Genomic DNA, 72089 nt, shown 5'->3' with positions numbered 1-72089 from the left:
GGGCCTTCAGCGGAGGCATTTCCACCAATGAGCGAGTCATCGATGTTACCCTCTGTCTTACTGACCATCTTCCCCTCCATCTCCAGACACAGCCCGTCCGCAACCCCCCGGATCTTGTAGATGTCGGAGAACATCTCGTCATGGCTAATGAGGTCCCGGTAGATGATCATGATGGCGACTGGAGGGAGGCGACAGCGGCGCTGGCTTAGCAGGAGCCCGGAGCTCAGACCGAGCGCAGTGCGGCCAGAGCGGCGCTCGAGGGGAGAGGGGAGCGGGCGGAAAAGCTCAGCGTTCTTAATTACATCTATAAAGTCTTGTTTGCCATGTCAAGTAGCATATACACAGGTTCTAACAGTTAGGATGTGCACATCTTTGAGGGGTCATTATTTGGCTTACCATACCCAAGAAAAAGGCAGACATTAAATTCAAGAAGCAGCGCTCCAATTAAAAAAAAGGGGTGAGGGGGTCAGAATGATGGATAATCAACCAGTTCAGATTAGAGCAAGACAATGGAGAGCTTACAGAGAAATGCTTCCAAGAAGCCGAAACTGGTAAACCACTAACATATGGATCTTTGAACATTTGACAGGAGATTCATAGTTCTGAGGAAGAGTTTGGGTATGAATTAATAATAGGCTGGTAAAAAAAAATTTTTTTAATGAGTCAGATTATTAAAACTTGTGAAAAGGATATGCAAGAAAGGAAATATAATCATTGTAAATAATATGGCCTATATGTGAATAATATTTGTATCATTCATCATTAAACTTAAGTTCTGAGCCATTAAATCATGATCTAATTGACAACAGATTTAATATATCTAGATTAACAGATCTTAACTGATCTAATTAAAACAAATGATACAACTATTTTAAAAGAAAGTGGGAGAGAAGAGATATGGGAGGAAAGAATAACATAAAAATATAGTTTTTATTAAAAAATTTTTTTTTCATATTTATTTATTTTTTACTTTACAATACTGTATTGGTTCTGCCATACATTGACATGAATCCGCCACAGGTGTACATGAGTTTCCAACCCTGAACCCCCCCTCCCACCACCCTCCTCATATCAACTTTCTGGGTCTATAGTTTTTAAAAGAATAAATGAATATATAATACATAAAACTGAAAAAGAAAGAAACAGTGTATAAATGCATTATTTTACAGTAATGGATGCAAAAATCTAAGAAAATAACAAAGATTGAACGTGATTATCACTGTAGTGTGAGAATCTTAGGTGGGGACAGGTGCAACAGAAGACAGTTCTTTTTCCTTTTTTCAGGTCTTTTAGAATTTTCTTACTTCCTAAACTTTGTCTATATGTTACCTATAAAAATGAAATAGAAAAATAAATGTCCTTTGTTGTATTAAATTGAACATAATATACGTGACTTTGAATCTTCATCCTCAAAAAGAGAGACAGAGAGAAAGATAAACTTGAGAGAGAAAAGAGACTTGATGTTTGCTTTTCTCCATTTATCTGGGGTAAAATAAGATGTTTCAGCAATGTTTGGTTTTATTTTGGCTTTGGAAGGATTTCATTTTATGTAAAAACTTTTTGGCACATTTGGAAACATTTATTTCTAATTCTTAACAACAATGACTAAAACACCAACTATTCACTTCTCAGCTCCAATGTCACCTTCTCTGTAAGCTATTTCCAGGCCATCCACTACTACAGCATTGCTCCAGAGGTTTTGTAAAATCACCTTGCCTTATTTCCCTCAAAGCTCTGACCACTGTCTGGTTCTCTCTTGTTTTGCTACGTGGTTTACTTGTCTATTAACATCTGCCTCTTTTCTCTGAATGTAAAGTCCAGTAGGGCAAGTCTGGTCTTCCTTGTCCACTGAGCTATTCCCAGCATCCATTAGGACTGTTGGCCCTTCAGTTCAGTTCAGTCGCTCAGTCATGGCCGACATTTTGCGACCCCATGAATCGCAGCATGCCAGGCCTCCCTGTCCATCACCAACTCCCGGAGTTCACTCAGACTCACATCCATCGAGTCCGTGATGCCATCAAGCCATCTCATCCTTGGTTGTCCCCTTCTCCTCCTGCCCTCAATCCCTCCCAGCATCAGAGTCTTTTCCAATGAGTCAGCTCTTTGCATGAGGTGGCCAAAGTACTGGAGTTTCAGCTTTAGCACCATTCCTTCCAAAGAAATCCCAGGGCTGATCTCCTTCAGAAAGGACTGGTTGGATCTCCTTGCAGTCCAAGGGACTCTCAAGAGTCTTGGACTCAATTAATATTTAATAAGATATTCATATATGAATATTTGACTTAGTTCTTTCCCCATTTCCTCTCCCGATTATTTCTAAAATTATATCACTGGAAAATGCATTCGTTTAAAAACTACCCTGGAGATTTAATAGGTAGGGCTTGGGACTGGAAATTCTATTGCCTGGCTAGCATTTCAGTTGCTTCAGTTTTTAGCCACATAGACTGGAAGTTAACCTTCTTTCTAAGACCTGTATCTCTATAGCCATAAAATGGTGTTATTTATAGCAGCCATGTCACAGGATTTCTTGAAGATTATTCACTTCATTTTTGGTATAAGAGAAAAGATGGGTTATTCCTTCCTTCTCATCCTTAACATTCTGAGGGAGGCCAAGTTCACACAGAGTTATGAAAATGGTTTGGCAAATACTGAGCAATTTCAAGGGACAGAAAAGCCACAGTCAACCTTTAATTTTTTTTAAGTTCAGGAAATATTTTTTCTAGTGATCCACGTGATCTAGATGTAATGTGGTTGAGGAAGTTCCTAATCAAGTACATCTTAAACAAGAGCTCAGGTGAGAAGCAAGTCAACCTGACCTGAAAGTTTGTGCAAAGTATAATTCTGAAAAGGAAAAATCCACAAATTAGGAAAAAAAAAAGGGCTGGAAAAAAAGAATTTGATATCAGAATAGAAATAGTAAACCTGGAAGATGATCGACACAAAACAGGTTAAAAAAGAAATATCAGCAAAGGAATGGTAATAGACATTTACAAGATGATTAGCAATAATCTGATCAAGAAGACATTGGAGAGACTAAGGAAGACAAATGGGCCAAACTGTACTAAAGTAAAGCCGTGACAAGTTGCAGCACATCGTGGTTCAGTGAAGAGTAAGTTATAAGGACAAGGAAAGGGCTCACCTGGTTCTTAACTCTTACCCCTCCAGGGCATGACTTGTTCTTGAGGGTAAAAGACAACACAGGTAGCTCTGATTAAAAAAAAAAAAATGCCCTGGGGATGGCCACAACATCCCATGGCAAAGGCAAAGGAATGCTTTGAACTAAGAAACAAACAACTAGAGCCAGTGAATTTTCTCAGAGGTAAAGTATCTAATTTCCTGCAAATATCCCCAGAGTCTAAGGCAAGAGAGGACAACATTCTGTGCACTTCCTATGAGGCAGTGTCACAAATAACTAAATAATCCCCACTGGCAGAGCAGCATCTACAGATGTATGTCTTAAGGAGACCACAGAGTTGAGTTATTTTCAGCAATTCAGGATACCACAGGCTCTAGGATTCCCCAAAGGTGATTGTTACTTGGGATAAAATTACTTTTCATTTGTTTGTAGCCCACAGGCCAAACTACTTAAAAAAAAAAAAAAACAATGAGTTGCCTCTGTTTCACCAGGAAAAATTATATTCATTCTGCCATCCACAGAGCAACTGAGACTTTAACACGTTTTTCAGAGTTAGGCTCTTATTCAGTGCCTAACTGGGTTTGTTGCTATTAAAATAAAATTATTATGAACATTTTGTTAGAGTAGTTCACAAATGAGTATGAAGCAGGAAGATGTGGATGTTTTAAGGAGTTCAGTATTTACTCAAAAGCAAACACTTATGGAATATTTACCTTTTACGGGATGTTATGTAACATACTGGGAAATTAATAGTAGATAAGCAAATACTTTTCCTTCATGGAAGATCCAATTCAGTGGGGAAAAGAGAGAGCCAAGTAAACAGACAATTAGAGTTGGTAAGTGCTAAAGGAAAGTCAGTGCCAGGTCCTAATGAGGTTTTTATTCATCTGATCTTTGCCTCCGAGGCCCAGTGATTCCATCTAGGTCGCACACCACCGAGCACACAGCATGTAAGGCAAGACGGCTCAGCAACTCAGATGATACTTATTAGCATGAGGAGAAAAATAACTCAAATATATTTGATACCGGTTCAAAAGTATCAGCATTGAATATTAAATAAATACATAATAAAAGTATTAGTAACTGGTAAGACAGGACTCTTGGGTGTGGCCTTTTCCGACATGGACACGAGAAAGGGACAGCCAGTAACAAAGGGTGAATATTGCCCAGAAGTGAGGACAGTAGACAGTAGCCTCTCTCACTCATAACTTCCCCTAACCTCCCTTTACCCAATGTCAACGTAATAGAGAATCAAACAGGAATTTTCAGTCTAAAGAAGGAATCTTCCACATGCTCAACTCTCTCCCTTGACACCTTGCTATTGTAAACAGTGCAAAGCATAGACTAAGTCAACTGAAATAAATTGTACTGCATGGTGTTTTTTGAAAATTTCTTGTTTTATATAGTATTTGCATTGTGCAGACATTTATGAGAGTTCAGTGTGATGAATTTTGAAGACAAGTTTTGAGAAGAAAAAGGTTTCTAGGCCTATGTTAATGGAAAATTCTGATAAAATTAGTGATAATTATAATCTTCTGAGTCATTTTGCTGCTCTACTATAGTAAGAGACACAGTGGAAAAAAATTCTATCTTTATACTGAAAGCTACTTGTCCACAGGTTTTAAATGGGTCAAGTTGCTCTTTTCCATTGCATGTGGTCTGGAGCAAAGAGCTTCCATCTACCGTGGTAGATCCAGGAAAATTGAAAAAACAGTTAACCACAGATTACAGACATTTAATAAGTAAAGATGCTATTATTTTAAACGACAACTGGAAACTCAAAACAGGGTAAAGCTTTGAGTAAAAAAGCTCAGGATGCAACTTATTTAGTGACAGAACTTACTTCCTTAAAAAGCAGAAGTCATAGAATTGATGTGAACATACCACTAATATGCAAAATTATAGTAAAAATGTTAGGGCAAAGAAGTAGTATGAGAGGCTGAAAAGGTTCCACTCCCAAATACTTTGATAAGTCCCAAGGACTTACTGAAAACATATCACATGAGATAGGTGTTGTGTATGTATTAGAAAGCAACTGCTTCTTTTCCCAGGTCAATAAGTCAAAATATCAATATTTCATCAATAAATTCATGCTGTAGCATTTGTAAGATGTGTGTATGATGGTGAAAAATTTAAGAAAATGTTATCTGCTGTAAAAAGCTACCCTGAGGATGAAAAGAATGTCCTGGAATTAGACAGTGGTATGGTTGCACAACTATGTGGATACACTGAAAGTCACTGAATTTTACAGTTTGAAGTGGTGGGTTTCATGGTATGTTATTTATACCTCAATTTTTAAAAAAGCTGCCCCAACTGAGCAAGCAAAGGCCAAGACAAATAATAAAAATATTCAGACCTAAAAAAATGCTTTCCTCTTTCTATCCCCTACCCTGAACTCCTGTAGTACTCTTTTCTCTCTTATGGTCCTTATCAAGAGTACCCTGTGGTTTTTCTCTCTTATGGTCCTTATCAAGAGTACCCTGTGGTATAGTTAACTTGGTATTTCTCCAAGCAGATTATACTGTGCTCAAGAACCTTTAAATCTAAAACATATTTCTTCTGGATGAGTATTAACCAGGAATATTAACTAGTTTATTTTATGCCTGGATGGCTTTGTAATATCCTCATTGTAGTTACTGAACCGTCAGGTAACAAGAATTTAGTCCAGGCCAACCTTTGTTTCACCATAAGCAGGAGGTTATAAGACATGCTTTTCTAACCAAGGTCAGTTCTTTGGCCAAAGTGATTAGATAGTTCACTCTGAGTTACTGTGACACTTAATTTTATATATAAGCTTGACTGAGCCATGGGATGGTCAAATATTTGGTTAAACATGTTATGGGTGTGTCTGTGAATGTTTCTGGATGAGATTAAGGTTTGAATTGGTGGACTACATAAAGTAGACTGCCCTCCTCAATGTGGGTGTGGCTCATCCAATCTGTTGAAAGTCTGAACAGAATAAAAGAGCTGAGTAAGAATTCTCTCTCTATGCCAGCCTTCCAGCTGGAACACTAGTCTTGTCCTGCCTTTAGTCTCAGACTTGGACTAGAACTTATACTATTTGCTCTTCTGGGTTTCAGGAGGTTCAGACTAGCAGTAAACCATCTGCTCTTCTGGGTCTCTACTAACTGCAGTTCTTGGGACTTCTCAGATATCATAATTGCAAAAGTTAATTCCATATAATAAATGTTCTTATTCCTTCCTTTCTTCCTTCCCTCCTTCATATCTATCTATCTATATATCTATCTGACTGGTTCAGTTTTTTTGAGGAACCCTAACTAATACCTTCATCCAGAGAGACTGAGTTGGTCTCTAGTGTAGTGATATATGTGTGTAGATCTAGCCAACCCAATGGCCATGAAGCACAGAGGGTGAGTAAAGAGCCCAGGTCAGGCTCATCCTCTAAGTGTATCTAAGTTAGGAGAATGCCCCCAAACTGATACAACTCCAAAGAACATCTTAGTTTTCCAAGCCACTGACCCTCTTAAGCATAAATGACATCCCAGCTTATTCTAGGACTATCCAAATTAATGAGACATAACACTTGGGTACCCAGTGGATTCTGGTAGATATTTTTGTATATGAACAACCAAAAGTATGGTCACAGTGGCTAAAGACAAGTTTTTCCTTTAGAGAATGTATCTGTGTATACTCTTACAACCTTTACCTCTCAAAGGTAAGCTTTGGCCCACTACCAATGTTAAGCATAAAGGTCAGACATCCCTGCTCTGCCCTAAAAATCCCAACATGTATGTAATCTTTCAAGAAAATTCCGATTTTGAAAGAGATAGAATCTGCCTGCAATGCAGGAACCTCAGGAGACACAAGTTTGATCCATGGGTTAGGAAGATCCCCTGGAGGAGGAAATGGCAAACCACTCCAGTATTCTTATCTGGAGAATCCCATGGACTGAGAAGTCTGGCAAGCTACATACAGTCCATAGGGTCACAAAGAGATATGACTGAAGTGACTTAGCATGCACGCAGCACAAAAATTACAGAGATTGCAGACTGTCTCCAAGCACTGAAAGAATGGCCATCAGCAGGAAGAAAGAGCCCCAAATTTTACTGGAGGGGAAAAATGAAACACTTGTTAGGTAAACATGGCTTTCTCACTTTTAGAATCCTGCTCTGAACTCTGACATGTAGCCTCTTTATACTAGCAAAGTGTAGTTTTTCTTGTGCTAGAATTCAGTTTAGGTAGAACTAGAGCCTGGCAGACTACAGTTCACGACACAACTTAATGACTGAGCATGCATGCACATCAGGTGAGAAAGCCACAAACTTGCAACTTTTACCAATGCAATAACAGTCCTCCAAAAGAATTTTCTTTTCTCAGTTTCTATTTGCTTTTGGACATTTATCAGCCTTTAGCCAACTGCTTTTAATAATATTTTCCAGTTTTGTTTTAAACTATTGTTTATGAAGGGAACTGACCCAGCTATTTTTGCCATCGTTATTGGAATTCCCATTTCTATTTAACTTTGTAATTCATTTGGAAGAATTCAGCTGTTAAATGTGTCCTTTAATTCTTAACAGAGACCATAGTATCACACAGTCATCTTCTTGAGAAACAGGTATTAGCAGAAGGGAGCAATGAAGAGGCAAGAGGGAAACACTTTTTCCAAAAGAGGGACTGAAGAATTCTTATATAATGATATCATCTTCACCAAAAATATGTAACTATGTCAAAGCAGTCTGAGAAACTAGAGAATTAATAAGTTTTCTAAACTTTTGTCAGTCTCTATGCCCTTTATATGGTGACTGCAGCCATGAAATTAAAAGACGCTTGCTTCTTGGAAGAACCTACATAGTACATTAAAAAGCAGAGACATTACTTTGCTGACAAAAGTCCATCTAGTCAACACTATGGTTTTCCCAGTAATCATGTATGGATGTGACAGGTGGACCATAAAGAAAGCTGAGTGCCGAAGAAGTGATACTTTTGAACTGTGGTGTTGGAGAAGACTCTTGAGAGGCCCCTGGACTGCAAGGAGATCAAGTCAGTCAATCCTAAAGGAAATCAGTCCTGAATATTCATTGGAAGGACTGATGCTGAAGCTCCAATGCTTTGGCCACCTGATGCAAAGAACTGACTCATTGGAAAAGACCCTGATGCTGGAGAGATTGAAGGCAGGAGGAGAAGAGGATGACAGAGGATGAGATGGTTGGATGGCATCACCGACTCAATGGACCTGAGTTTGGGCAAGCTCTAGGAGTTGATGACGGATAGGGAAACCTGGCCTGCTGCAGTCCATGGGGTTGCAGTCGGATACAGCTGAGTGACTGGACAGAACTGATGCCCTTCATTTCTGCTGAAGTTTTAAAACAATAATTTCCCTTTCTTCCAGGCAGAACTTAAGGGTTCTTTATGTCCTTTAGAGGACATTTCTTAATCTCTGTAGGAAGCATTTTGCCATGTGAAAAATCTCAGAATATGCTGTCTGAGCTGCCCCACTGAAAGGGGTTGCTCTCCATCCTCAGAAATAGTTAATAATGAGAGAGGAACTGTCCCCAGACTGTTTCATCCAATTAGATTCAGTGACATAAACAAAAGGAGAAGAGAGAGAAAAGACTCTGGATCTTACATTCAGGCTGCCTGTGTTCAAAACTGGCAGCATCTCTTCTTTGCCAAATGCTCTTATACAAATCACTGAAATTCCCCAAGCCTCAGCTTCTCCATTTATGAACTGGATAAAAAAAATAGCACTTATCTTCAAGAATTCTGCTGAGGTTTAAATGAAATAAGCTATATAATACACCCAGTACACCATCTCATGACACAAAGCAATTACTCAATAGTTGTTAGCTGTAATATTAAGGAAAGAGAAAAAAATAAGTGGAAAGTTACCAATATTCATCTCTGAGGAAGGTAGAAAATCTGAAAAGACTAGGAAAAAAGTCTGATTTGGAGTTAACGAGAGGGACGAGAGGAGACAGGGCATCTGGTTCATTTATGTAACAGCTTGCATTCCTTCACTGCCACCTACCACTGTTGGGTCTATTCTGCTCTGATCACCAAGAACACTCATAATATCTTCACAGTCCCACTAGGAGTTCAACATGTAGTTTGGGAAACAATGACCTAGAAAATAAAATCAAAGGTATAGCAGCTTCAGTATTGGAAGCAATTTTCACAGGCTGAGGTTTTACTTTTTGCCAATATCATCTTTTTCATCATAACACTGACAAAACCTTGGCATGCTAATCTCTTATCAGGGCATTTCTTGGAAACTTTCTTGTTATGCCAATACAATATAACATGTCAGTGTTTCCATAGGCTACTACACCTTGAGTGAAACATTTTAAGAAACTGAACACATTTTTTGGTTTCCAAATATTTTATGGGTCTTTTCATAGCTCTCATTAAAAAGTTTTAACGAAAGAAATTTGTATCTAAAATTTCATACATGTAGAAAGAAGAATAAAATAATTTAGTAAGGATGTGGTATATTCCATTTAAAAAAATTGACTCACATTGTCAGAGTCCTATCTGCAACCTTTGATATCTGCATATCAATTAAAAGGAAGGATATTTTAAAGTTTCAAATGCTTTCTTTCTTCAAATAAGTTTGCCACTACTCAATTCCTGAAGATTTTGCAGAGTATGAACCAAACCAGAGACAGATTATTTCTAGGACATTGAATGCCTCATGATAGAATTGTTAACCTAACTAATTTCTCAGAAGCTCAAAAATAAATGCAGGTATGTCACTTTAGTTTGGCATTATCCTAAATCACCCTAAAACAGCAAAACCTTCAGAAAACACAAATTAATACCAAGAACCAAACATTACATTTGAATGAAAAAGGGGATGTCTAACCTTTATAATAGTGCCTGTGTGATATTACAAAAATTCCTAGCAAAACTATAATTCCAGTGTTATATACACATCCCCTCAAATCCATTAAATGATTCCTTATCTGTTTAAAAAAACTCTCAAATCTTTTCATATAAAAAAATAGAGGAAACACATAAAGCTAAAGTCATTTTAAATTTAATATTTACCATTTACATATTCTATGTATTAAGCTATATTCTAAGTGTTCTTAAAATATTAACTCAGATAATACTTCTAGCAATGCTATGGGACACATACAATTTTTATCATTTCCATTTAGAGATGAGGAAACAGACACAAGATTAAGATGAGGCACGAAGAGGTTAATTAAAATTAATTCCAAGTCAAAAATTTAATTCAGCAGAAGAGTTATAGAATAGAAATATAAACATCACTCTCACACCCAATCTCCCTTTCTACTACCAACTGCAGCCTTAACTGATCTAAATTCACCAATTAAAAAACACGCATTTTCATAGTGAATCAAAAAATAGGACTCAACTATATGCTTGCTGTACACAAGAAACCCACTTTAAATATAAAGACCTACATAGATTAACAGTAAACTGATAGAGAAAAATACCACATTAACACTACTTAAAAGAAAGCAGATATAGCTATATCAATTTCAAACAAAGCAGACTTCAGAGCAAGGAAAGTTATTATGGATAAAGAAGGGACTCACATAATGATAACGGGGTCAAAGTGGTCAATTCTCCAAGAAGACGTAACAGAAAAAACACTAGCAACTCAAATACAAAAGTACATTAACAGAATCACACATCACAACCACTTGAAATTTATGGAATGCAAAGACAGTTCAACATACAAAAATCAATTAATATATCATACTAACAGAATACAGATTAAAAATCAGGATTATCTAAATAGAGATAGAATGCTTGGAAAAATTCAATAATCTTTCATGACACAAACTCTCACCAAACTAGGAATAGAAAGAAAATACCTTAATACAATAAAAGCTATACATGAAAAGTCCTTTCATGAAAAGATGCTTAGGAAGCATCACTACAAACAAAGCTAGTGGAGGTTATGGAACCAGTTGAGCTATTTCAAATCATAAAAGATGATGCTGTGATAAAGTGCTGCACTCAATATGTCAGCAAATTTGGAAAACTCAGTGGCCAATAGCTGGAAAAGGTCAGTTTTCATTCCAATCCCAAAGAAAGGCAATGCCAAAGAATGCTCAAACTACCGCACAATTGCACTCATCTCACATGGTAGTAAAGTAATGCTCAAAATTTTTCAAGCCAGACTTCAATAGTACATGAACCATGAACTTCCAGATGTTCAAGGTGGAGTTAGAAAAAGGCAGAGGAACCAGAGATCAAATTGCCAACATCTGCTTGGTCACAAAAAAAGCAAGAGAGTTCCAGAAAAACATCAACTTCTGCTTATTGACTACACCAAAGCCTTTGACTGTGTGGATTGCAACAATCTAGGGAAAATTCTTAAAGAGATGGGACTACCAGACCACCTGACCTGCCTCCTGAGAAATCTGTATGTCCAGATTTCTGGACAGAGAAATCTGTCCAGTTAGAACTGGACATGGAACAACAGACTGGTTCCAAATTGGGAAAGGAGTACGTCAAGGCTGTATATTGTCATCCTGCTATTTAACTTACATGCAGAGTACATCATGAGAAACACTGGGCTGCATGATGCACAAACTGGAATCAAGATTGCCAGGAGAAATATCAATAACCTCAGCTATGCAGATGACACACCCTTATGGCAGAAAGCGAAGAACTAGAAGAACTAAAGAGCCTCTTGAAAATGAAAGAGGAGAATGAAAAAGTTGGCTTAAAACTCAACATTCAGAAAACTAAGATCATGGCATCTGGTCCCATCACTTTATGGCAAATAGATGAGGAAACAGTGGCTGACTTTATTTTTTGGGGCTCCAAAATCACTACAGATAGTGACTGCAGCCATGAAATTAAAAGATCCTTGCTCCTTGGAAGAAAAGTTATGACCAACCTAGACAGCATATTAAAAAGCAGAGAAATTACTTTGCCAACAAAGGTCTGTCTAGTCAGGCTATGGTTTTTTCCAGTAGCCATGTATGGATGTGAGAGTTGGACTATTAAGAAAGCTGAGGGCTGAAGAATTGATGCTTTTGAACTGTGGTGTTGGAGAAGACTCTTGAGAGTCCCCTGGACTGCAAGGAGATCCAACCAGTCCATCCTAAAGGAAATCAATCCTGAATATTCATTGGGAGCACTTATGCTGAAGCTGAAACTCGAATACTTTGGCCACCTGTTGTGAAGAGCTGACTCATTGGAAAAGACTGTGATGCTGGGAAAGATTGAAGGCAGGAGGAGAAGGGGACGATAGAGGATGAGACGGTTGGATGGCATCCCCAACTCAATGGACATGAGTTTGAGTAAGCTCCAGCAGTTGGTGATGGACAGGGAGGCCTGGTGTGCTGCTGTCCATGGGGTCACAAAGAATCGGACATGACTGTGTGATTGAACTGATGAAAAGTCCACAACTAAAACCATATTCATTGGTAAAAAGCAAAGTTTTTCCTCTAAAATCAGAAATAAGGCAAGGATCCATACTCTTGCCACTTCTGTTTAATATAGCAGTGAAAGCTCTAACTAAAACAATTAGAAGAGAAAAATAAATAAATTCATTCAAATTAGAAAGGAAGAAGTAAATTATTTCAGTTTGCAAATGACATGGTTATATGTAGAAAACCCAAAAGACTCCATAAAGACCTTTTAAACTAGTAAACAAATGCAGTAAAGTTGCAGAATACATCAACAAACAAAAATCACTTGCATTTCGATACACTGCAACAAACTAACTACAGCTAACTAACAACAAACTCCTCGAAAAGGAAATTTTTAAAAATCCTATTTACAATAGTATCAAAAGGAATAAAATCTTAGGAATATGCTTAACTAAGGAGGTGAAAAATTTATATATAGAAACATAGAAAACACTGATGAGAGGGATTAAACAAGACAGAGGAAAATGGAAAGACATTGTATTTATGGTTAGATTAATGTTAATAAAATGTCCATACTATCCAAAGTAACCTACATTTTCAGCACAATTCTTATCAAAATCCCAAAGAGTTCTTTTTTCACAGAAATAGAAAAAACAATTCTGTAATTCATAAGGAAACACAATAGACCATGAATAGACAAATCAATCTTGAAAAATAAGAACAAAGTCATATGTATCATTCTCTCTGATTTGAAAATATATTATGAAGCTACAGTATTCAAATAATATGGTACTGGCATAAAACCCGACTGATCAATGGAGTAGAAGAGAGAACCTAGATATAAATACACAAATATATGGTCAGTTGGTCTTTGACAAGAGTGGTAACAATACATGAAACGGAAAGGATAGCTTCTTCAACAAGTGGTAATGGGAAAGCTGAATAGGATATTCACACGAAAAACGAAGAATTAAATCTGACTCTTACATCAGACACAAAAATCAACACAAAATTAAAGACTTAAAGACTTAGTAAGAGCTGAAACTGTTAAAAAGTTCTAGAGGCAAACATAGGAGAAAGCATAGAAATAAAGCTTCATGGCATTGGCCTTGGCAATACTTACACAGATATAACACTAACAGCACAGGTAATAAAACCTAAAACAAACAAGTATGACCACACCAACTAAAAAGCTTCTGCCAGCAAAGGAAACAATCAGCAGAGTGAAAAGTCAACCTACAGAATGCGGAAAACATCTGCAAAAATGTCTGATAAGAGGTTGATCTCCAAAATATGTAAGGAATTCCTACAACTTAATAACAAAAACCTAATAGTGTGACTTAAAAATGTGCTAAGGCTATTTATAATAGGCAAGACATGGAAGCAACCTAAATGCTTATTGACAGATGAATGAATATATACATACATACATACAATGGAATACCTACTCAGCCATGAAAAAAGAATAAAATTATGCCATTTTCAGCAACATGGACAGACCTAGTGCTTATCATACTAAGTGAAGAAAGTAAGACAGAGAAAGATAAACATATAATGTCACTTATCTCTGTCTCTGTGTCTCATTGGATTGCATTATAGAAGAACACCAAACTTAACATAGTCACTATTTTTATAGTAAGAGGAAGCCACCCTACTCTTTGTCTAGGGAAAGATATTACTTCATCCCTTAAGGTGACTTGCTGCAAACATAACCCTGAGAAATGACCTGGGTAAAGAGGGTTTTGCACTCTGACATCTCTAGCAAGAACATGCAAGAGCACTTGCTGCTAAGTCGCTTCAGTCGTGTCGGACTCTGTGAGACCCCATAGACGGCAGCCCACCAGGCTCCCCCGTCCATGGGATTTTCCAGGCAAGAGACCTGGAGTGGGGGCCACTGCCTTCTTCGAGAGCGCTTGGGGCCATGGCAATTGCACCTCCCAACAAGCACATTCCCCCACATTGGGCAAACTCAGTGAGTTACAGCAAGCATGAACTTGGTCTCCAAGTTTAGTGGTGCAGGAAAAAATAACACAGTTTTATTCTTCTTTGCACGAATTTAATTTCATTCTAAACCCCATCCCTTGGAAGAAAAGTTATGACCAACCTAGATAGCATATTCAAAAGCAGAGACATTACTTTGCCAACAAAGGTCCGTCTAGTCAAGGCTATGGTTTTTCCAGTAGTCATGTACGGATGTGAGAGCTGGACTGTGAAGAAGGCTGAGCACCGAAGAATGGATGCTTTTGAACTGTGGTGTTGGAGAAGACTCTTGAGAGTCCCTTGGACTGCAAGGAGATCCAACCAGTCCATTCTGAAGGAGATCAGCCCTGGGATTTCTTTGGAAGGAATGACGCTAAAGCTGAAACTCCAATACTTTGGCCACCTCATGGGAAGAGTTGACATTGGAAAAGACTTTGATGCTGGGAGGGATTGGGGGCAGGAGGAGAAGGGGACAACCAAGGATGAGATGTCTGGATGGTATCACTGACTTGATGGATGTGAGTCTGAGTGAACTGCGGGAGTTGGTGATGGACAGGGAAGCCTGGCGTGCTGCGATTCATGGGGTCACAAAGAGTCGGACACGACTGAACAACTGAACTGAACTGAACTGAAACCCCATCCCACTGGAATAAGCAGGAAATATAATCTTGGCCACGCTTGCGTGAAAAACACAAACGTAATAATAAATTACTGTTTCCAAAGTGTTGTTGCTATTACTGTTACTACTACTACTATTTCTAACACTACTATTATTCTGTTTTATTCCAAATGGTTTATTTTAGTATTTTTTATATTGATAAGAGTGCACCATATTACTTGCTAACACTCTTCCCTTCCCGATGTCTTCATCACACTCTCTAATCCAGGTCATATTCACGTACTGTTCAGAGAATGCTTAAGACTGACTAGTATTTAAAGGGTCATTGAGGAATAAAGTTTACACTTTTTTCCTGCTATTTCTGTTAGCCAGAATTTGATCACAAAACTAAAGGATAAGTCACACAAAACTCTTTAACGTTATTCTCTGTATAAATGGTGAACAATCTCTCCAAAAACTGTGATTCCTGAGAAAACTTTGTAAAGAGTAGTTACTGTAGTCAAACATAAATCCGAGGAAAAGAAATGAATGTTAGGAGTACAATATTAATGATGTAGCTGTCACAAAAATAGGGAAACGTTTGCAATACATACAAAGCATTTCTTTCAAGGCTGTATCTAAGACAAACTGCTAAGCTGTTCCCAGGATGTATTACTCAGCATCCACCCCTACTCTTCATTCCTCATAGAAGGAATGGGCAGATATTATTAACTTTGTTTATAAATAAGGTAACTAAATCTCAAAGTGACTTTTTCAAGGATATTATCTTCAAAGGAAACTTTGTTGTGTTCTTGTCCCTTATACCAGTCACAGTGTATATGCTATAATATATCAAAACTGGTATGCTATTCAGAGGGGCTGCAAAAAAGCAGTGCCAGAATTTGGTATTCATTTTTCAATAAAATGTCAGAAGTTGGAACTGCTGCTAAATTTTGCCCATTCATCCTAGCTGGCTGAAAAGTCATGCATGCCACTCCTGAGATTCAGACTCTCAATAAAGTTTGAGAACAGATTTTAATAGCTTCTAACCACCTTCAGATGAGTCAGGTTAACACTGAAAAATTTTAAAATAATCCGATTTCTTCTTCTAATGGAAATATCTTCATTCTCCAAATTTTGAATGATATATGTAATTGTTTTCCAATCTTTCTGCTCTTGAATAAAACAATTGTAAATACTCAGAGCTGTTGTAGTGAAAAGGCACTCTTCTTCTTCCCTCTAACAGAACATACACTAACAGAAATATATTTACTACACTGAACTTTTGAATTGGAATTTACACGGTCAATTCTGAGTACTGGAAGCAAAGGTAAGACTTAGTCCAAATTTCTCCACCAACGTCTATGTTCCTGTTTTAAGAATCCTAAAATGAGAGGAGAAGGAGGATAGGGGTTAAAAAGTGCTCAAAGAAAGAACACCTGCAAAATCCTCAGAATTGCTAAAAAAAAAAAAAACAGACATACCGACTGATTTAGGAAGCTGGGTAAACTCAAGCAAGATAAACCTAAAGAAATCCCCATGAAGACACAGCATAGTCAAAGTTCAGAAAACCAAAGACAAAGAAAAAATTTTGATAATAACAAGAGAGAGATAACATCTATATACAGAAAAACAATTCAAAGGGCAGTAGATTTTTCATCAGAAACCATGGAGGCCAGAAAAACATGCTACAACATTTTTTAAGAGATGAAAGAAAAGATTCTATCAACCCAGAATACTATATTCAGCAAAACTATACTTTAAGAATAAAGCAGAAATCAAGACATCTTCAGATGAATTAAACTAAAATAATTTGTTAAACAAGGCCCTATTGTATAGCACAGGGAACTATATTCAATATCCTGTGACAAACCATAATGGAAATGAATATGAAAAAGAATGTATATTTTTATAATGGAGTCACTCTGCTGTACAGCAGTAATTAACATTATAATTCAGCTATACTTCAGTAAAAATAAATTTTAAAAAAATCTAAAAAAAAATTGTTGAAAGCACATCTACTCTAAAGCAATGACTAAAAATTTTAAAACAGAAATGAATAATAAAATTGAAAAGAGAGAAATAGAAAAAAAAATCAATAAAACAAAAATCCAGTCTTTAAGACTGCTGACAAAGACAAAAGGAGAAAATAAACAAATTGCTAGTATCAGAATAAAACCAGCCCATATCAGTACACATTCCACAGATCTCAAAAAGACAAGGGTATACTACAAAAACCTCTTAAACAAATACATTCAACAACTTAAATGAAATGGACTAATAACTTGAAAAACACTAATTACTACAACTCATTCAATATAAAATAATTAGAAAATCCCCATAGCTATTAAAAAAGTTGAATTCATAATTTGTGAATTCCCAGAAAACAAAGTACCACATTCAAATGGTTTCACTGAAGAATTCTACTATATAGTTAAAGTCAACTTAATGTTAGTTATACATGATCTCTTCCATAAAGCACAAAAGGAAGAATACTTCCCAAAGCATTTTGTGAGGCTGTTATCTTGATATCAAAACCAGAAAAAGTACAAAAAAATGAAAACTATAGACCAATTTCCTCCATATTATTTAGACAACAAAAAGGCCTTAAAAATATTAGGAAATAGAATTTAGCAATATATAATAAGAACTGTATACCATGACAAAGGGGTTTATCTTAGGGATGCAAGTCTGGTTCACTATCCAAAAATCAGTCAATGGATTCCACCACATTAACAAGCTAAAACGGAGAAGGCAATGGCACCCCACTCCAGCACTCTTGCCTGGAAAATCCCATGGACGGAGGAGCCTGGTGGGCCGCAGTCCATGGGGTCGCGAAGAGTCAGACACGACTGAGCGACTTCACTTTCACTTTTCACTTTCATGCATTGGAGAAGGAAATGGCAACCCACTCTAGTGTTCTTGCCTGGAGAATCCCAGGGACGGGGGAGCCTCATGGGCTGCCGTCTATGGGGTCGCACACAGTCGGACACGACTGAAGTGACTTAGCAGTAGCAACAAGCTAAAAAAGAAAAACACTTGATCATATCAGTTGATACAGAGAAAATATCTGATAAAATTCAATACTTATTCATGACTTTAAAAATCCAGAAAAATAGAATAGAGCAAAACTTCCTCAATCTAGTAACAAGCATCTACAAAAAATCTATAGCTAACATTATACTTAATGACAAAAGGTGGAATGTTTCCCTCTATGATGGAGAACAAGCCAAGGATTTCTGATTTCCCCACTTACTCATAATAAAGCTAGAAGTTATAGCCAGTTCAATAAGGGAAGAAATGGAAATAAAAGGCATACAGATTAGAAAGGAAAAAATAGAACTCTCCATGTTTGTGAATGACATGATTGCATAAAAGTTTCTAAGAAATCCACAAACATGGCAAACTACAGGTGAACCTTTAACAACATGGTGGGTAAGAGCACTGACACCCACGCAGTTGAAAAATTTGCATATAGCTTTAGAACTGGTCCTCCCTATGTGCAAATCCACATTCTTGATTTAACAAACCACAGATCATATAGTGCTATGCTACATTTAGTGGCTCAGTCATGTCTGACTCTTTGTGGCCCCATGGACTGTAGCCCACCAGGCTCCTCTGTCCATGGAATTCTCCAGGTAAGAATACTGGAGTGGGTAGCCATTCCCTTCTCCAGGGCATCTTCCCAATCTAGGGATCAAACCCAGGTCTCCTGCATTTGCAGGCAGATTCTTTACTGTCTGAGCCACTAGGGAAGCCAGTGGGCTATAGTACTATAGTGTGTGTGTATATATATATATATATAAATATATATATATTTAAAATTCCTTTGTCAGTGGTCCTTTGCAGTTCAAATCTATCTTGTTCAAGGTCAGTTGTAGTAAGTAAGCTCAGCAAGGTTACTGCATACAAGATAAAGATACAAAAATCAATTATATTCATTGCTATATATTAGCAACGAGTATGTGATTACAAAATTAAAAATACAATTAACCATCTCAAAAAATGGAAAGACAGGCATAATTCTAAAAGAGCATGTATATGTATGCTGTAAAAGACAATGCTAACAAGAGAAACAGAGGATCTAAATTAATGTAGACATACCATTTTTATGAATTGAAAGACTCAATACAGAAAAGATATCAATTTGAGGAAAACTGATTTAGTTCAATTATTATAAAAATGCTAACAAGGTTTTTCTTGATAGATATGGACAAGGTTATTCTGAAATATAGATAAAAACATAAAGCAACTAGAATAGCTAAAATAATTCTGGAAAAGGAGAATAAAGTAGGATGAATAAGTCTACCAAATTTCAAGACTTAGTCATCAAACTGTTTTGGAGGAGGGATAGACACATAGATCAATAAAAAGAATAGAGAACCAAACAACAGATACACACAAAAAAGTCCAGTGATTTAGACAAAGGGGCAGAAGCAACTCAGTGGAGGAAATAACTGGTGCATGAACAATTGTATGTGTATACACAGTGTGCTCAGTTGCTCAGTTGTGCCTGACCCTTTGCAACCCCAAGGACTGTAGTCCACCAGGCTCCTCTGTCCAAGGAATTCTCCAGGCAAGAATACTGGAGTGGGTTCCCATTTCCTCCTCCAGGGAATCTTCCCGACCCAGGGATTGAACTCACATCTCGTGTCTCCTGCACTGGCAGCGGATTCTTTACCATTACGCCACATGGGAAGCCCGAACAATTAGATATCTATATGCAAAAAAATTTTTAAAAGCATTCCAGGCACAAGTCTCATACCTTAAAAAATGAACTCAAAATGGACTTAAATGTAAAAACCATAAAACTTTTAGAAAAAACTGAAGAGAAAAATTTGGATCTAGGAGCAAAGCAAAAAGTTCTTTGATTCTTTAAATCAAAAGCACGATTCATAAAAGGAAATACTGATAAAGTGAAGTTTATCTAAATTAAAAATTTTTTCCACTATGAAAGACCCTATTTAAAGAATAAAAAAGATAAGCTACAGACTAGGAAAAAATTGCCAAGTCATGTATCAAAAAAAGGACTAGTGTCTGAAATTTATATAGAACTCACAAAACTCAACAGTATAAAAATATCTAATTAGAAAATGAACATGGGACTTCTCTGGTGGTCCCGTGGTTGAGAATCCACCCTGCAATGCAGGGGACGCAGGTTTGATCCCTGGTCAGGAAACTAAGATCCCACATGCTGCAGAGCAACTAAGCCACACACCACAATTACTGAGCCCAAGAACTCCGGAGCCTACCGGTGTGCCATAACTAGAGATTCTGTGTGCAACTAAGACCTGATGCAGCAAAATAAATAATTTTTAAAAAGTCCCACTTTCACTTTTGATCCCATGGACTGTAGCCTACCTGGCTCCTCCCTCCATGGGATTTTCCAGGCAAGAGTACTGGAGTGGGGTGCCATTGCCTTCTACTGCTGCTGCTGCTGCTAAGTCACTTCAGTCGTGTCCGACTCTGTGCGACCCCATAGACGGCAGCCCACCAGGCTCCCCCGTCCCTGAGATTCTCCAGGCGAGAACACTGGAGTGGGTTGCCATTTCCTTCTCCAAGGCGTGAAAGTGAAAAGTGAAAGTGAAGTCACTCAGTCGTGTCCGACTCAGCAACCCCATGGACTGCAGCCTGCCAGGCTCCTCCGTCCATGGGATTTTCCAGGCAAAAGCACTGGAGTGGGTGCCATTGCCTTCTGTTGCTCAGCAGTAAAAAGGACCCTTCAATGGGTACATGCAACATAAACATTGCTACATGATACACAGACTACCAATACATGCAGCCACCCAGATGGATGCCCACAGAACTTATGCAAAGTGAAAAAAGTCCCCCAAAGGTTACCTACTTTATGATTTCATTTATACAACATTTTTTAAATTAAAAATATAGAAATGGAGAACATATTGATGGTTATTAGGGATTAAGAAGGGAGTGGTGTAGAAGCAAAGCACGTATTGCTGTAAAACAACAGCCTGAAGGATCTTTGTAGTGATGGAAATATTCTGAATTTTGATGGTATCAATGTCAAAACTCTAAAAAGAAAGTTACCATATGAGCCTGCAATCTCACTCCTGGGCACAGATGTGGAGAAAACTATAATTGAAAAGATATATGCATCTCAATGTTCACTATACCACTATTTACAATAGCCAAGATAAGGAAGCAACCTAAGTGCCCATTGATGAATGAATGGATAAAGAAGATATAGCATGTGTGTGTGTATATATATATATGTGTACAAACACAACAGAATACTACTCAGCCATAAATAAGAATAATGCCATTTGCAGCAACATGGATTGATCTAGAGATTATCACAGTAAGTGAGGTAAGCCAGGGAGAGAAAGACAAATATCATATGATATCACTTATATGTGGAATCAAGAAAAAAGATACAAGTGGACTTATTTACAAAACAGAAACAGACCCATAGACAAAGAAAACAAACTTAGGATCTCCAAAGGGGAAAGAATGGGGGTGGGGAGGATAAATTAAGAGTTTGGGATTAACATATACATACATATATAGAACAGATAACCAACAAGGATATACTGTACAGCACAGGGAACTGTACTCAATATTTTATAATAACCTATAAGGAAAAAGAATCTGGAAAAGTGTATATATATATGCAAACAACATATATATATAATATAAATATATATAAATCTGAATTGCTGTGCTCTATATTAGAAATTAACACATTTTAAATGAACTATACTTTGATAAAAATAAAATAAATGAGTGAATATAACAAAAAAGAAACAGACTTACAGATATAGAAACCAAACTAGTGGTTACCAGTGGTGAGATGGAAGTGAGGAGGGGCATGATAGGGATAGGAAAATAAGAGGGAAATACAAGGATATATTGTATAGCACAAAGAATATAGCCAATATTTTATAGTAACTATAAATGGAGTATAGTCTATAAAAATTTTGAATCACTATGTCCTATATCTGAAACTACTGATAATATATTGCAAATCAATCATACCTCGATATAAAAAATGAATAACACAGTATAGGTTGAGAAGTCACAGATTTGTGGAAATTAACAATCTACTTTTTAAAAATTTATATTTTTAATTGATTGGTGATTGCTTTACAACAATATATTTTTTAAAAACCAGTGATTCAAAAATAAATCACAAGGTAAATTAGAAAATATTTAGTGATGAATGAAAATGAAATCATTATACCAATACTTAAGGGACTCAGTGAAAGCAGCGTTAACGGCAAAAATTTATAGCCATAAATGCTTACACACAAAAAAAACAGGAAAGATGGCAAAGCAACAACCTAACTTTACAACCTAAGAAAGCAGAAAAACAAGAGTAAACTTGAACATAATTTTATAATCTACTTCCATTAATTCCAGTATCTAAGGTCTTGAATGTTTTAATTCTACGACAGGTTGTTTACACTTAATTCTCACTTATAGTTGTTTGTTTCTCCATGTGCTTTGTGATCTGTGTGTGTGAGAGAGAGAGAGAGAGGGAGGGAGGGAAGGAGGGGGACGGAAGGAGAATGAGAGGAGACAGTTCAGTTCAGTTCAGTCGCTCAGTCGTGTCCAACTCTTTGCGACCCCATGGACTGTAGCATGCCAGGCCTCCCTGTCCATCACCAACTCCTGGAGCTTATTCAAACTCACATCCATTGAGTTGGGGATGCCATCCAACCATCTCATCCTCTGTTGTCCCCTTCTCCTCCTGCCTTCAATCTTTCTCAGCATCAGGTTCTTTCCCAATGAGTCAGTTCTTCACATAAGGTGGCCAAATTACTGGAGTTTCAGCTTCAGCATAAGTCCTCCAAATGAATACTCAGGATTGATTTCCTTTAGGATGGACTGGTTGGATCTCCTTTCCAACACCACAGTTCAAAAGCATCAATTCTTCGGCACTCAGCTTTCTTTACAGTCCACCTCTTACATCTGTACATGACTACTGGAAAAACCATAGCCTTGACTTAGACGGACCTTTGTTGGCAAAGTAATGTCTCTGCTTTTTAATATGCTGTCTAGGCTGGTCATAACTTTTCTTCCAAGAAGTAACTGTCTTTTAATTTCATGGCTACAGTCACCATCTGCAGTGATTTTGGAGCCCCCCAAAATAAAGTCTGTCACTGTTTCCATTGTTTCCTCATCTATTTGCCACGAAGTAATGGAACCGGATGCTATGATCTTCATTCTCTGAATATTGAGTTTTAGGTCAACTTTTTCACTCTCCTTTTTCACTTTCATCAGGAGGCTCTTTAGTTCTTTTTAACTTTCTGCCATAAGGGTGGTGTCATCTGCATATATGGGGTTATTGATAGTTCTCCCGGCAATCTTGATTCCAGCTTGTGCTTCATCCAGACCAGCATTACTTATGATGTACTCTGCATATAAGTTAAATAAGCAGGGTGACAATATACAGCCTTGATGTACTCCTTTCCCAATTTGGAACCAGTCTGTTGTTCCACGTCCAATTCTAACTCTTGTTTCTTGATCTACATATAGATTCCTCAGGAAGCAGGTCAGGTGGTCTGGTAGTCCCAACTCTTGAAGAATTTTCCACAGTTTGCTGTGATCCACACAGTCAATGGCTGTGGTATAGTCAATAAAGCAAAAGTAGATGTTTTTCTCGAACTCTCTTGCTTTTTCAATGATCCAACGGATGTTGGCCATTTGATCTCTGTTTCCTCTGCCTTTTCTAACTCCAGAGGAGATAGAGGGTTAGGTAGTTCACATTTGAGACCTTTCTATTAGATTTTTTGAAGTGTAAGTTGAGTGTATAATCCTCTAGAGAGCATCTGTATTTACAAAACCAGGTTAAACAAAATACATGGCTTAAGGTGTATTACTCCACATAGGTGAAGTGATTTCTGGCTTTCAAATCATAATGAAGGCCGATTTATAGTTACAAAATATTCAGGGATGTTTTCCCTCCACCAGAGCCACAGTCAAGACAGGCAAGATTCCTTACTATCTCTCTCTTCAGAAAACTTTTTCTTGTACTCTCTTTTGCTAAGGATCACTTTTCAGGGATTCTGATTTTCTCCTGGAGTCTCTGATAAACCCACAGATCTCTGTGTCCCATCCTTGACTTATCAAAACTAAAGCTCCAGGCCACTGGGGCAGCTGTCAGCTTCAGTATTGGCCAATTGTGAGAATATATACCTATCATTTTTAACTCAATTACCTTGACATCCTTGTTGACCCAGCTATGCATGTAAAGAGATTTATGTGCATGTATGAGGGTATGTGTATCTGTGAAGCATTTTCAGAGTTCATAAACTATTCAATCTATGATACTACTGAAAATGAAAGTTCTCACTCACTAGATTTTTATTCTGTATGCTGAGGTGGAACCCTCCTGATATGTACCATGGAAAGTGCAACTTTCTCTTCCTCTATACCTGGCCATGACTACACTCTGAATGCTAAGAAAAATAACCAGAACATTCATTTTTTGTAGCCTCTTTTTCCATTTTTTCCATCACCTGGTATCTTCCTTCCTTTCTCCTCTCCTACATCTGCTCTCTCCTTTCTCCAAGCAGATGGACCCCTGCCTCCCCTTCACAGCAGTACCCTGCCCAAATTCCAGAAGTAATGTTCATTTCTCCTTCTCTTATCCAAACTCTCCTTCTCCTCAGGTCTTCTTGAAACTTCAAGCTAATGTTCAACCTGGTTAATCATTAAATTTATTTCCTACATTGGTCCTCCAAGAGTACTTTATATATAAAGGGTATATTGTTATATATATCCAGTTCCCCAGTTGATAAAATCCCAGGTAGCTTTTAAAAGTAAAGATAATACTAAAGGGAATGCTATTTTAAAGTGAATGATTTCTCCCCACGTCCATAAATAGCATAGATAGGACTGTAACCCCATTAAAAGACTAGTTCCATACTTACAGCTGTTATAAAGGTCAGGAGTTAATAAGAGTGAATAGCTAGAGAAAATGCCTAGAAGAGTTCAAAAGAATAAAAATGAACAGTTACAGAATAAGATGTAATATATATTTGTTCAATGTCTTCATTAGTGAACTAACAAAATATAAGAAGCAAATTAATTACATGTGTCAATGATACAAGATTAAGGTGTTGCACCAGTGGCATGAAGAGGGAAAAAGAATGCAAAGGTTCTAGGTTGAAAATACAGGCAGAAAAAGAAAATGGGCTTTGGGAGCAGAAGGATTGTTATGGGACGATATTTTATACTATGTGGACAAAATAGCACATAGTGTAAAACATAAAAATGTTATATAAGGGAAATCTGGGAAATCTAAGCACAGAAAGACAGATGCTGAGGGGAAAGGGAAAAGCGATATAAAGCAGCTATTTGCAATGTGAATGAAATAGCACCAAAGCTGATGAGGGGAACAAAAGCCCTCTAACAGTGATATTTCAATATCTATAATACTCTAAATCACAAAGCCCTATTGTTTTCGACGCTGGAACATTTGAGCAGCAGCAGCAAAAATAAGAGGCAAGATTTCAGAGAAAACCTTGTCGTTACACCTTGGTAAAGACTTATTAAAAGAAGCACAACTTTCTAGGTGGTTTTACTTAGCTTTATCCTTTACTATACTGTATACCACAGAAAAGAAAGATGACACCTTTGAGACCAAAGAACTTTGCTCAGAGCTCATGAAAAATAAATTCAAGCCTTGGATGCCAACCCCAGGAGAACATTCCTAACCCTACTTGGGCACTGGGCAGACCAGCCAGTGGATAGAGCAAGTTTAAAGTACTGCCCACCACCACTCACCAACATGTGGGTTTCAGGGTGGTACTGGCCTCTCCTTTCACTCAAGAGAACTTTCCCCTTCTATCTATCCCAAATTCCCTTCCCTTATATGGAAGAGCATGAACTTCACTCCTACTAACTCCGTACTTCCAGTCTTTCTCAACTGAGAATCCTCATTTGAACTTATAGAACTCAGAAAAATAATTTGAGTGATTATTTCCTCAGTTCTAACAAGGATGGTACCAACTAGTCACATTCCAAAATCATAGGAGAGAAATTAATTTCTTACATACAATGAATGACATAGGGCATTAGAGCCTAATCTCATAGTTCTCAGGTCTTTTATTCTATTCTGTTCTTCAATATGGTTCCCAACTTCCAATACAATTATCAAGAAACAAGCCTAGGCTTGGCCCCTACAGTCCACACATCATTTTCCCAGCTATTTCAGCTTAACCACATCGCAATTGGCCATATCAGAGTGCAACACTGAGTCTAAGGGACAAGGGTAGAGCCCAACCAAAGTATTCAAACACCTTAAGACTAAGCAATAGTGTAAAACCAATTAACTGATGTGTCATTGATAAATGATGTAGACAGTAAACACTGTTATTTTAAGTATAATTAGTGATCAAGGAAGTGACTTCTATTGTTAAGAACCAAATGATAAATGATGTAATCATTAATACCCTTTAAAGGAAGAAAAGGGCAATTCAAGTGGACTAGACTGAACTTGAAAAGTAGGTGTGATGAAGACAGTGAAGCTTGAAGGATCAGCATTATTTATTGGTTTGTTTCAGATTTTTATTTTTATCTTTAATTAACACACAATAAAATTAACTTGTTTGGTACACAGTTCTATGGTTTTTAACTCATGTATAGGTTTGTATCGGCTTTCCTGGTAGCTCAGTAGTAAAGAATCCACCAGCCAATGCAGGAGACATCAGTTTGATCCCAGGGTGGGGAAGATCCCCTGGAGCAGGATAAGGCTACCCATTCCAGTATTCTGGCCTGGGAAATCCCATGGACGGAGGAGCCTAGCGGCTACAGTCTGTGAGGCTGCAAAGAATCAGACATGACTTAACAACTAAACAACAATAACAATACATTTGTATAACTAGCACCACAACCAGAGTACTGAACAGTTTTGTCACCTTAGAACACTTCCGAGTAACCCCTAGTAATCACTCATATGTTCTCTGTCAATACATTTATCACATAGCTTTGCCTTTTCGAGAGTTATATAAATGGAACCATAGAGGGTGCAACTTTTTGAGATAAGCTTGTTTCAATCAACATGCCTTTGATAAATCCATGTTATTGCATATATCAATATATTAGTCCTTTTTATTGCTGGGAGGGGCTGGGTTCTATGGATCAGTAGATTGGTCCATTTACCCACTGAAGTCCATTGGATCACTTTCACATTTTGGATACTGTGAATACAATCACTATAAAAATCTGTGCAGAGGTTTTTGTGTAAACATAACTTCATTTCTCTAGAGTAAATGCCTAGGAGTAAGACTGCTGGGTCTGTATGGTTAAGTAACCCAGCATTAGCTTTACAAGAAACTGCCAGATCATTTTCCAGAATGGCTGTACCATTTTATACTCCTACCCAGCAGTGTAAGAAAATTCTAGTTATTTCACAAAGACAGTACCTATTACACACTAAAATACACTATACATTATATAGAGTATATATTATATACTCTAGGTACATAGTGGTATTATAGAATGGTTTTAGTTTGCATTTCCCTATGGTTTTTCCTGTGGTCATGTATGGATGTGAGAGTTGGACTGTGAAGAAGGCTGAGTGCTGAAGAATTGATGCTTTTCAACTGTGGTGTTGGAGAAGACTCTTGAGAGTCCCTTGGACTGCAAGCAGATCCAACCAGTCCATTCTAATGGAAATCAGCCCTGGGTGTTCTTTGGAAGGACTGACGCTAAAGCTGAAACTCCAGTACTTTGGCCACCTCATGCGAAGAGTTGACTCATTGGAAAAGACTCTGATGCTGGGAGGGATTGGGGGCAGGAGGAGAAGGGGACGACAGAGGATGAGATGGCTGGATGGCATCACGGACTCGATGGACGTCAGTCTGAGTGAACTCCGGGAGTCGATGATGGACAGGGAGGCCTGGCGTGCTGCGATTCATGGGGTCGCAAAGAGTCGGACATGACTGAGCGACTGAACTGAACTGAATAACTAATTATGTTGAATATCTTTGCTTGTGCTTATTTGTCATCTGTATATCCTCTTTGGTGTATATTTAACTTTAAACATTTTTCTTTTATGGCATTTGTTGTTTTATATCTTTATTATAAAACTAATGCTTTTAAATGGATTTTTAAAAACATAAAATATTTTTCTAATTAAAAAAAAATCCCTTAATTTCTATTACATTTTCTGGCCCAGTAACAAAACCATAATGACACACTCTGTGTATTTCTAATTTTTGTAATATGTATTTGCAAAAATTCATATGGGCATAGACATATAATGGGTTGTTTAAAATAAAATTGGAATTATATAGTAAATACAAGTTCAATGAATGAAAGCCGCGCATTTGTATCTTCTTGGGATATAATTCTAGGAGTAGATTTTCAAGGTCAAAACAGAATAAACAGAAAACAACCAATGTATCAAATGATGACTTACTTTCAAAACAGGTAATTCCATTTTACACCCTTCCTAGTAATGCAGTCAGACATGACTTAGCACTGAGCACAGTAATGTAATAATGTGACTGCATGTTACTCAGTAGATCATGCTACAGTAACAAACAAATCTTGACAACTCAACATAATAAAGGTTTCTTTCTCACTCATATCACAAACATAGGTAGTGAAGTGGCTTGCCCTCACCAGTGACTCAAGGACCAGTTAATATTCCCATCTTGTTGCAAGTTTGTCGTCTTGAGTCTTGTTTTTCCCCAGTTACCTGAAGTAGCAAGGGGAAGGTCTGTAATACTCTTTAAAAAAAATAAAAGCATTTTATTGAAGTAGAGTTGACTTACTATGTGTTAATTTCAACCGTACGGTGAAGTGATTCAGTGATACACACACATTCTTTTTCATATTCTTTCCCATTAGGGCTTATCACAGGATACTGAAGATAGTTTCCTGAACTAAATAGTAGGACCATGCTGTTTATCTGTTCCATGTATAATAGCTTGCACCAGCTAAGCCCAAATACCCAGTCCTTTCCTCTGCTATTCCCACCCCTCCTTGGCAACCAGAAATTTGTTCTCTATGTCTGTGAGACTGTTTCTGTTTCGAAGATAAATTTGGGTTATATTTCAGATTCTAAATATAAGTGATATCACACGGTAGTTCTCTTTCGGAATTACTCCAGTCAGTACGATAACCTCTAGGTCCATCCATGTTCCTGATGTTCTTTTTTATGGCTGAATAATACTGCATTTGTGTATGTGTGTTTGTATATTTAGAGATTGTTTCCATGCCTTGCTTATTATGAATCATGCTACTATGAATACAGGGATTTAGGGGTTCATGTATATTTTTAAATTATAATTTTCTCCAGATATTTTCTTAGGAGTGGGACTGCTGGATCATATGGCAACTCAGTTTTTCGTTTTTTTGAGGAACTTCCATACTATTTTCCATAGGAACTGAACCAATTCTCATTCCCACCAACAGTGCAGGGAAGTTCCCTTTTCTGCACACCCTCTCGAGCATCTATCTTTTATAGACTTTTTAATGGTAACCATTCTGACCAGTGTCAGCTGATATCCTCCCTGCTGTTTTTATTTGCATTTCTCTAGCAATTAGCAACATTGAGCATATTTTCATGTGGCTGTCGGCCATCTTTATGTCTTCTTTGGATAAATCTTTAGGTCTTCTGCCTATTTTCCAAATGGATTTTTGTTGCTGTTGTTGTTATTGAGTGTATAATTTGTTTTATTATTTCCTTTGAGGTACAAAAACTTGCAAGTTTGATTAGGTCCCATTTGTTTATTTTTGTTCTTTATTAATATTGCCTTGAGAGACGGACCTAAGAAAACATCGGTATGCTTTATGTCAGAGAATGCTTTGTCTATATTCTCCTCTAGGAGTTTTATGGTGTCATGTTTTATGATTAAGTCATAAAGCCATTTTGTGTTTATTTTTGTGTGTGGTGTGAGGGTGTGTTCTCGTACAAGTAACACATCATTTTTGCCCAATTCCCTTTGATGAGAACAAATAATTGCACCTCATACAATGCATGGGGCTGGGTAAAGAGGAACACATGGCATATATGGGAAGCATAAATGTGTCACTGCCTAAAATGCAGCAGAGGAATAATTACAACTAGTTATAATGGAGACAGAGGCATTCCAGAAAGGGAAGTTCAATCCAGCAGAGAAAATGTGCATAACAAGTTTATTAAGCAATGTTTAAACTTTTACTTCCACTTAAAATATGTACACATGAAGGAAACAAATGCAAGTTTTATTAAAAATGCTAATTAAAATATTTTCATCTGTTGTTGTATGACTAATCTCTGAAAACTCTTTCACTTTACTTACAGCTCCCCAAACTTTAAAAAACTTCTTTATCCACAGAGCAGAATGTCACCTATAAGCATTCTCTTCCAACTGTTGTATGTATATAATTACATGGTCTTGTCTAAGCAACATTAACAATTTGCCATTCCTCTGATGTCCTGCATCCCCCGCCCCTCATAACAGTGATCAAGAACCAAATGGTTAGTATTCTGTATCTGACTTAAGAATTACTAACATCATCAAAATAGTTTAACTACATCAGGTTTTTCCAACATGTAAGTCAACAAAGTGAATCAATATACTTCAGTCCAGTGCAATTCTGTTTTTTCAAAAACAAAAACATCATGGAAATCTGTTCATATTCTCTAGATTACTTGTACTTCAAATTATTATTCCAATAACTTGTTTTTTTAATCCGTTAAAGTGAACTTGAGATAATTCTTTCTTGATATTTCATTACATTGTAAACATTGTCTTCCACCTTGGCTGGGGAGATGGAAATTGTGGACTCCTACAATTTTCTAAGGTGGTTAATTAAAGATACCAATCTCACTATCAAAACCAAGACTACTCACTTTCTGCCTCTCAAAAATAAAAGAAGAAATGTGAATGTAGTGGTAAATCACACACTGTTGACTAATGCAAATCATAAAACATTACAGAGGTGAAATCTGCTTAGAATGAGTATCAAGAACAGTTTTAAAGATGAGAAGAAATGCCTAATTGGCAGGTCACAGTCTGAGATGAGGCTATTCCACTGTTGCTTTCTTTATAATAAGACCCACAGGAAATTGGGGCAATGACAGTTAATGTTCATCTCCTGTATTAGAAGCTCAGGGTTTTATTTTTAAAATTTATTGTTTTGTCTTTGCTTTGTGGGGAGGAGTCAATCTTGAGTAATGAAACATTATTTCTTTAAGCCATGTAGAGCCCTCCTCTCATGCTATACACTCTAGGAAGGTTGTGACTAGAATATTTAAATTCTAAAATGATATGTCTAAGGAAAAAGAAGGATAGACAAGGCCACAGGGTAGCCAACTAAGGAGGCACTGTTACAAACTGAGGCTTGAGAATGAGTGACTGTGAATGTAAAGTGCCAGAAGGAAGCAGAGTAGAGAATGAGGAATCTTGGTAACTGACTGCTGAATAATTAAGAAAAGACATCACAGGCTGATGAAATGTGAAGTCTGAGTACATCATTTGTTGTCCTTTGGTGAATTAAGCTGACAATCTAATGACTACTCAACAAAATGTTGTAAATATGAGAATGATATATACTTACTAATTCCATATACTTAAAAAATTTTAATATATAAAGAGAAGAATAAAGTTAGCCATGCAATCAGATTTATCAGACATCATGCCATCATGTTGAATTCATCAAAAGAAATTTTGTACAAGTGATTAATCATAAATTAATCTTTGAAATTAAAATGGTCATCTTTGTGAGAATACTAATTAGTACATTCAGTGTACTAATTCAGTTTCAGTGTCATTTACATTTTTCATTTAGATTATGTATTTTTTTTATAGTACGTATTTTTGAAGAGTAAAAAACCTAGGACAAAGTATAATTATATCAACTGTTTTGGAGCTCTCAGGATGATGACTATATGGGAGTTTATTAGTTCATTGTCTTTATTTTGTGTATATTTTAAAATTTACACATAATTTTATTTTATAGAAAACACCTTCTTTTTTGTAAACAAGGATAAATCAGACCTTATATCTGATTATATTAAAAATTATATCAATTATATAAGAGTTATCAATTATATCAATTCTTAATATTAATTGATGCAGCCTTCAATTTCTTTCTAAAAGCATTCACTCCGGAACATCTGAGCATCACCTTCAAAGAGTGTCAAGAGTTCTGAGCTTCCATTCTTGTGTTTTATCCTCTTGCCCCACTGAAACACCCTGTTGCTACTGCTGAAATCTAGGAGTGGCAAACACACACAGGAAGTATCAGGACTGGGGTCTAAGCTCAACTTTTTATCAGTCCATTATGTGAAATGGATGCTTGCCATATTCGGTGATTAGGAAAGACCCATCCTTGCTTAGTCACAGACCATGTTTGCTAGCTCGAAGGGGTTTGAGTTGGAGGATTTTTTTATCAGTTAAGCTAAACACAGATGCCACAAAAAAGAGTCAGGTTTGGGACCTTTCAAGTGCTTCCCTTTATCTTCTATGACCTAAAAACTTGCAAAAGTATGCTCTGGCCACAGACTCTCAGACTGGATGAGTGCTTTCTTCCCTCTGAATTCCCATGGCACTTTATCCTACTTTCCATGACATTGATTCCTCTCTACTTCTCCCTTTGCATGATAAATTCCAGGGTGCAAGATGCCTCCCTGTGCCTTTGCCTCACTCACAGATCTAGCACCAGATGTCAGTACCAGTCACTCTAGATGTTTGCAATATTATCATTCGTATTTCTGCCTCAGCCTAGCTCTCTATCTTCAGTCGGAACCCATAGTGAAAAGACTCAAACACATGCAGAACAAAAACAATATAAACAGCACCATCAAACCACCAATCAGAAAACTCTTATCTTCTAGCCAGGTCCTGATTATTAAAGTTTTGTACTGCGAAATAAAAATTAAAGAAAAAGAAAACTAAACAATGTTGCCAAATATATTGAAATGTGTGTTTCTACAATAAGGCTGATATGATAAATGATGATGACGTTGCTGTGTTCAGTCTCTAAGTTGTGTCTGACTCTTTGCGACTCCATTCAGGGGACTGTCTTGACCCAGAGATGGAGTGTGGGTCTGCTGCACTGTGGGCTTTCCTGGTGGCTCAGACTGTAATGAATATGCCTGGGTTGGGAAGATCCCCTGGAGAAGGGAATGGCTAACCACTCCAGTATTCTTGCCTGGAGAAGTCCATCGACAGGGGAGCCTGGCAGGCTTCATGGGGTCGAAAAGAGCTGGACAGGGCTGAGAGACTAGCACTTTCTCATTTTCTCCTGTATCACAGGCAGATTCTTTACCATCTGAGCCACCAAGGAAACACTCAACATACACCAAATAATTACTTAATGCAGAATTACTAAGCAAGAACTCTACCAGAATCTGTTCCTGACTCTTGAATCCCTCAGTCTAGCCATGGATACAAAAGGGGCCAGAGAAGCTGGCAGGTTTAAGAATATGGTGATGTTTTCTTTGGAGTGAACTATCTTCACTTTCAACACTTTTTGAGGATGGATTGGGGTGTGCTGCCTTCTATCCCCAGGCCTGGTGGGGGAGCTTCAGGGCAGCCACACTGAAGCTTTGAAATGTGCACCCAGCTATTGAGGACAAAGATGCCTGGTGCCTCAAAGCTCAAGTGGGCTAGGGGCTGGGTCTGTCTCCTGCCTGGTATTTTATACACTCAGAGCTTGGTTGAAGAAGCCAAGAGAAGGAGTCAGGGGAGGGATACCTCCATGTTTCATATCAGATATATGTTAAGACAGAGCAAACTGGAGTGAGAGGTAACCCTATGTCCTGGTCAAGGGAACTGTGAGAGAGAAGCCCCAGCAGAAAAGGTGTGAAGAACTCAAAAAGAATCCATGAGAGAAGCAGCAGCTTCATCCATCTCAAGGCCCACTCTGGGGCACCAGCTCTGTTAAGTCCACAGAGAGTGAAGCCTCCTAACCAAGCAGTGCTCTCTCCTACCCTTAACACTCCGGCATTTCTAAAATAGCATTAGTGAGATTCAGAGGAGTGAGATGGGAGAGAGCCAGGACCTCGCCTCATACCAATAGCAGGTACCGGCCAGAGACAGATACAACCTGCAAAATGGGAGAGGAATTGACCAAAGTCAGATCTTTATTGCTACATGGCCAGGGCATTCTAATTATTAATTTGTGAGTGTGTGGGAGACCTGAATTTGATCCCTGGGTTGGGAAGATCCCCTGGAGGAGGGTATGACAACCCACTCCAGTATTCTTGTCTGGAGAATCTCCATGGACAGAGGGGCCTGGTGGGCTGCAGTCCATGGAGTTGCAAAGAGTCAGACATGACTGAATGACCTGGCACGTGCTGTGGCTTAAAGTGATCATAGGGTTGCCATTTAACAGTGAGCAGAGAAATCAGAGATCAGCAGACTGCTGGAGTTTTCCTCCAGGGAAAGAGGAAGATGTCTCCTCTAAGTGACATTTAAACACAGTGGTAAATAAAATAATGCTGTGCTTTTACCACAATCTAAGCACTGTGCTTCTTCAACATACTGGTTGTATATAACACTAATTTACAGGCTGTTGCAGCCATGAAATTAAAAGATGCTTACTCCTTGGAAGAAAAGTTATGACCAACCTAGATAGCATATTCAAAAGCAGAGACATTACTTTGCCAACAAAGGTCCGTCTAGTCAAGGCTATGGTTTTTCCAGTAGTCATGTATGGGTGTGAGAGTTGGACTGCGAAGAAAGCTGAGCGCTGAAGAATTGATGCTTTTGAACTGTGGTGTTGGAGAAGACTCTTGAGAGTCCCTTGGACTGCAAGCAGATCCGACCAGTCCATTCTGAAGGAGATTAGCCATGGGATTTCTTTGGAAGGACTGATGCTAAAGCTGAAACTCTAGTACTTTGGCCACCTCATGTGAAGCGTTGACTTATTGGAAAAGACTTTAATGCTGGGAGGGATTGGGGGCAGGAGGAGACGGGGACGACCGAGGATGAGATGGCTGGATGGCATCACTGACTTGATGGACGCAAGTCTGAGTGAACTCCGGGAGTTGGTGATGGACAGGGAGGCTTGGCGTGCTGCGATTCATGGGGTCGCAAAGAGTTGGACATGACTGAGCGACTGAACTGAACTGAACTCTTTTAAACGATAAATATCACTTTGTGGAGCATTTACAATGTATAAGAAACTATGTAAGCACACACTCTACCAATTGAGTTTCTGGGGAGAAACAGTAAGCCTAAGGGAATGCTGCAGGGCAACGGTTCAGAAAAAATGCCCAACCTCACTTCAGCCCTCTCTCTGCTCTTCTGTCTGGGCTCTCTATTCTCCAAACCAGCTGAGGCAAGGACAAGGAAGCCTCTTGTGGTCCATGCTGGTCAGCTTCCTGGGAAAGAGAGCAGGGAGGAGAAGGGTAGAGTGTGGATCTGGAGGGGCAAATGAGGATATCAGTGCACATGTGTGTTTCATTTACTTCGTGTGAATAAATGAAAGTGAAGTTGCTCAGTCACGTCCAGCTCTTTTTGACCCCATGGGCTGTAGCCTACCAGGCTCCTCCATCCAGGGTTCAAACCTAGGTCTCCTGCACTGCAGACAGACGCTTTACCATCTGAGCCACCAGGGAAGCCCAGAGTTCTTAGTGTAAGAACTCTTATTATCTACATTTTGCAGATGAGAAAACTGAGGTCTAGAGAGATAACCAGTTCAAGGTCAGATGGTTACTAAGTGAAGGAGTCATATCGCATCCAACTCTGTCAACAGCCTATGTTCAAACCACTATTTCACTACCAATGTGTCATCATTGAGACAGTTTCTGAAAATATTACTATTTTGCCTAACGTAAATCATGCTTGCACTAACATAGTGGCCAAGGAAATGTCAGTCACAAAACAGAATAGCTAGTGAGTTTGGCACAACACAGGCCTTTAGTTTTTTAATAAATTTTTTTTTTTTTAACCAAAGTGTTCAAATCCAGGAAAACTCTCACAAATGAACTAGCAAAGTGATCACTAGAACCTAGTTTGGGAATACACCCTTGAGAATTTTCATTCTTCCTTTGGTAAACATTTTTTACCATATGTATTCCCTCATCTGACAAAGCCTGGAGAGGCAGATGAAATATCATTTCTCTTTCTAGTTAAGTGCCTCAAACTTTCAAGTGTTAAGATTACACATGCTAGATATATCAAACCAAATGGTAGCAAAGGTGACATGATCAGCCCAAAGGCAAAACATACAGCTTAATTCACACAAAAATCCTTCCTTCCAGATGATTCAAAACCAGTAATGACACTAAACCTATGCTGCATTGTAAAGATGCAGCACATTTATATCTAATTTTAAAATTACTCCAGGTAGTAGTTGTCTTGGTGTCACGAAGAAAAAAATATAGTGAGAACCACAGTGTGCCTTTCAGTAACTCTTCAAAAAAACAAATGAGTCTCAAAGAATAGAAATAACCAAGATCTCAAGATCCAGAGGAAACAAATAATTTGTACACATATGGTTCTGTAACCGAGATGGGTTAATTTTGAATTCATGCCGGATCTGCTTCTAAGACTTTAACCTTCATCTTGCTGCTTTTTTTTTTTTTTTTTTACTGTAGGCATACATAATGGCCTGCCTCAAGGGAGATAACCTGTGAAGGACTGTAAGGAAATAAAACTAATACATCCTCTTCCCTGAGTTTTGCCATTCTAGGGGACATTTGCAAAGACTGAATAAATCTTTTTACTTTGGTTCCTCACCTCCCTCAATCTCTGATCCATAAAAGAACCTGGCAACCAGGGCTGGACAAGATGGTTATTTTGAAGTGCTAGCCTGCCATCTTCTCAGTCAGCTGGCTCCTGAATAAAGTTCTTTCCTTGCCCAACACCTCAGCTTGGATTTATTGGCCTATTGTGCAGTGAGCAGAGTGAGCTTAGACTTTGTAACAGTTCCTTGCAAGCAGAAATTGAGACAATTGAGAAAAACTGAATATAAAAAAATTAAGTTCAACACAGTTACAATCTAATTTCTATCAGTATACCAAAAGAAAAGTTAGTAATTTTTATTTTTAGAAGAATTTTTAAAGGGTAGGTCCATCTGGAGCTCATGAGAAAATTTTGTTAATTCTCCATAAAAAGAAATATAAATCTCTAAACACTCAAAAAACATTGTGTCAAAGGCTTCAGTTTGCAGCATTAGTAAAAACGTGCATGTGCAATTTGAAACAAAATGAAGACTTTGCACATTGTATTTCTAGAGTGACTCTTCCAACCCATTTAAAAGGCATCAAAGGTCTTACAGAATAGGTTTTAGCTTTTAAGTGCACAAAACTTCAGGCAGAACAGGACTGAAATCACAGTTAGATAAGAAGAAATTTTCTAAAGATGGATTAAGTCACATGTCTTGATTTCATAAATCTGCCCAGTCAGAAGTCTGCTTGACCAATGCCAAGTGGTTCCAATCATCCCTGATGAGGCTTTCGGTGTATGAAGGAAGAAGTTCTTGAATGTCTAGTAGAACCCTCAGATGACGCCAGGCCCACTCACCATCTGACTATAGTCATATGAAAGACGGCAAGTAAAAAATTATTTAGATTTTCAAATGTCCAGTACCATCAACGAGCAGAAACATCAGATAATAATAAATTGTTTTAATTTATTAAAACCAGATTTGGGGGCTCTATACAGCAAAGCAGTATATAACTAAAACACCATGTAGAGTCCATCTTTGGGAGAAGAATGTGCGTAGCCTTCAACCCCATCTAATTATCCTTCACCAAATCCCATAGAGGGAAAGACACTAGAAAAGATTTGCATAGAACATGGTATTTCTCTATCCAGTGTTCAGAGAATTTGAAAGATAACATCTCAGTCATTATATACATTCAGTAAATGCTTTCATTAGCAAATACCTCCAGCAGCTTCTGACAGATCGTTAACTGACCCAAGAGAAGACCTAAATTAATGTAATGCGGCAAACAGTATCAAGTTTTTTTCTGATATGTATGATAACAAGGCAAGTAAAGATGCTGCCATTAACAAAACCACAAGTAACCACCAGGTCTCCAGCTAAGAAGTACTGGTGTATCAGTTCAGTTCAGTTCAGTTGCTCAGTCATGTCCGACTCTTTGCGACCCCATGAATCGCAGCACACCAGGCCTCCCTGTTCATCACCATTTCCCGGAGTTCACTCAGACTCATGTCCATCGAGTCCGTGATGCCATCCAGCCATCTCATCCTCGGTCGTCCCCTTCTCCTCCTGCCCCCAGTCCCTCCCAGCATCAGAGTCTTTTCCAATGAGTCAACTCTTCACATCAGGTGGCCAAAGTACTGGAGCTTCAGCTTTAGCATCATTCCTTCCAAAGAAATCCCAGGGCTGATCTCCTTCAGAATGGACTGGTTGGATCTCCTTGCAGTCCAAGGAACTCTCAAGAGTCTTCTCCAACACCACAGTTCAAAAGCATCAATTCTTTGGTGCTCAGCTTTCTTTACAGTCCAACTCTCACATCCATACATGACCACAGGAAAAACCATAGCCTTGACTAGACGGACCTTAGTCAGCAAAGTAATGTCTCTGCTTTTGAATATGCTATCTAGGTTGCTCATAACTTTTCTTCCAAGGAGTAGGCGTCTTTTAATTTCATGGCTGCAATCACCATCTGCAGTGATTTTGGAGCCCCCCAAAAATAAAGTCTGATACTGTTTCCACTGTTTCCTCATCTATTTCCCATGAAGTGATGGGACCGGATGCCATGATCTTCGTTTCTGAATGTTGAGCTTTAAGCCAACTTTTTCGCTCTCCTCTTTCACTTTCATCAAGAGGCTCTTTAGCGCCTCTTCACTTTCTGCCATAAGGGTGGTGTCATCTGCATATCTGAGGTTATTGATATTTCTCCTGGCAATCTTGATTCCAGCTTGTGTTTCTTCCAGTCCAGCGTTTCTCATGATGTACTCTGCATATAAGGTAAATAAGCAGGGTGACAATATACAGACTTGACAGACTCCTTTTCCTATTTGGAACCAGTCTGTTGTTCCATGTCCAGTTCTAACTGTTGCTTCCTCACCTGCATACAGATTTCTCAAGAGGCAGGTCAGGTGGTCTGGTATTCCCATCTCTTGAAGAATTTTCCACAGTTTATTGTGATCCACACAGTCAAAGGCTTTGGCATAGTCAATAAAGCAGAAATAGATGTTTTTCTGGAACTCTCTTGCTTTTTCCATGATCCAGCAGATGTTGGCAATTTGATCTCTGGTTCCTCTGCCTTTTCTAAAACCAGCTTGAACATCAGGGAGTTCACAGTTCACGTATTGCTGAAGCCAGGCTTGGAGAATTTTGAACATTACTTTACTAGCATGTGAGATGAGTGCAATTGTGTGGTAGTTTGAGCATTCTTTGGCATTGCCTTTCTTTGGGATTGGAATGAAAACTGACCTTTTTCAGTCCTCTGGCCACTGCTGAGTTTTCCAGATTTGCTGGCATATTGAGAGCAGCACTTTCACAGCATCATCTTTCAGGATTTGAAACAGCTCCACTGGAATTCCATCACCTCCACTAGCTTTGTTCCTAGCAATGCTTTCTAAGGCCCACTTGACTTCACATTCCAAGATGTCTGGCTCTAGATGAGTGATCACATCATCATGATTATCTGGGTCATGAAGATCTTTTTTGTACAGTTCTTCACTGTATTCTTGCCACCTCTTCTTAATATCTTCTGCTTTTGTTAGGTCCATACCATTTCTGTCCTTTATCGAGCCCATCTTTGCATGAAATGTTCCCTTGGTATCTCTAATTTTCTTGAAGAGATCTCTAGTCTTTCCCATTCTGTTCTTTTCCTCGATTTCTTTGCATTGATCGCTGAAGAAGGCTTTCTTATCTCTTCTTGCTATTCTTTGGGTGCAAGTTCCAACAAACCTGGTAGTAAAACCAACCATGATTTGATAAACAAATTATCCTCTATAAATTGAAGCTGATTTCTAAAAAAGAGAGCTACTTAATTATTCTACCTCCTTGTTGTGTTAACAGAGAACACTTGGGTTGATGAATTGCTTTCAGTCCTGTTGTGTATGCTGATGAAATCACTAAGTGTATGGAAAATGTAAGTTACCTCAAAAACTATATAGCCGCTCAGCAGAAAATGAGTCAGAATATTGCTAACTTTAGTTCTAAGGAAGCCTCTATGTAAAACCTTCCATAAGATCTTACTTCTGTTACTATTTCCTTTGTGGTTTGGTTCTGGGGTTTGGGGAGTAGGGAGGGTAATGTCTTAAATGTCTCCCACGAATGGTGTCACATAGCTATTTAAGAAGCTGTGAACATTTAACACCACACAGAAAACTGGATAAAAAAAAAAAACCTAATTATTTTTAAAATTGGAGGGCTGTCAGCAGGATCATCATTATTAGTGCTCAACATCACTAATCTTTGTCACCTCCTCAACGGCTCAGTTTTAGAAAAGGCAGGCAGAATAACTAATTTGGGTTTCTTGACCATGGTAGGGGTTCTCTCTATGTATGAACCCATTAATTTGGAGAATTACAGGGATGTGTGGGGTCTGTTATATTTAGCAGGCTATTACTGGCCTTGTAGGTTAATGTGGATTTTCGTGTAATAAACATAAGCATTTCCAAACAATGTGAGACTTAACTAAGGAAAGTGAATCCATTTCACTGGACCTGAACATTAGGAATGTAGTGCTGAATTATTTTTCTCCATACTGACCTGTTAGGAATAATGGCATATAGAGAATTCACAAAATTTATACGGGTAAATTTAAGACACTTTTGTTTTACTTTCAACCAAAAGCTCTAAGAATTGAAGCATCATCTGATATTAATTTTCTACTGGTTTCAGAATCTCCCACAGAAATGATAGGTTAAAACATTTGGAAAACAACATATGCCAGCCCAGTTGGGCTCACTATTTAGGTTCCATCTCATTTATTTTGTATAAATGTATTGACATATTTTTCCTCTGGTCTCTTTTGTGCAAGTATACTTTACAGAATTGGAAATATGTTGTACAAAAACAATACATTTAAGTATATAGGGAAAGTTGATATATTGACATCAAAATGGCATTTTGAATTGATGGAGAAAATAGATTTTTTGAAAAGTGTTTCAACCAAGTAGCCATTTTTAAAAAGAGAAAAAAAATTAAGCTGGAATAAAATATTTTAACACTAAATAATAAAATTTAAAAGGACTGGAAGAAAATATTAAAACTTAAAAAAATTTACTTCCATTATTAGAGACAGTCTTTCTAAGGAAAGCACAAAAATCAGAAAGAAGACTGATAAACTTCACTATGCAAAAACTTAGAGTTGTTATGGTTAAACAAAGAAAAATAACCTTACTCAAAGATAAAAAGACAAATGACACTGAGGAAAAAATATCTTCAACTAACACCACAAAGGATAAATTTCCTTTGTATATTAAGTCCCCTTAGAAATTTACCAGAAAAACACCAATAATGTAATTGTTAACATGGAGAAAGGATATGGGCAAACCCTTCATAGACACATATTTACACACACCAATACAAATGTATATAACTCAAGACAGGAAGGTAAAACAACAGTAAGATACTTTTTTGAACCTATATGACAAAGATTTGAAAATTCCCTTATATACACTATTGATGAAAGTGTGAATAAATAACCACTTACATATTTTGATCACAGTGTAAATTGTTACAGACTGAAGCTTTGTTACCATCACAACTGAAATACAGTTGACCCTTGAACTACGAGGGTTTGAACTGCATCGGTCCATTTACGCGCAGATACTTTTCAACAGTATACACTACAGTACTATGGGGTCCACGGTTGGTTGAATCTAAGGATACAGAGGGCCAATTATAAATTATACGCAGATTAACACCTGCATTGTTCAAAGGTCAACTATAGAGTCAATTCTTGTTATCCATGGTAGTTATAATCTATAAAGTTGCTGAAAACACTATAGCAAACAATGAATCATTTTCCTAGGGGAAATAAAGAATTCGGTTCCTGTAAGCCTCTGGTCACAATATTTTCATCATCTGATCAATACATATTCTTGTTTTATATATGCTTCTCTTTGAAGATACCTTAACATATATTGTTCATTCATTAACATTGAATTCATAGCTAATAGCAATGCAACTCATGGCAAATAAAGTTTATTCAACACATGTATTTTCTGTGTATCACAGCACAGCTTTTATGTGCTTAGGAACACTAAATAGCACTTCAGGACCCTGCTTTGGAGGCATATTAAACAGCAATGTCACTAATAGAAAGGAAACAAACCCATAGTACTAATAGATTACAGTTAGTAGCAAGTATCTCATCTAAAATTATTGACTAGAAAGACTGATGAATAATAATTATATACTTAAAAATTAATTTACTCCACTTTACCAAGTTCAAATACTTAAATGTCTAAACCAAATATGAAATACTGAAAAAAACAGGTAAAGCATTAAACCTACTTCTACGTAGAGTAACAGTATTATAAAGATCCAAATAAATACACTATTAATTTGAACTAAAAATGTGTTTGAGAAAGATTTATAAGAATCTTTTGCATAGCTTTGTAAAAAGCTTTGTTTTCTATCCAATCAAATGTAGCAATTGATAACTAAATTCATACAAATTAAAACTACAAGTCAACATCTTAGAAGTTGATTATTGAGATAAACAACTGTCATACAAACCATTACTTAAGTCTCTCTGACATAGGTACTGAACCAGATAAATACCGGAAGTTAACGCTCTGTTACTCTGTTCTCCATCAAAGCACTAACTATATAAATATTTCTATAATATTATGACTTAATGAAAGTATTCTATTATTCTTTCTTTTTTCAGAGGGATGAGGAAACAGGTTCAAAGATGGCAAATTTTTCAAAGGTTATATTGCCCTATATAAGTATTTGAGATGTCAGCTTCCAGAGTCATTGACCAAAGTGGCTAAACTGACTTTTGAAGGCTTCCAATGAAGGAAAAGCTTAGAAATTAGATAGATCTGACAAAAAAGGCAAATCTGACAAAAAGACCTTCACATGGAAAACTTTTATTTTTGGGGGGAAAAAGTATACACATACAACTAAACGGATAATTACTTTAGCTTTTTTATTATATCTGTAAAACAAAGAAAGAAGAGTTAACTCCAGCCAGAGGAAAGAAAGAAAACTGATCATTCCCTGCACTTGCCTGGATTACACAGGATTTTCATGTTACCAATCTCGGATATATTGGCAATGCTTCCCATGCTGCACAAGGGACATAAGCTCCCTTCACCCCAACTGACAACAGTCTCTGCTATTGTTGACCCAAGAGAAAAAATTATATTCTTCCCATAATAAAAGAAAGATCTAAAACAATATTTAACTAGAGGTCCCCATCATTGCAGTAAAACAAGAAGAAGAAACAGCTATAGAGATTACAAAGACATAAACTGTCTTTATCTTCAGATGACATAATTGTGTACAAAGAAAATCCTAAGGAATCTTTAAGAATACCACAAAAAGTAATAAGCAAATTTAGTAATATAGCAAAGCATAAACTCACTATCGAAAAGTAAATAAGTTAAAAATAAATAAGTTTAAAATAAATAAGTTAAAAATAAACTACTTGAAAATAAAAATTTAAATCTTTTATAATAGCATCAAAACACCAAATATTTAAAAATATTTCTAAATATTTTCCTAAACTTATAAATATTAACAAATGATGGACAACACTGGCCCACTGAAAACTATAAAACATTCCTGACAGAAATTAGAGAAAACTAAACAAACAAATAAATATATACTATGTTTATGAATCAGAGGACTCAATGGTGTTAACATATCTGGTCCCTCCAAATATATTTATAGATTAAATGCAATCACAATTAAAATCCATTAAAGATTTTTTAAATTGGCAAGGCAATTAAAAATGTATATTAAAAGGTAAAGGATGAAAAATAACTAAAATAGGATTTAACAACAAAAGCAAAGACAAACACAAAAAAAGACAAATGAAAATATGTCATACTAAAAAGATTCTATAGAGCAAAAGAAACCATTGACAAAATAACAATTACAACCTGCTAAAGCTGAAAAAATGCAAAAAGAAAAAAGAAAAATAGCCTGAAATAGCCTCAGAAATAAAAAGAGAAATATATGCCACCTAATTTTAAGCCTTTTTATATAGTTATAGTTACCAAGGTCTTCTGCATTAAAGGCAGATTCTTTACCAGCTGAGCTATCAGGGAATCCTGGGTCAGGAAGATCCGCTGGAGAAGGAATAGGCTACCTACTCGAGTATTCTTGGGCTTCCCTTGCGGCTCAGCTGGCAAAGAATTTACCTGCAATGTAGGAGACCTGGGTTTGATTCCTGGGTTTGGAAGATCCCCTGGAGAAGGGTAAGGCTACCCACTCCAGTATTCTGGCCTGGAGAATTCCATGGACTGTGTAGTCCATGGGGTCGCAAAGAGTCGGACATGACTGAGTGATTTTCACTTTCATACTTTTCATAGTTACCAAAAAGAGTATGGTATGGCAAAAGTATAGATCAATTGGAACTGAACAGTCTAGAAACAGAGCCTTGATATTTGAAAACAGAACTAAATTAAGAGAGAAAGGTAAATCTCTTCAATAAATGGTATGGAAACACTGATTATCCATTAGGGATTAAAAAACTTCGGTATTTACCCATACCATACTGAAAATTGAATCAAGATGAATAACAGATTTATATATAAAAACAATAAAGCTTTATTTCTAAACTATCTACAACCTAAAATTTTTTGCTCTTAAAAAAAAGCATGACTCAATAAAAAGCCACAAACTGGAAGAAAATATTTGTAACAGATAAAACTGGCAAAATATGGTTGACAACACTAAGTCTGAAATGACATGGAGCAAGTGAAATTCTGAATTTCGGGTCAGAAGGTAAAATGCTACAACTACTTCAAAGTTAAATATACACTTATCCTCTGACCCAGAACTCCTTTAACTATTCTACTAACTCTTTCCCCCAAAGAAATGAAAGCATATATATATACAAAAATAGCTTATACATGAATGTTCATGGCAGCTTTATTAAAAACAGTCCCACACTGGAAATAACCCAGATGGCCACCAACAAGACAAGGTATTTTTTAAAAAAAAAAAAAAACAACTGTAGGATATTCCTATAATGGAACATTTTCAGCAATAAAAAGGAGTAAGTTACTGACATACACAAACACAGTTGAGCTGTGAAAATATTATGCTAAATGAAATAAACAGACACAAAAAAGTACATATGTATGATTCCAACTATATGAATTATAGATTAATCAAAACCAATATCAGGGGTTTTGCAGTGAATTCAGTGGCTGTTCCTGAGGGGACTGACTGGGAAAGGGACAGAGGGGACTTCCAAAATGATGGAAATACTCTGTTTATTGATATCCCCTCATCAAAATAGACTGAAAGGTTACAGTAAAGATCTGAGCATTTCATTCTATGTCATTTTTAACCTCATTTGAAAATACAAATACACACACACATACACACACACACACATATATATTTGCAAAGCTAAATTAACCCTGAGCTCTAAGACTTTTTCTGCTAACATTCTACTTTTTTTTTTTTGGTAGCAATATATTTTATTTCCATATTATTGGAGAGGATAAAGATACTATTCCCTTAGTAAGGGAACAGTTTATAACATTACTAATATTCTATAAGAGTATATTTATAATATTAAATATTCTATAATAGTGTTAGTATCACTACTGTCTGTTTTCAGTATTAGCTCAGTTAATCTATTGAGCAACTATAAGAACCATAAGTAAGAACCATATCACTAAAAGCAAAATTTTTTTTTTGCCATCAAAATTTCCAAAAACTGAAGACAAAAAATACCCTTCTTAATTGGCATTGTCTCTTTCCAGTAATACTAAAATCAAACCCCTTATAAAAGGGAGGCTAACACAATATAAATTGAGACCCTATTATAAAGCAAACTATACTAATGGAAAATGTATTTGAGCAATAATAATTTAAGTCCTATAGTGTACACATTTCAGTTAAATTCAACAGTTTTTGATTTGATTCAGTTTCAATGAATTTCATAGCTACATCCAGACAAATTAGTGAGGTGACATTTATTAGCCTGACATTTCAATGGTTCCAGTTGAGCACAACAAAAATACACTCTTGGAACAGAGCTTCAGGACCTACTGAGGTCAGGGAAAAACAAAATCAGTCTATTGGCATGGTGGCATTAATTTGCCCAAAACACCCATTACTTCCTCAATTTTTATCTTAGCCTTGGCCTCATGTCTTTTCTGTCCCGAGGTATTTTCAGGGCAAAGCTCTTAGAGAACTAAAGAGCTAGAATTGTTTCACCCTGCATCAGACCTGCTCAGGAATGCCATCGGCCAGTGAGATGGCTAATGATCAGGTAGTACACTTATCACTGCTTGGTCTATGACCAGGCAATCAATAGAAACATGACTAGTATAGAATGAAATCCGCAGTGTTTCAAGAAAAGTTATAAGAACTAGTTTCCAACAAAGGCAAACAAATATTCTGTTACTCATTTTATGCACATCAGTCTCAGAAGATGTCAAGCCTCCTCAAAACATTTTTTCTTATAATATCAGTGTTTCAGCAACATAACTACATGTTATCTAAGATTGACTAAAAAATGCCAAAAGTAACAGATAATTTTTATAAAATACCTTTAGAAGATGATTTTTTTCCAAATACTATGTTCTCAAGGGACATTTGGTATAGAACATCAAAGACTTTAAGTAATAGATATAACGTACTAGGACCATTTTTCTTACTACATTTATTACCAGTGGAGGTTTTGTATCATTAAAAGTATTATGTTTAAGAATATGCACAGAAAGTATTTATTTGATCTCTTTAATTAATGCAGTATCACTCAGTGTCATCCCACATGTACCAGATTGGCCCCTGACTCCAAACTGGCCTTAAGACCTCACAAAGACCATTCATACCACTTTAGACATCTTGCTCCAATATCACCCTGAATTGCAGTATTTCTGGAAATTCTCACCACCAAGGAAGTCTTTTAGTTTGCATTAACTACCCAGAAGATTATTACTACAGCTAGATTTTACAAAAGCTAAAAAATTTTAAGTGCCCAGACCAAAGTATTCAGAAAATAAAGTCTCATTCTGTGTTTAACTGTTGAACAATTTACTTATTTATGACACTCCAGGTTGCCATGGAAATACCTTTTGTTCCCCAAGTCCACACTAATTTTAGATAGGTATTTTCAAGATCACGCAGTTTGAACTAGTAGAATCCTAGGGCCCTAAGGAATCCAAATCACATACTATCATTTATTCATTCATCCACTTAACCGTCATTTACTGAACACTTAAAATGAGCTAGGCATTTTGTGCTTTTTGTCCCCCAGCTTCAAGTTCAACTGAGTACCTACATAGGAGTTCCCCCATGGTTAGCGATAGATTCTGCCTGCCTTTATATTTGTTCGAGTTTTCACTATAAGCAAAAAACTACCACCAGTTCTGAAGTCTTTCCTTTTCTTAATAGGAAATTCAGCAAAACATAAAACAAATACAACGCTCATATTAAATCTCAACATCCAGATATTCTCTAGTTGAGTACGAACATGAAGCAACCCTTTACCCCTAGCGATTCCACTGTAACCTTGTAAAAGTAACATGAGGTATACAAAGACAAATCATTGTTTTTCTGTTTTAGTACAATATATTTTGGAATGTTTGTTTATTGGCCTATAAATTGATGGTGACACTGGTAAAACTATAAAATAACTCTACTTAAAATTCTTGTCAAGAAAGTGAAAAGCAAAACTACAGATTGGTAGAAAATATTTAGAAATATTTCTAAAATATAGAAAATCATATATCTGATAAAGGACTTGTATAAAGAACGTATAAAAGGAACTTAAAACTTGATAATAAAAAAACAAATTTTAAATAGTCCAACAGTCTGAATAATTTTTTTTGAAAATGAAAAACAATGAAAAGATGCTCAACATCATTTGCCATTAATAAACACAAATAAAAACTGCAATGTGACAACACTTCATTTCCACTAGGATGACAAAAATCAAAATGACAAATAATAACAAGTATTAGCAAGGATATGGAGAAACTGGAAACTTCATGCATTGCTGGTGGGAATGTAAAAATGGTTTGGGTGCTGTAGAAACCAGTTTGACTTCCACTCAAAAGTTAAACATACAGTTATTATATGATCCAGCAATTCCACTCTTACATACATACAAAAGAGAAAATAAAACTATGTCCATGAAAAAAATTTACACGTGAATTTTCATAACATTATTATTCATAATGGGTAAAAAGTGGAAAAAACCCAAATGGCCATTATTAATGTATAGGCTAATGAATATGATTTACCAATAGAAAGGAATGATGTACTGATACATGCTAAACATGAATGAACCTTGAAAACATTATTCTAAGTGAAAAAAAAGTCACAGAAGATGACAATTCATATGTTTCCACTGATATGAAGTGTCCAGAATAGGCAAATCAATGCAGACAAAAAGTTGATTAGCAACTGCCTAGAGCTAGAAGTGGAGGACAGTAAGGAGTGACAGTCAATGCTTGGTTTCTCTTCTGGAACATGAAGATATTCCATAATTAGATTATGGTGACTCTACAACTCTATGAGGGTACATTGAACTGTACACTTAAAATGAGTAAATTTTATGGTATGTGAATTATATTTCAACACAGCTATTTTAAAAACTATTCTGAAAAGTTAAATTCTTGATAAAAGAAAATACATCTGTGAATTTTAAAGGAAACAATTTTTAGATTTGACACCAAACACCAAAGGAAACAGAAAATGAATATCTGGAATTAAATCAAACTAAAAAGCCTCTGCAGAGCAAAGGAAACTATTAACAAAATGAGAGAAAATATTTTTAAAGCTTATATCCAATAAGGGATTGATTTCCTAATTATGTAAAGAACTCATACAGCTCAGAAAAAAGTCTGATTAAAAAATGGGTCCATAGAATTCTCTAGGCCAGAATGATGGATTGGGTAGCCGTTTTCTTCTCCAGGGGATCTTCCCAACCAAGGGATTGAACCCAGGACTTCTGTATTACTGGCATATTCTTTACCATCTGAGTCACTAGGGAAGCCCAAGAACACTGGAGCGGGGAGCCTATCCCTTCTCCAGCAGATCTTCCTGACCCAGGAATCGAACCAGGGTCTCTTGCATTGCGGGTGGATTCTTTACCAGCTGAGCTATCAGGGAAGCCCCCCGTCCCCCACCCCCCCCCAAAATGGGCAGAAGATATAAACACATGTTTTCCCAAAGAAAACATACAGGTGGCCAATGGGTACATAAAAAGATCCTCAACATCGCAAATTATCAAAGGAATGCAAAACGAAACTACAATATCACCTCACACATGTTAGAATGGCTATCACCACTCCCCCCAAAAAAGCCCACAAGTAATAAATGTTGCAAGAATGTGGAGAAAAGGGAATCTTTATACACTGTTGTTGGTGGGAATGTAAACTGGTGCAACCACTGTGGAAAACCGTATGGAAGTTTCTCAAAAAGCTAAAAAGCACTACCATTTGACCTGGAATCTCCACACTTGGGTATATATCTGAAAAAACGAAAACACTAACTTGAAAAGATACATCTACCCCAAGGTTTACATCAACATTATTTACAACTGACAAGATATGGGAGCAACCTAAGTGTTTATTTTTGGATGAATGGATAAAGAAGATGCAGAATATTGTATATGTATATACAATATGTGTAAATGTATACACTATATTTATAATTCTTGTGTGAATATATTTTGGTATATGCATATGCGCACATACAAGGGAAGATTACCAAGCCATAGAAAGAATGAAATGCTACTTACAACAATGTGAATGGACCTCAGATAATATGGTTAGAGAAATAAGCCAGTCAGATAAATACTATATGTTATCACATAAATGTGGAAATTAAAAAATAAAAAATCCAAATGTATATAATAAAAAAGAAACATACTCACAGATACAGAAAACAAACTAGTGGATATACCAGTGGGGAGAAGGAAGGGGCAAGACAGGGTCATGGGATTAAGAGGTACAAACCCCTATGTATAAAATAAATAAGCAACAAGGATATATTGTACAGTACAGGGTTAACATAGCCATCATTTTGTAATAACTTTAAATGGTGGGCAGAATGGCTGCAACGGATGAAGGGGTCAACTGTATGATGATGGATGGTAATTATTACAAAGTAACAATCACTAATAGTAATAATCACTAGAGGACTAATTATAACGGTCTACATCTGAAACTTACATAATGTTATATATTAATTTTACCTCAATAAAAAAGGGCAAAAAATAACTTATTTGCAAAAGTGAGTGCCTATTTTCCAAGAATGTAAGTATAATTCTTTGTCATTGATGATGTCCTCTAAGGAGATCAGCACAGATGAACAAGGTTAAATTAGAACCTATCCTTCAGGCACTCGAGCATTTACAAGCCAGTCTTAGGAAGAAGAACCAACTTTCTCAGAACACTAAGAGAAATTTATAGGAATAAATTTGGGAGAAAGAAGCTTCTCAGAATCTTGGACAACTCAAAACCTGATTTTAAGAAAGAGAGTGGTCATCTGCATTGGATGCTGCTTATAAATTCAAGTAAGATGAAAGCATAAAAATGACCAGTATGACTGTGACGCCAACAATCTCTTCTATAATCACGGAATGAAGGGAGTGAAAATCTAGCTGGGGTCACTGAGAAAAAAATAGGAAGGAATGATCTGGAGTAAGTGAACACAGACGCAAGAAATTTTGCCAGGAGAGGCTGAAAATAATGGTGCATAGCCAGAAGAAAGACACTGGAACTATACATAAAGAATTTTAAACTAGAGCAGAGAAATTTATGATATACTGCTGCTGCTGCTGCTGCTAAGTTGCTTCAGTCGTGTCCGACTCTGTGCGACCCCATAGACAGCAGCCCGCCAGGCTCCCCTGTCCCTGGGATTCTCCAGGCAAGAACACTGGAGTGGGTTGCTAGGAGGTACGATTGTGGAAATTTGTTTCTTGGAAGGGAATACACATGGAAGGGTTTCGAACTACATCAGCAAGTGAAAAGCAGAGAACGTGGATACAAATACAAAAAGGATGTTTTATCTGTGGGTTTCAGAAAGTGAGGGAGCTTGCATTTGAATCTTTCTATTTAACTTTAGATTACTGAAATGAAGTAATTAGGTAGGTTGAATTAAGATGCGGTTTAGAAGTTCGAAGATAGAGAATATGATGGAATTAGTTAATAGTGTTGAGTAGTTATTTGTGTTCCTAAATCTACAGTGAAACTTGTTAGCAGGTCTTTATAATTTTGTCCACATTAATCATTAATCAGATACAGATGGAGAAAAACAGATTGTTGCATTCAGTTAGAGGTGAGATGTTACTAGGTAAGGAGGGCAGATAAAGAGAATGACAAGGAGGTAAGTCTAAAGTATTCAGAAAGTTTCATTAAAATAATGGACTTTGAAATATAGCCTCGTTAAGGAGAAATGTCGGAAACGTGACAGGACCAACGGAAGTCTTGATTCATTTGATGAACTTTTGATTACTTAAGGGAGCTAGAAGGATAAGAAATAACAGAGAATGAGGGTGTTTGAAATCAACATATAGTTGTTGATAAAGAGATGAGCATGAGAGTGAGAGGCTGAGGTATGAAGTAAATAGGAAAATAGTATTAATTGAGAGAAAATTAAGAAAAGAGACAGTAGAGGTCAGATGGGTCTTCTTTGTGAATGGTCAATTTACCAAGCAGAAAAACAGGACAAGGTAATAAGAAAGAATAAGTCAGTACTAAAGACATCAATGATTGAAAAGACATCAATGATTTCTGCAGGAAGTCAGCAGACAACAGCAGTTAAGTAGCATTCATTTGTGGCAAAAACTCATGCAATAAGATTCAAATTAATGATGTTTTTGAAGAGTGTCGGGGGAGAAATGGTTGGAACATGGAAAGTTCAACCTAAAACTGTAAGGTACTGGGAAAGCAGCCCACACGTGAGAGAGATGAAAGGGAAGTCATGTCATCAGAGAACACTGGTTACAGTTAGTGCAAGATAATCAGTATGCCATTCAGAAGATAGAGATAGCATAGAGTTACCTGAAGATACATTCCAAGTTGCCAAAAGACAGAGGAAGACTTAGGAAGAATGGAAGTTGGAGAGTGTGGTTTGATCAAGGATATATAGTGCTGTGCAGAGATGAAGGTTTTCTGCACATTAGTGCATAACCTGGGATGTTTGGCTATATGCCAATGGTTCTCCAAGTGACAGTTTAGCAGCAGAAAATTCTCTAAGGCATGGTTAAACTAGAGATTATAGAAACTTATCTGGATAAGATGGAGGCTTGAAGAATTAATCACAGGGAGGAAAATAGACTAGTATGTCAAGTGTAGGCATGGTCTGAGTTACACATTTATTTGGAACTGCAAATGGTATTTTGCCCTCCAGAGAATTACTGTATTTATAAACTCTTTATTTTTTAAAAATACTTGTTCCTGTCTTTAATTCTCTTCCTATACTTTTATATGCATAATCCCACTTGGTAGTATATTAGTCTCCTGGAGAATGAACAGAGATCAATCTATTTTGTTAGAGAGGCTATCCAGGACTTGAAACAGATTCACCAGAAATCCCAAGGCATAGTAGGCACACATATTGAGAGGAACTGATAAAGGAGAAACTGCTCTTTCTATCCTTCCTTCCTCCTTCACCCCCTATACCCCTGCCACCTCCCTTTCTCTCCCTCTCTGTCTCTCTTTCTTGAAAAGCACAAGCTTATGAAAAGTCCTAACAACCAAGGGTGAAAACTAATGTCTGGGTTAGGCAGCAGTAAATTTTTAGCTGCATGGGAAGGCACACTAGAAGAAACTGCCCCTAATAAATCATGGGTTGCTATTTACAGTTATATGTACTTGTGAAATAATTTGTTGTAGAATTTAGGGCCCAAAACTCTAAATAGGTATGCCATCTGTTTTACAGGAGCATTTTTTATTCTTCAGAAACAAATCCAGAATTTATAAACACAAACTAGGAAAGTGTATATTAACTTGGGATATTAGAAACTTGGAAAAATATTACATTAATCTTATAAATTATCACTACTATAAATTTATTAGGTAATGAATAGAATCTATAAGTCATTTTACTTCTGTAAGGATTCCTGTTACTTGAATCAAAGAATGTTTACTGATCCTAACAGCAAACAGTGAAAATACTTTTCTCCATATAATTTCTCCATATTATTAAGTAATGCAAAATACCAATCAAATGCCTATTAATGGTGTGCTGTGTTAGGCTTTGAGATAAGGTAATGTCTACCGTAACATGTTCCAATTCTTATAGGATAGAAGGGGAAAAAAACTCAGCTTAACAGTTATTGAGTCTTTATGCCAGGCAATGAGTCATTTCATTTAATCTTCACTCTATGAGGTAAATATTATTACATCATTCCTATTGTTTTATAGATAAAGCTGAAATATTTTGAAGGAGTCTATCGAAATTTTAGAATATAAGCTTGTGTTTAGTTTTATGAAAGTGAGGCAGATAGATGAACCCTCTTAGGAATTCCCACTCATCCAACACAAAGCAGTTGGATAATAAAAATAACTGCAAATACTAAGGAATGCATCAGCTTTCCCCTCAAATTTTATTGAAGGAAGAGTGATGATCACTAATTAGTATCAGTAAAAGCTATGGGCAGAAATTGATTGTGTTCACACTTAAATATCGGATCTAAATTAACATTGTGACTATTTCCTTTCAAAATTTGCCTTTGACCTATCCTGAAGCATTCTGGATTTAGGTTATTCTTAAAATAAATGATCTTCCATGCTAACCATTTAGTAAACTATTTCTCATTCTCAAGAACATTTCCACTCTCAACAGGAGTGAGAAATCTACTTCTCTCTAGCTTTGTAGATAAACACCAACAAACAAAAGTAAGTACACAATTTTAATAGTTATTAATCCTTCCTAATATTTATACATTAAAAAAGCTCTGGTGTTTCAGAGATACTTACAATACAAAACAAACAAAAAATCCTGACTGGTTGTTTGTTTAGTGAAAAAAAATAATGTACCAATTTCAGCTGTTTTTTCCCCTCGTGTTTTAAATATGTTTAAAATAAGATTCCTGGAGATTACAAAATATTTCCTTAAACTTCTAGTGTTCCTTAAAGTGTTAAAATTATAAACTATATTTTAGATAAAAGAGTAGATTTGAATTTCTTTTATCACAATTTAGAATCTTAACAGGATTTTTGAAAAGCTCTACCATGTTCTGAAAATCATTCTAAAGAAAGTACTCTATAGGCATGGATATGAAATAATTCTAATGTAAAATATTTATTTTTCAAAATTATGCTAAAATGTGATTTTAGTTATACTTAGAAGGTAAAATATGGTTAACTATTGCTCTGAAGTTTAAAATATGTGGTTTAAAATAATCAAGTTTTTTCTGGATTATTTACCTTGTACATTTAGTCTTAATTTAAAAAAATACCACTGAAGTTCTGATAATCTTGTGAATTATAAGGTAATTTAAATTTAAGAATTTATACTTTATATAAATACACTGACATTTTAGATAGAGAATGTTCTAAATTTTTTTCCATGGAAAATGAAATACATCTTAAATTTAAAATGCTGATAGGAAAGTGAACTTCAGAAAAAGAAATTTTCTATTAATTTAAAGGGCAAAACATACAAACTATTTCGTCAGTTTTCTAGTTTCAAAGAAGAGTATTCCACATTTGGAAAGTAATATGGTATATGTTAGGTACAGAGGGCATCTAGGATTTCAAAAAATTATCATATTAAAAAATATGTAGCCTTTGCTAGCCATGATTTCATGCATAATGTATGATTTGTCAGCTATTGTTAAACATATCATGGTATAGTTCAGAGTGTTTCACTATGCTCACACCTGAAAAATCCACTGACAAGTTTTAAACAGAATGCTAAGTCAGCACTTTAATAGTTCCTAAGTAATGTTAATGACTGAAAGCTAACACCCTTGGAAACAGTAACATCTGCTGATACATTTTTAAATAGAAAGTTCACATCTGTGCAGTTTAGTCATGGTTTCCTCAGTCTACTACCAGGTCACATATATACCATTTTGCATTTGTTGGATGGAAAATAAAGATTAGCTATTTAGAAGCCAAAACCCGTTAGTTTCTCCGTCATGTCCGACTCCTCGGATGCCAGGCACTGCAGTCCACCAGGCTCCTCAGTCTGTGGAATTCTCTAGGAAAGAATACTAAAGAGGGTTACCATTCCCTTCTCCAGGGAATCTTCCCAATCCAGGGATCAAATCTCGGTCTCCTGCACTGCAGGTGGATTCTTTATCATCTGAGCCACCAAAAAAAAAAAAAAATGAAGCTGCTCAGTTGTGTCTGACTCTTTGTGATCCCACGGACTGTAGCCTACCAAGCTCCTCCATCCATTGAATTTTCCAGGCAAGAGTACTGGAGTGGGTTGCCATTTCCTTCTCTAGGGAATCTTCCCAACCCAGGGATCGAACCCAGGTCTCCTGCATTGCAGGCAGATGCTTTACTGTCTGAATCACCAGGGAAGCCCCAAAAGTTGGAAAACCACGTGATGAATCTATCTCTTAAAGTCTCCTTTCAGGGCCAAGAAGGTGCTATTAATTTATTCCTTAATGAGTAGTTACAGTGATGGTTTTATTTCAGGTTCCCATAGACATATAACCATATTTTTCTCTATTTTCCCATTTTATGTTTTAATTGTTTTCCTGACCATACTAGGGATTATTTTTCTGATTATTCTATGTTATAAACAGAACATTTTAAATTGCAATAATAAAAATAATTTTTATATTAATATAATTAAATGTAATTAAAGGAAACGAAATATAATGAATATAACGGACCATCATCCTTTAACACAGAATTAATATGAAAATTTTGTTCGTTAAAGATTCTTGTTTAAAACTCCCTGCTTTGTAGCTATAGTGTTTTCCTTATTAATGAAGAGCTTATCCTTCATATTTTTCTAGATGTAATCCCAGGTGAATAGGAGAAGTTGGCAGGGCAAGAGAGATGACCAGTCCCATGGAAAACATGTTACCCAACATGAAACTAGTTACAGATGGGAGGTCACAACATCAAAAGGAAAATTCCATGTTTCCTTCCCAGTCTGTGAATGCATCCCAGCTAAACTGGAAAGATGTACTTTCTCCAAAAGGTTTTGGATTTCTTCATTCTTCCTCTAGTAGAAGACTTGAATTGAATCCCATGGGTTTGTCTTCCACAATCCCTTGGTCTATATACAGTCTTTCACATTTATGGAGGAACACTGGGTTCTTGGATATCGTCATAGTGAAACCCTTGAAATTTGAGATGATGTCTTATGTGCCTCTCCAAAACTTGATAGGAAATTTGATGCTAAGTAAAGTTATAGAAAAAGTAAGGAAGAAGTTAAAAGATTACTTTTAAATACTGTAATACTTTTGTGGGATTACAGTTTCCTTTGAATGATGAGATTCAATGTTAAAAAACAAAACCAGTAAATCAAGCATAGTTGAGTCTTCCAAATATGTGACTGTGGCAGTTTCTTTCTGCTTTGGCTCAACTGAAAGTAAACTGGGAACAGCACTGGAAAAGAAAATAAAGTTGAAATATTTGCTTTCTTGATACCACCCTTCCTCTCTTCTCTGCAGGATACCCACTGGCATCTTACTCTCTTCACTCTTTCTACCACAGTGAATTAGAGAAAGAATATGAGAAACCTGCGTATGCTTATATACTGATTATATTTCAGTGTGATTTCCCCCATTTTATATATTAATCTGGAATTCACATAGTAAGTCTTTTAACCCTACTTGTAGAATGAAACTTCTTTTTTTTAATCTAATAATAGTTTTTAATTGGTAGAGCGGGAGCTATTTGAGAGTTAAGGGATGGCAATTCTAAAATCATGAATGGCCTGCTCACATGTATTCTCCTAAAGATAAAAATAATCTGTTTTTTCAGAGTGACTCAATTTTCTGCATGAGTGAGAAGCCTAGTGTAGGCTATGGTGCTAGAAGGCTGTGTTGGGTAATTGTCAGTGGAAGAAAAAGCAGGACCTTCTGCCGTGGGCTTCCATGAAGACCTGGGTTTCTCAACCTCAAGATGCCTCCACCAGGATGCCCCATTCCTCCAGACGGAATTCCAAGCATGTGGAAGGTTCATAATAACTCTTCTGAACTTCCTCCCGCTTTGGACACTCTCAGACATGTATTTGATATCTTTCCAGATGTTTGTGTTTAAAGACATATTTATTTTACTCCCCTGTCCCCATGCCTAAGTCTATCTAACTGAAGGTATTTCCATGAATCCAGCGTAGGTACTCCTATAGCTCTTGGGTTGTAACACATCTCTTGTTTTCTGTTGTTAAACAGGCAATGGGGTGTGGTGTTTAAGGCTACTGACTTTGGGGTCCATCAGGCCAGGCTTATATTAAACATCCAATAAAAGGTAGCAAACTGTGTAATGCTTTTATGATATTTAACTTACACTGCACCTTGGATACGCAGAAAAAATGTACTTTTACTATATCAGAAAACAATCTAATCCTTTCTCTTAAGCCACTACCTTCTTGTTCGTGAGGATATCCCTACTAAAACTAGTCCAAGCTCTCTCTGGTCATTTAGAAAGATGCTTTAGATAGCAGTGTTCCAACTCTTTCAGATAAAAATTCCTGGATTCTCTGAGAATCCCCTTCATCGTCCCTATAGCATGGTTTCAAAGGGGTAGAGAAGAATCTGAGTCTTAGTAATGATGCCATCAGCATTCTCTGGTTTTCTGGATTGGGGTCCACCTGGATGTGCTTGTCCTGCTGGACAATCATTGTTCAGTCCTGATCTGGGCTAACTCGTTTTAGTCATAGGACCTGGTAGTCATTACACATATGCTTCGGTCTCAGTTCCCATTGGGGCCACAGGCAATTCTGAAGTATGGCTGAGATGTTCAATGGCTGCAAAGGGGCTTGCCCTGTCACCTTCCTTGTTCTTCACCCCAGTACGGACACACTCTGGTAAGTGCTTCAGACAGATTCTCAGCCGCTTCTCCGCCACATGGGAAACAACTGTGGTGGGAAGTCTCCTGCCTCTGCCTGACTTCTGTTCTGTTAAGTTCATCTGGCTATGCCCCAGGCTGGGGCAGTTGTAGCCTGTGACAGGACTTTTTGTTTCCACTCTTCTCACATACAAGCAAAGTAATGTTCAAAATTCTCCAAGCTAGGCTTCAATAGTACGTGAACCGAGAACTTCAGATGTTCAAGCTGGTTTTAGAAAAGGCAGAGGAATCAGATCGAATTGCCAATATCCCCTGGATCATAGAAGAAGCAAGAGAGTTCCAGAAAAACTTCTGCTTTATTAACTATGCCAAAGCCACAGACTGTTTGGATCACAATAAACTATGGAAAATTCCTCAAGAGATGGGAATACCGGACCACCTGATCTGCCTCTTGAGAAATCTGTATGCAGGTCAGGAAGCAATAGTTAGAACTGGACATGGAACAACAGACTGGTTCCAAATCAGGAAAGGAGTACGTCAAGGCTGTATATTGTCACCCTGCTTATTTAACTTATATGCAGGGCACATCATGAGAAATGCTAGGCTGGATGAAGCACAAGCTGGAATCAAGATTGCCGGGAGAAATATCAATAACCTCAGATATGCAGATGATACCACTCTTATGGGAGAAAGCAAAGAGGAACTAAAGAGCCTCTTGATGAAAGTGAAAGAGGAGAGTGAAAAAGCTGGCTTATAACTCAACATTCAAAAAAACTAAGATCATGGCATCTGGTCCCATCATTTCATGGGAAATAGATGGGGAAACAATGAAAACAGACTTTATTTTCTTGGGCTCCAAAATCACTGCAGATGGTGACTGCAGTCATGAAATTATAAGACGCTTGCTACTTGGAAGAAAAGTTATGACCAACCTATACCATATATTAAAAAGCAGAGACATTACTTTGCAGACAAAAGTCTGTCTAGTCAAAGCTATGGTTTTTCCAGTAGTCATGTATGGATGTGAGAGGTGGACCATAAAGAAAGCTGAGTGCCGAAGAATTGATGCTTTGGAACTGTGGTGTTGGAGAAGACTCTTGAGAGTCCCTTGGACTGCAGGAGATCAAACCAGTCAATCCTAAAGAAACCAGTCCTGAATATTCATTGGAAAGACTTATGTTGAAACTCAAACTCCAATACTTTGGCCACCTGATGTGAAGAACAAACTGACTGGAAAAGACCGTGACGCTGGGAAAGACTAAAGGCAAGAGGAGAAAGCGACGACAGAGGATGAGATGGTTGGATGGTATCACCAACTCAATGGACATGAGTTAGAGCAAGCTCCAGGAATTGGTGATGGACAGGGAAGCCTGGCATGCTGCTGTCCATGGGGTCATAAAGAGTTGGACATGACTGAGCAACTGAACTGAAGAGTTAAAAACTTCCCTACCCTTGAGTCACCCTCAATTAGCTAACACGTTTCCCCCTCTGTGTTAAAATCTGAATTATGGGACTTTCAGGCATGAGTTTATGTTCTTTGTTCTTCTCTCTCCCTTTGTTTTTCATTATAACTGAAAAAATGGTCTTTTCCCCTTTCTCTTCTTTGCTTGCCTACCATATCTTCTTTCGAAGTATCAAAGCAAGAAGTCAAGGATTTTGAAACAATTCTTCCACAATAAACTTGCTTATCTTCAAAATGGTGTTTTGGAGAATTGGAAGCCAAAATTATATTCTAGCTTTTTATTTATATTCTTTCTTGAATAGACTGTAATCTCCATTCAGATATGGATGCTCCTAAAGGCAAAAGAAAAACACATTGATAATTTTCAATACTACTCCCTCTGCAGCTCTGATCCTGACCTTCAGGGCATACTACTTTATTGCTATGATGGGTTTCTTTTTCAGTTGATGATATAGAACACCTTCATATTTAGCAGTAAAATGATGGAGGCACAGTTAGTCATTTTTAGGAAAAGCTTTTGGTTAGAGAATTGGAGGGTAGATAAATATTCTTTAGGTTACCCTGAGTCCAAAATTGTTTTGGTGATTTCAAGAGTCAGGAATTCTCTATTGCATTTGTACTCCCATCAACTCAGCTGTGTGAAATTATGCTCCATTTTCAATTTATTTCTGTTCCCACAAACCCTATTTCTCACACAGCCGCCAAAATGGCCCTTCTAAAATGTAAATCAGATGTCTATTCTGCTTAGAACTCTCAAATAACTTACTACCTCACTTATGATAAAGCCAAACGTTTTACCATGCACAGCTCACAGAGCTCTGTGTGTGTTCTGGTGCATGCTCACCTCTCTGATTTCACTTCCACTCACTCACTCTCAATCCTAGCACCAGCCTCAATGCCCTCCTTGCTGGCTCCCTAGGATGTCAAACAAGCCAAATATTCCTTTTTGGGGGGGAGGTTATGATTCATGCTCAGAAATACAGGTGACATCATGAGCCAGAACACACACCTACATGCTGTGAAGGGCATATCTTATGAAAAACTACATTTCCTTTGACAATGAACTCTGATACCTTCTTTTTAAATCGATTTAATTCTAGTCTATGCTTTGTTTAGAAATGTTGCTCTTGATTTACTAAATTTATGACACCATCCACAGTTTGGGTAGAATCTCATATTTCAAAAACAATATCTTTTAAGACTTCTGAGACAACTCTAAAAGAGTAGCTTCTTTAGTCTCTATTTTCCTACTCTGTTTAATTTTTTCTCCATTTATTAGTTTAATGTTATATTATAAATATGTTTGTTGGCTTAATTTTTGTTCTTTACCTGCCTATCCTAGCAATGGCCAGGAAACAAGCTCCATGTATGTAAAAGCTGTGAGTATTTTGTTCAATGATGTGTTCATAGTACCTAAAACAGTGCTTCTTTTATAAAAGGTGTTAGATAAATATCTGTTTATGAAATAATGAATCATATATAACTCATACAATAGTCAAGAGCTTGCAAACTGGAGCCAAAGTACCTGCATTTGAATCTAGACTGTAACTTTTCAGGTATGCCATCTTAAACAAGTTTATAACTTTCCATACTTCAGCTTACTCATTACAGAAATAACAATAAACCATTACTCATATGTTAGTGTGCAATTATGACCATTAAACTAATAAATTTATGTAAAATACCTAGAACAGTGTCTGGCATGTAGTAAGTGGTAAATATTTGCTATTATTATTCACATTAATAAGAAAATGAGATGAAGACACCAAGTTATAGAGCTGGAGATCACTTTAGAGATACCAGTATCAATCATAGCTGGCTTTCCTCATAGCTGGGTTCCCTCATAGCTCAGTTGATAAAGAATCTGCCTGCAATGCAGGAGACCCCGACTCAATTCCTGGGTCAGGAAGATTCACAGGAGAAGGGATAGGCTATCCACTCCTGTATTTTCTGGGCTTCCTTTGTGTCTCAGCTGGTAAAGAATCCACCTGTAATGAGGGAGACCAGGGTTTGATCCGTGGGTTGGGAACATTCCCTGGAGAAGGGAAAGGCTACCCACTCCAGTTTCTGGCCTGGAGAATTATATGGACTATATAGTCCGTGGGGTCATAAAGAGTCAGACATGACTGAGCAACTTTCACTTTCACTTTGGGCTTCCCTTGTGGCTCAGCTGGTAAAGAATCCACCTGCAGGGAAGGAGACCTGGGTTCAATTCCTGGGTTGGGAAGATCCCTTGGAGAAGGGGAAAGGCTACCCACTCCAGTATTCTAGCCTAAAGAATTCCATGGACTAAACCCATGAGGTTGCAAAGAGTTGGATATGACTGAGCGACTTTCAGTTTCACTCACTCAGTATCAATCATCCTAATTAACTAATAACATCAATACTTAAGTGACTATTGTGCAAAAGGCTCTTGATGAAAGTGAAAGAGGAGAGTAAAAAAGTTGGCTTAAAGCTCAACATTCAGAAAACCAAGATCATGGCATCTGGTCCCATCTTCATGGGAAATAAATGGGGAAACAGTGGAAACAGTGTCAGACTTTAGTTTTAGGGGCTCCAAAATCACTGCAGATGGTGACTACACCCATGAAATTAAAAGACGCTTACTCCTTGGAAGAAAAGTTATGAGCAACCTTGATAGTATATTCAAAAGCAGAGACATTACTTTGCCAACAAAGGTCTGTCTAGTCAAGGCTATGGTTTTTCCAGTGGCCATGTATGGATGTGAGAGTTGGACTGTGAAGAAAGCTGAGTGCCGAAGAATTGATGCTTTTGAACTGTGGTGTTGGAGAAGACTCTTGAGAGTCCCTGGGACTGCAAGGAGATCCAACCAGTCCATCCTAAAGGAGATCAGTCCTGGGTGTTCATTGGAAAGACTGATGCTAAGCTGAAACTCCAATATTTTGGCTACCTCATGCAAAGAGTTGACTCATTGGAAAAGACCCTGATGCTGGGAGGGATTGGGGGCAGGAGGAGAAGGGGACGACAGAGGATGAGATGGCTGGATGGCGTCATTGATTCAACGGACACGAGTTTCGGTAAACTCCGAGAGTTGGTGATGGACAGGGAGGCCTGGCATGCTGCCATTCATGGGGTCACAAAGAGTCGGACATGACTGAGCAACTGAACTGAACTGAATGTGCAAAAATATTGTGAAATGCTTTAATGATAAATGATGGACTTCACACAGGCATATGTACTAATTAACATAAATTATATGCAAAGTGATACATAAGTAAAATTTTATAAGCCCTTTTAGTATCTATCATTTAAAATAAAAACACAGGGGAAAAAACATAGTTGTTCAGAAGACAGAGGCCCCATAGCCTCTCAGTAGGTCCCTGTAGGGAAATAAAATTGCTCTTGCTTTCTCAGTGTTCTCGTAAACATACTAGCCCTCTGAGACTCTTTAGAGACCGTGAGAATTAGAATTGTAGGCATTCATGTAGTAAATTGCTTTGATTCAAAAGGATAATAAAACTCTTATGTTGACAAGAAAAACCACGACAAGAGGTTCCTATGTTAAATCCCCAACATGCCAGAAGACTGAAATTTCTAGGTGTTTTCATTTAAAGAAAGAATGAGGCCGGGGAACTTGGAGTCAGTGTCTGGCTTTTAGAAAGATATTATTTACATACCAAAGGGATGGAGTAAGAAAACCCTTTCAGGAAATGAGTAGACATCTATCTTCTACCACTTTATAAGCATAGAAATTTAATTTTTTTTCTCCTTCCTTGCCTGTGAATGAGTCTATCCACTTATATAAGACAACCAACTTGGTTCTCATCTTGTCACTCAAGAGGTAGGGACTAGGGCAATGGGAGAATGAATCATTTATTATTTAGTGCAATGTATTTAATAAGAAATTGATCTCTGATTCAGAATACCTCATACATATACATATATGTATTAAGGAAAAAATGAATACATACCAATATTAAACATTCAAAAGTACTCAATTTTTTCTGATGAATAATGGAAGCCAGATCCCCCTTTACAGTAAATTTACATTTCATTTTATCTAACAAAAGAAAAAATTGTTACAAACACCCAAGAATTTTGTTTTCCAATTACAAGTAGTTTTAGCCGTTATGGTTAAAACCAAAGACAATGGCATTAGACCTGGGGTGAGTTCCTTCACAGGCCTCTGTTTCCATCTCTGTAATATGAGAACATTAATAGCTCATATCTAATAAGTTATTGGAGTCTTATATCAGATATCCAGCCATGTAAATAAGCCTGTAGCCATATCCTCCAGACTTTGACTGATAGTTTTATTCCAATTGTGAGAGAACCTGAGCCAGAACCACCCAGCTAAATGACTCCCAGATCTATGATCATCAGAAATTATAAGAGACAAAGGAAATCAAACCTGAATATTCACTGGAAGGACTGATGCTAAAGCTGAAGCCCCAACACTGTGGAGACCTGACGCAAAGAGCTGACTCATTAGAAAAGACCCTGATGCTGGGAAAGACAGAAGGCAGGAGAAAAAGGGGATAATGGAGGATGAAATGGTTGGATGGCATCACCAACTCAATGGTCTTGAGTTTGAGCAAACTCCAGGAGATGGTGAAGGAATGGGAAGCCTGGTGTGCTGCAGTCCACAGGATTGCAGAGTCAGACACAACTGAGCCACTGAACAACAACAAAATTAAACATTCATTGTTTTAAGCTGCTAAAATTTGGAGTAACTTGCTACACAGGATTTAATAATACAGATACCTTATATAAAGTCACTTACATAATACTTGGCATATAATCTAATACATGCTGGCCAATAGGAGCAGCAGCAGCATCTACAGGGAAGTAGCGTGATTACATGGCAGGGAGCTCATGAACACAAAGACAGGAGCTTTCTGTATTTCAAAACAGAGTAATCTAACAACTGCATAAGAGCCAAATATAATATTTATCACATGATAGTAATTCAACCTCTATAAGCACAGAGATATTGTAGATGCAATCAATCCCTATTCCAAAGGCAAAGAAAGTTCACAAGCTCTCACCTGACTCTCACTAAGAATCCCTTCTCTCAAGTGGAATACTTTCAACCCACTCACAGGAAACCAAAAGAGACAGAGTCCCTTCTAAGGGAAAAAGAACAGGATTTCTCAGACCAGAGAGTAAAACCTAAGCTTTTTTATTCTGTGATAGTGATAAAAACAGTAATGTATTATCTGAAGACACAGATATATGACATACACCGAATCTGTAGAGAATTCATGTTCTGGTCTCATGATCTAGTAAGTTCAAATTGCGTTTTATGTGATAATAAGTTTATATTTCATCAATACATAGAGTAATAAGTGGTAGGTTGCAGGGGGTGGGTATGCAGAGGACAGAGACCAAACTGAAATTTGAAAATGATAATTCACGGTATTTCTTTATAGAATTATATGACAAAGTCAAAAGGAATACCCACCAGTCATTACCTGACTAGAACCCCAGGTTTGGGGTGAGCAGTGTTTGAACCTACGTCACTCTGCTTCACAGTGGACCCTATGCATGTGATTGATCATTGGCGTCAAACAAGTCTGCAGTTGAATAATGAATCTTCCATGCCTGGCAGTAGTAGGACCATAAGTAAGAATGGTTTTTTGCTGTGTTTACTCATTTTAGAAATCATTTAATCTACCATGGTTATCTCCATTAGCCAAAAACAATATTCAACAAATCATAGATTCTAATTGCCAAAAATATTACAATGCCTGACTTTTAGTCACTTTTTAAAGGAATATTTGTGATATATCTTTCTTAGACAGGTAATCAAGGACTTTTGAAAACTGGTCCGAATCTAATTCTTACTACCATGTTACCTTATACATCTAGGTTAATGTAAATGATGTTCTTAATTATCCTGCTCTACCTTCTGCCAGTTTAAAGACTACCCATGTGTCAAGAATGCCACATTCCACCTCTGAATTGCCATAGCATTTTCTCTGAAACCAGCAGACTATAACTGCTAAGACTACAATGCAGAAAATCTGTTAGAATTGACCAAAAACAGCTACTAGAAGTAATGAGTGATTTGGTAAAGGTTCAGGATATAAGATCAATATTTTAAAAGACAATTGTGTTTATATTTTAACAACAGATGATCAGAAATAGAAATAAAAAGATTGTATTATTTACAATACATCAAGAGTAGGAGACCCTGTGGGATAAAATGGACAATAGAGGTTTAAGACTTAAACCCTAAAAGTACCAATCACTGACATATTCTGGGTCAGAAGACTCAATATTATCAAACATAAATTCCTCCCAAATTTATTCAATAAATTCAATTTAATCCCAACAGAAATGCAAGCAAGATGTTTTTTAAAACTGACAAGCTAATTCTAACATTTACATAGAAATTCAAAGGCCTTATAATTATTCAAAACAATTTTCAAAAGAACAAAGTTGGAAGATGACCTTTACCTGATTTCAGGACATCTGGTAGTCCAGACAGTATGGTATTTGTGTCAAGCTCTAAAATATATCAAGGCTCTAGGAAAAGAATCTTCAGGAATAGACCACACATAGATGGACAACTGATTTTCTTAGAAGGTACAAATGAAATCCAACAGAGAAAGAATAGCCTTTTAATATATGGTGCTGCATATGTTGGCTATCTATATGCAATGAACTTCAACCCATACCTTGAACACTATACAAAAATCTATTCATAATAGGATCACAGATGTAACTGTAAAACCTAAAAGAAAACAGCAGAGTATCTTTGTGACATGATTCTGGCAAAGATTTCTTAAGTACGACACCAAAAACATGATCCAGAAAAGAAAAAATTGAGAAATGGAACATCATCAAAATTAAAAACGTTTGCATTGTGAAACAAACTGTTAAGGGAACAAAAATATAAGGCAAAGACTAAGGAGGAAAGATTTTCAATTCATATATCTGATAAAACATTCTATCTAGCATAAAGAATTCACAAAACTCAAAGAGGAAATCCTTAAAACAATTTTAAAATTTGAAATATAATCATCAAAGAGCATATGTGTCATCATAGAAACCACACGCATAAATGGCAAAGTGAAACGAAAGTCTTTGACAAAGAAGGGAACAGCAACAGGCAAGCACGTAGGAACTGAGTTTACAAGCACAAGTTGTCATTAGTAGAAAATAATAAGTAATTAAAGTGAAGCAGAGAAAACAGTTGAAATATAAAAAACCCATTCAGCTACATGAATACTTTTGTAATATGAGACTGTCAAGAGAGAGGCTGAGGGATCTATAATCTTCAGAGTTATTTCGAGCAAAGAGGTGACGCCTGTCTACCAGAGGGAACAATTAAAAAGTAATGGTATCAGTGCTGCCCATCCACCACGTAAAATGAGGCTCTTAAGAAAACTGACATGCCTCAAGTGATTCTACATTTATTCACTGGTGACACCTCTCTTGCACTTTAGAGAAACTCAGGTCTCATTGGTTGAGCCATGATGAATCAAATCAGCTTTTGATGGCTGGATGCCTGTAATGTTGTCTTTGTTTCTCTAGATGGTAGAGAAATGATTCAGCAGTAAGTACTAGTCTCTGAGTATAAAAAGAGCTGAGTGAGGTGTTCCACTTTTCCAAAGCAAAATCTACTGAACAAGAGGTATTTGTCTCTCTTTTTAATCCCCTCTCTTTCTCAACTACTAACAATGTTAACATTTGACTGAGGAAGACAGAATGCCATTTTAATGGTGTCCATTTAAAATGAAATTCTTACCTGACTTTATGACTCATATAAAAGTACAAAATTGGATTAGTAATTTTCAAGTTCTTTTCACCTCAGCAGTAAATGGTTTTGTATAAAACTGATGATCCCATGGTAGTGAAAATAAACATCACCACTTGGTATTCAAAACAAGTACGATGTGAATTAAGACTGACTCAAAATTGAATGTGAAAAAAAATTTTTTTAAGTTTACTGACCATTTAAACTGCTTTAAAGTGAATGGTTAACTATATATCAGATCTAGTTGGTGAAGATTTTAGGCCCAAGTCCAAACTTCCTAATATTTCAAGGCCTGGGGTTTTAGACAGTACGTACACAGTGTCAACATTTAGGGGTAGAAATATAGAAGAATAATAGAATTGGAAGTCAAAGAGTTGGACACAGAATAAGGGGTTTACAAAATGAGAAAGACAAAATCTGTGAAAGAATGTATAAAAGGGAATGTTGAATGCTTTACACAGTGTGATAGCCTTATTAAAGTCGAAGCAATTCAACTATATTTAGTATGTTCCATGATATTTACTCACAATCTAGTATAAGTGCAGTGTAACATTTCTGAGGGTAAAGCTAGACTGTCATACATTGAAAGAATTCTCTTTCCAGGTGGATAAGTGAGAAATCTTGTGAGTCAAACTTTGTAAAGTAAGAGAACACATCTTATTTTTAAGTAATTAGTGGTTCGGTTCAGTTTAGTCGCTCAGTCGTGTCCGACTCTTCGCGACCCCATGAATCGCAGCACGCCAGGCCTCCTTGTCCATCACCAACTCCCGGAGTTCACTCAGACTCACCTCCATCGAGTCCATGATGCCATCCAGCCATCTCATCCTTGGTCGTCCCCTTCTCCTCCTGCCCCCAATCCCTCCCAGCATCAGAGTCTTTTCCAATGAGTCAACTCTTCACATCAGGTGGCCAAAGTACTAGAGTTTCAGCTTTAGCATCATTCCTTCCAAAGAAATCCCAGGGCTGATCTCCTTCAGAATGGACTGGTTGGATCTCCTTGCAGTCCAAGGGGCTCTCAAGAGTCTTCTCCAACACCACAGTTCAAAAGCATCAATTCTTCGGTGCTCAGCCTTCTTCACAGTCCAACTCTCATGGTCAACCCAAGGAAGTGGTAGAAAAGGTCTTACAGGGGGGCTTATCACAAATGAAGTCATGAGGATATCGATGAAGAAAGTGCTGGTTTACTTTGGAATTGATGGCGATGATGACTATGACTGCAAGAGTGCTAACTTAGATTCTTATACAATCATAAGATCTGGGAAACGTCCTCACAACTTACTGCACAAAATGTGAGCAGAGATGACTTCTGCCATCGTTCTACAAGAAATAGATTTTCCTTTCTCTTTTCAGATTATGGTAAAAATTCCTAAATGCATATCTATGCAATTAATATTTTAAGTTTTGGGTACAGTCAGTCAGTAAACATCATTAGTTTCTAATACAGACATCAATGCATGTGTGGTAAATCTATGTTTTCAATAGCATGGGTACCACTTTCAAAACCTTGCTCAGAATTCTTAACTAATTTCTATAGAGAATGGCCCACCTTAATCCTGTATGTAGATTTGTGTATATGTCTCTGTGTGCAATCTGGGGATCTGTTATTCAATCTCCTAACAGTGAATTGCAAGCTCACACATTCAAGAGCACAGCAGCTCAGAAAATTCATATATACCTCATTCAAGGACATAACCAATGAAGATGGCAAAAGAGAAAAGGCATTATTGGAAGTATATGATAACTTGAACCTTCAGTTTTACAGATTTTTTTCTCTATGTAGTCCCAATAGACATCTAGACTTTTTTCTTTTCTTTCTGGAAAAGATGGGGCACTCTATTTAACAATGGAGAAGGGCATGGCAACTCACTCCAGTATTCTTACCTGGAGAATTCCATGGAGAGAAGAGCCTGGTGGGCTGCAGTCCATGAGGTCACAAAGAATCAGACATGACTGAGCAACTAACATTTCATTTCTGTTTAACAAACACCAAAACATTTTGTTTTAAGGATTATTAATGTTACACCTGGCATGTGCGCTACATCTCTTTGGTATTGGATATATTACTGAGTAGCAATAGCTTGTTATGCTCTATTCAGTTCAGTTGCTTAGTCATGTCCGACTGTTTGTGTCCCCATGGACTGCAGCACTCCAGGCTTCTTGGTCCATCACCAACTCCTAGAGTTTACTCAAACTCATGTCCATTGAGTCGGTAATGTCATCCAACCATCTCATCCTCTGTCGTCCCCTTCTCCTCCTGCCCTCAATCTTTCCCAGCATCAGGATCTTTTCCAATGAGTCAGCTCTTCGCATCAGGTGACCAAAATATCGGAATTTCAGCTTCAACATCAGTCTTTCTAATGACTCTTCAGGATTGATTTCCTTTAGGATAGAGTGGTTGGATCTCTTTGCAGTCCAGAGGACTCTCAAGTGTCTTCTCCAATACCACAGTGCAAAAGCACCGGCTCAGCTTTCTTTATAGTCAAATTCTCATATCCATACATGACTACTGGAAAAACCATAGCCTTAACTAGACGGACCTTTGTTGGAAAAGTAATGTCTCTGCTTTTTAATATGCTGTCTAGGTTGTCATAACTTTTCTTCCAAGGAGTAAGCACCTTTTAGTTTCATGGCTGCAGTCACCATCTGTAGTGAGTTTGGAGCCCAGAAGAATAGTCTCCCACTGTTTCCACTGTCTCTCCATTTATTTGCCATGAAGTGATGGGACCGGATGCCATGGTCTTTGTTTTCTTAATGTTGAGCCTTAAGCCAATTTTTTCACTCTACTCTTTCACTTTCATCAAAAGGCTCTTTAGTTCTTCATTTTCTGCCATAAGGGTGGTGTCATCTGCATATCTGAGGTTATTGATATTTCTCCTGGCAATCTTGATTCCAGCTTGTGCTTCCTCCAGCCCAGCGTTTCTCATGATGTACTCTGCATAGAAGTTAAATAAGCAGGGTGACAATATACAGGCTTGACATACTCTTTTTCCTATTTGGAATCAGTCTCTTGTTCCATGTCCAGTTCTAACTGTTGCTTCCTGACCTGCATACACGTTTCTCAAGAGGCAGGTCAGCTGTCTGCTATTCCCATCTCTTGAAGAATTTTCCAGTTTGTTGTGATCCACACAATCAAAGGCTTTGGCATTGTCAATAAAGCAGAAATAGATGTTTTTTTGGAACTCTCTTGCTTTTTCAATGATCCAGCAGATGTTGGCAATTTGATCTCTCGTTCTTCTGCCTTTTCTAAAACCAGCTTGAACATCAGGAAGTTCACAGTTCACGTATTGCTGAAGCCTGGCTTGGAGAATTTTGAGCATTACTTTACTAGCGTGTGAGATGAGTGCAATTGTGTGGTAGTTTGAGCATTCTTTGGCATTGCCTTTCTTTGGGATTTGAATGAAAACTGATCTTTTCCAGTCCTGTGGCCACTGCTGAGTTTTCCAAATTTGCTGGCATATTGAGAGCAGCACTTTCACAGCATCATCTTTTAGGATTTGAAATAGCTCCACTGGAATTCCATCACTTCCACTAGCTTTGTTTGTAGTGATGCTTTCTAAGGCCCACTTGACTTCACATTCCAGGATGTCTGGCTCTAGGTGAGTGATCACACCATCATGGTTATCTAGCTTGTGAAGATATTTTTTGAATAGTTTTTCTGTGTATTCTTGCCACCTCTTCTTAATATCATCTGCTTCTGTTAGGTCCATACCATTTCTATCCTTTGTTGAGCCCATCTTTGCATGAAAGTTCCCTTGGTATCTATAATTTTCTTGAAGAGATCTTAGTCTTTCCCATTCTATTCTTTTCCTCTATTTCTTTGTGCTGATCATTGAGGAAGGTTTTCTTATCTCTCTTCGCTATTCTTTGGAACTCTGCATTCAAATGGGTATATCTTTCCTTTTCTCCTTTGCCTTTTGCTTTTCTTCTTTTCACAGCTATTTGTAAGGCCTCCTCAGACAGCCATTTTGCTTTTTTTGCATTTCTTTTTCTTTGGGGATGCTCTTGCTCCCTGTCTCTTGTACAGTGTCATGAACCTCTGTCCATAGATCCTTTATAGGCTACAGAAATCTACAGATACTGCCTCAGTCTACTGCAGAGAAAGGTTAGCCCTTCTGTAAAGACAGACACACAGACACATATGCATACATAGATACTACACACACAGGCATATACATCTACACATTCCCACATATACAAACACATATACACATATACCCACATGCCCATGTGTGGTTTAAACTGATCAGGGGTTAAAATACATAGGGAAGTGAACTCCAAACCTGTTAGTTTCATAGACAACACTAGGAATCAGAAGTATGTTTATTCTTCTTCTGGATGCTTAGCCAGCCCTGAAATTGTAAGAAAAAATAAGCTATAGTCAGCAGATTGCTCACCTAAGAAGAAATGATTCGGGAGTAAATGATAATATGATGTAGAGATATTGAACACACTCTTCATGTCCTGCAGCTTATTCTGGGCCAATTAGTAGCCCTAAAAACAAGTCACAAAATTATGATGTTTCCTTTTATAACTTGGGAAGCATGATATACAAAAAAATTTGATGCATTTTTAAGAGTGGAAATTTTACTAGGCAGTGTTTTTCTTATAAATTAGTCTTTTAAAAAATAAAAATTCACTACTCATCTGGAGAGAATTACTACTCACTGGAAAAATATTTTCTTCTCTAATAATCTTGAAATTGTGCCTGTATGTGGCATCAGAGTCATATACAATGTTCCATGTCAAATCTATTACAAAATATAAGGAGCAAGAAATACGGTTAAACAAGAATCAGTATTCTGAACTCTCATGCCTCAAATCATCTTTAGTCCCCTGCAGACATTTTTAATCACCAAGGGACATTAGTAAGATTGTTGACTGAAACCT

General features: G+C 37.1%; 1 long non-coding RNA gene and 1 pseudogene across 1 annotated transcript; one reads left to right on the top strand and one right to left on the bottom strand.

Annotated features, from left to right (window-relative positions):
• Positions 1-284, bottom strand: part of LOC120864729 — an 862-nt pseudogene extending 578 nt beyond the window's left edge.
• Positions 285-23423: 23139 nt separating this feature from the next.
• On the top strand, positions 23424-46987 carry LOC120864728. Its single transcript, XR_005721222.1, has 4 exons — positions 23424-23562; positions 29214-29216; positions 35348-35358; positions 46978-46987. It is a non-coding gene; the product is annotated as an uncharacterized LOC120864728 (long non-coding RNA).
• The last annotated feature ends 25102 nt before the right edge of the window (positions 46988-72089 follow it).

This window comes from Oryx dammah, unplaced genomic scaffold (genome assembly GCF_014754425.2).
Source record: "Oryx dammah isolate SB20612 unplaced genomic scaffold, SCBI_Odam_1.1 HiC_scaffold_5, whole genome shotgun sequence".
Classification (NCBI taxonomy): domain Eukaryota; kingdom Metazoa; phylum Chordata; class Mammalia; order Artiodactyla; family Bovidae; genus Oryx; species Oryx dammah.
This window is presented reverse-complemented; position numbering and strand designations above follow the sequence as displayed.